At 33.5% G+C, this 72,089-nt stretch overlaps 2 protein-coding genes and 1 long non-coding RNA gene across 4 annotated transcripts; 2 read left to right on the top strand and 1 right to left on the bottom strand.

The window, feature by feature from the left end:
- The first annotated feature begins 34,567 nt into the window (after positions 1–34,567).
- LOC148599452 (uncharacterized) lies at positions 34,568–37,278 on the top strand. Its single transcript, XM_088559282.1, has 2 exons — positions 34,568–35,255; positions 36,322–37,278. The coding sequence occupies exons 1-2, from the start codon at positions 34,583–34,585 to the stop codon at positions 36,699–36,701; spliced, it is 1,053 nt and encodes a 350-aa protein (XP_088415408.1). The 5' UTR covers positions 34,568–34,582; the 3' UTR covers positions 36,702–37,278.
- A 9,714-nt stretch (positions 37,279–46,992) lies between these two features.
- LOC148599451 (uncharacterized) lies at positions 46,993–64,053 on the top strand. The gene is made up of 8 exons (XM_088557766.1): positions 46,993–47,527; positions 49,305–49,879; positions 51,228–51,437; positions 56,492–56,702; positions 58,455–58,643; positions 59,753–59,900; positions 62,825–62,927; positions 63,884–64,053. Exons 2-8 carry the CDS (start codon positions 49,366–49,368, stop codon positions 64,000–64,002), a joined length of 1,494 nt encoding a protein of 497 aa, XP_088413892.1. The 5' UTR covers positions 46,993–47,527; positions 49,305–49,365; the 3' UTR covers positions 64,003–64,053.
- Positions 64,054–64,951: 898 nt separating this feature from the next.
- On the bottom strand, positions 64,952–70,213 carry LOC148599450 (uncharacterized). 2 transcript variants are annotated; one of them, XR_015917817.1, is made up of 5 exons: positions 70,114–70,213; positions 68,279–68,393; positions 67,215–67,280; positions 66,506–66,558; positions 64,952–65,853 (listed from the first exon to the last, which is right to left on the bottom strand). It is a non-coding gene; the product is annotated as an uncharacterized LOC148599450 (long non-coding RNA). The 2 variants fall into 2 exon arrangements; XR_015917816.1 differs by lacking the exon at positions 64,952–65,853 and having other exon boundaries at positions 66,454–66,558.
- Between the last annotated feature and the right edge of the window lie 1,876 nt (positions 70,214–72,089).

The raw sequence follows: 72,089 nt of genomic DNA, 5'->3' as shown, positions 1-72,089 counted from the left end.
CATCCACCTATTTGCTCATAAACCATCACGTCCGAGGGAGATGATAGAGGAGAAGAAGACTGACATGGTGAATAAATCAGCTTTCATGGTGCAGATGGATTCATCATAATGCTCCACGAGTTCATTATAACGACCATACATGAGTTGCACCTTGTACCAAAATGTTAACTCTGTTACTGTACGTATAAATAATAATTAACCTGGTCCTTTTAAAAATAGATTTTTTTTTTTTGTTTTGTTTTGTTTTGTTTTGTTTTTTTTTAATCTATCAATATGAAAATTAAAGTACAGCTGATTTGTATGATCTTTGACACATCGCAATTTTTGTCTTACTTTTTAAACTTCAATTAGCTCAGGCTCGGTAATTTCGTTTGACGGCTTTTGAACGAAGTAGGGTGACGCCTGTTTGTAAATGTATCTAACATTAATATGATAATTAATTGGAACCAAATTATGGTCACGAGTGCCGGAGGACGCCTATATTTAACGAGTGTGCGGAACTTGTTCCGTGCACGAGTAAAATCTTAATGCGTTTTTGACACGAGTGATCATATTTGGTTATTCACGATAACCAATTGATTATCCTATTTATTATATAGATTTCCTGCATTATTTATTGTTATTTTCAACATAAATTAAAAATTTTGTGAACGGCGGATTGATATTCGTGTTGTGACGTTTTGGCGGGAGAAAGCGCGAGAGTGAAATTACCGAATTTATTTCACAGTGTGAGTTATCGAATCAAAAATTACATTGGGAACATTCGTTAAGTCACTGCTATCTATATGATAAATTGTCAAAACACATGAAAAAATTGGTGATTTGTTATAGTTCGCTATAATGTCCACTTTGGTGTTTGTTATGACCTTCTTTAACTGATTTCGTTACTGATATAACTTGCCCGTGGTTCACGATCGTCTCCTATAAACAAATCGTTAAGTAGTTCATATTTAAACGTAAATTTTGATTTTATTGCTTCAATATTAACTGTTGATTGTACCAAAAAGCTAATCTTCATTTTCGTTTGGTAAATAGCAAATGGGTGTCTTTAGGATAATATAAGAACATGGCCAAAGAATATTTCTGAAAACACAAAATATCTGACCGTTGATTCATTCCTAACATTCATAAAGCTACAACATCTTGCATTTGGCAGAAGTAAATAGGAATAATCTAAATGGAAAGTCTTATAACCAATGGTAAAATCACCGTAAAAACGGAACGAAATCACCACAATAACAGGGTATTTGGCGTTGTCTACGAGCAAGATAAAAAAAAAAGTACACCACTAGCGAGGTGATGTATCTGTTACGCATTAGAAAAAACTGAACCTTAACATTGGAAAAATCTATATCGATGCTTGCTTCCCATTTAGATAAAACAAAATGAAGGGGTTTGATAATAAAGTATACTACCAGAAAGGAGATGTAACTGTTACGTTTAACTTACACAAATTTGATGCTGCATAGGAACAGTATTCTGGTCAAACGTATTTTAGTGAAGACACTTTCTGTAAAACGAGAGTGAAAATCAAATGTTGTCAAATCAAATACATACAAGACTTATATTACAGTTAAATGTTTAAAAAAAGTTGCGTTGCGTGATTAGTGTTTTATTCAAAAATATTTGTATATTTATTAAAATAGTTGATTAATTATTATTTTGTTTGTGTGTGTGTGTAACAAGTTATTTGTGAAAGAAATATTTTCATTTATTGACATCCAGGTCGATCAATACTTTCTGATTTCTAATTGCTAGGGTCTCTTTGAGAAAACAAGTTTATAAAACCTTATTTGATTCTGACGTCATTAACTCGATGCGCTTCCGCGATTCAAATAATCTAAAGACATAAATAGTAATAACAATAATGACTTGGTAACAGATAACAAAAAATAAAATAAAAAATGTTGTTCCTCCTACTTTATATTGCAATGAAAAGAAATTAGGTTTTTTTTATCTTTATTTTTTGCGCCGGTGCTATATGAATGATATGCATGATGGTAAAGTTCCACTAGAATATTAATAAATATGTTTCGATGATGCTGGAAAATCGTTTGTAATGTGTTAAGTACCACCTGTTCATTTCATGCTTTTTTGCTTACTTCGTTAATACATATACGAGTTTTTTTTTAAAGTGGTTCTTTTTCCCTCATGCGACATTACCACACACTCCATTTGACCGGACGCCTTACAAGTACAACCCGTAAAGTATAAATCTATCACTTCACTCACGAGAAGAATATATAAGGTTTTACTTTCAGATTCACAATTGTTTATTTTTTATTAATATAGTAAATGTATTCATGCCACGAATCGTTATCCGAAACGTACATTAGTAGTATTAATTGTAACCAGAATCTGCTTTTAAATCTACATTTTACTCTATACATGTAGTACATTTTTTGAATATATGTTTTGATATACGTCCTGCGTTATGCTCAAGTAAAATTACATACATCTTTACGAGATTCGATATCATTGTACAATGTACCAGAACATGAATGTTATATCGAAACACTAATTTAATTATACTTTTAATTATAAATGAACCATTATGCTTAGTGATATATTCATATTTAAACATTCATGTGCCCTTTATGTGAATCTGATCATACATATGAAAGGTATAAATAAGTGTTTTTAAACATATTATAGTTTTATTGATGTTTAACAGCATGCACGGGTTCAATTTCAGACAAAAAAGGACAAAATATGCGATGAACATTTGCCTTGTAAATGTTTATTTTATTCAGATATGGGCTAGATACTGTTTTCCGTTTCCAACTTATTTGAATAAATTCCTCCAGCATTATTTTTGGATCTTAGAAGTAGAGAAAAAAAGGGTAGAACATTGAATTTTTTTCTTGATGACATTATTGTCACCGTATTGGAAGATGTTCAAATATTTCCGTCACTGGTATTCATTATCTTGAAAACTAATTCACCGGAATATACCGGCTCTTCAATCAATGATTTCTACTGTACGACTCGATATTTTGCATATGAATATCTGTAGCAATAAGAAAAATGTCAATTTCAGTTTTGATATTTATTTCGCAAAAAGTTCAGATACTTTCTTTTTCCTATATGACATGTCAATCATCTCCTGCCCGGGAGTTGTATGTTTATTTGACTTTATATGAACATATATGAAATTTCGGGCAGAATTTGAAACAATCTTCGAAACAGAGGTTGGTAGCTCCTTCGTCCCTGTGTTTGTTTGACGTAGGAGATACGAGGACCTCTGTTTCGGAGATTGCATTTGAAATCACAACTTAATAATATCATACATCATTGTTACTTAGATACAAATACGTTGTCTCCGTACTTAGATACAAATACGTTGTACTTGGTAGAGAGTTTCCATACTTTTTAAAATACGGTTCCAAATCATATTTTAAATATACCGAAGAGTGGGTTGTCAAAATGCTGAATTTTTTTATCAACACAATTAGTGTCCAGTGTGATGGACGTGTTCGGCATTCCAATAGGAACAAATTATGCTCTGCGACTCGCTGACATATTCTGTCACTTCATCGCGACTGACTTAATTTGTGATCTGATCCCCCTTTGATCTCAGCTTTTACAAATTGTATATGTATGACGCATTGTCTCAGTTTTGGGGAATGCATAGACCGAATCCACCCCAAAGGACACTACAGACACTATAAAGTCAGCCTCATATCTTGACTTTTACTTAGCGATGAAAAAGGATAACTCATGACCGCACTTTTAGTTATCGTTCAAAGTGTTCTACTTTTTTCTCATCTGTTGCAACATCTCTTAGCACCTGCATATAGAGTTTTTATATCATAACTCATACGTTATGCCAGATCTCGTCAAAAATATTTTTTAACCGTACCTACTGCACATTTCACAATAAAACTAAATGGCTACGAGAAGCCATCTAAGCTTCTTATTGGCCAATGTTCTAAAATCAACTCCACTGAAATCACATGTGACAATGTATGGGTTAGAGGTTGGCTGTGGCCACTCAAATTTTATCATGCATGGAGATCCTATGCAGAAGCACATTTTCGCTTACAGCTATGTATTTACTCGGCCCAAGTGGTTCAAGGGATGGCAAGAATGATGCAAGTATTAGGAACTCTCCAAACCTTTTGTTTAAATGATCAAATCATATAACCACATGTTTTCGAATTTCTCAAGGTGAACAATTGGGGCTTCTTAGGGTATTTAGTTTTATAGTTTCATTGAAATTAACCAACAAACAAGTGCAAATGAACGTTTCAGGAACAGATAACTCTTGTCAAAACCTCCGTTTTTTTCAAATTGGAATCACAATTTCAAACCAAATCGTGTGATGCAAAGATCTAACATTGCTCATTCTTACACGTATGGTTAATAATTTTCCCATTTTACTTTTTACAATGAATTATAGTTAAAAAAAAGAAAATCTTTCGCTGAAATTCGATGTACAATATATTTTTTCAATGATAACAATTGTCACTTATAGTAATATTTAAATAAATATACCAAAACCGGCGTAATGTGTAGTAAAGTTTCTCCCCAAATCCGAGGTTTTGAGAATAAAACAGTCAAGGACCAGATTTTCTGACAACAATATTAAAAGCCATCAGAGATCCCTTCAAACTAGTTTGATTCTTTTCTCAATTCTTTTCTTCAACAAGCAAAATGTATATTCAGAGTTTTCCGTGTTTTCTGTTGAAAACTCGAAAGAACCTATTCAGAAGCTTGACTAGGACATACATGTATTTTAATCATTTGTTTTCTTATATTTAAACGAATGCTTATAGACTTGAAGAAATGCTTTAATGGTTAAGAATTGAAACTTCATGACTTCCGAACATTGAAATACTGAAATGTGTAATAATACAATGAGGAAACGGAACACTCTTTTAAGTAGTAATTTGTATAAAAGTAATTTTACTTATGAGTAAGTCATATGCATGTTAAGTTCTAGAATCAGTAAGAATAAGGAAAATTAAAAATAAGGAATCATGCTCATAGGAAAAATACGAATTTGACAATATAGGTACATATCTTGTGGGCTTTTGAGGACAAAATAAAATTTCGTCCGTCTTAGAAGTGGATGCAGAAAAGCAAGTTAAAGGTAGCAATTGACCAATAGGAGAGGAAATGAGTTGTTTCCCTTTGATGATAAAATTGCAATGCATTTAATATAATTTATGCCCTCTATTACTGGCATGTGAAGAAAGGAAATTTATGTCATTACTGAATGTCAGATAGCATTTTGAATAATATTTCGTGGAAAGACTTGTGCTTTTGTCGTTATCTTTCACCATGCAGATGGACGCACTGTCGGGTTCTTATAGAGAATAACACTTACACAATACCAAACAAATGACACAGGTTGTATCTAAGGGACCAGTTGTATAAGACTATATAAACTATTTTGTGACTAAAATTTGCTGTACATGATGTAAATTCATTTATATTCATAATAAACAGAATATTAAAATGAAGACAGCTCTGAAAATAGGACTTATTTATGTGAGTTTTATATATTGTTGATATCTTTTTACAGAAAATATTGATAGACGACTATACTCGACGTCACATACAACACATTTTCGATTGAAGCTCTACTTTTTAAACCGTCGGGATTTACCGCTAGAGTTGTCTCTCTTTTATTTAATTTAAAGATAGTTCGCATATATGCATGACGTGTTAGTACCAACGAGTCGCTTATTAGCTTAAATCATGCGTAACAAATTCTTACGGGAAAATCCCATACTAATATCCGCCATGTGGGTTTCTACGGGACGATTTGTTTACAAACGAAGTTCGTAAGTTCCCGTCGAACTCCGGTGACAATCGTCTGCTTGATCAACTTCTCTGTATTGTACGTTGTTCGCGTAAAATAAATCCGAGATATCCGAAATAACGCCGAAATGCATTCTGGGTTCTTTGGTTTTTGGACAAACCATTTAAACTTAAACAACATCTCCTAGCAACCGATCACTGTAAACATGGCCGACTTTTTACAATGTAAATATTGGCACCGAGAATTAAAATCTGACCGGAATTTAACGATTCAATGTTTAGGGAGAAGCCGTTTGGCTAAACGAATGAGCAAGTCATTTAAGACAATTGAAACGACGGTAGGTGTCAATAAAGTCGTAGAAAGTATTTTTATTCAAATTTTAACAGTATGTTATTTATGTGACGTCGAGTATAGTATGTCAATTTTTTGTTAAACAATTGAAAGGTCTTTCCCTGGAAACCTTTCTCTTTGTAATATACACATTAAAAGAGTTTGACTTTTTGCACTTGGTGACCTTGTCAAATGCAATTGTCGATGTTCCCATCATGACTTTTGTAATGTTAACTCGGCGACCTTTCGTTAGATATACAACTACCCTACTTTCTGTTAACTTTAGAATTGTGCACTTATTAACCCCAACTGGGTTCTTTTTCTATATAAATAAATTGAAATTTGAGATGTACGCATTATGACCTTTAATTTGATATGCGACAACCTAACTATATAAACAACTTAAGTTTTGCACTCATTGACCTCACCCAAGTCATTTATTTCGAGACAAAATATCGATATTTCGGATGTACGCTTTAAGACCTTTCATTTGATATGCAATAACCTTACCCTCTAAGCAAATCAATTTTTTGCACTTAATGACCCTACTATTTGAACATGTATTACTATCATGGTTAAAACTGATTTTTGAAATGTGCTCATTTAGACCTTCAAAATTAAATATCACATGACACTCTTCGACAAAGTTGAAAAAAATGATGCAATATCAAATCTATAAATAGGTATTGATGAAATATATCAAACCATTGGAAAATATGAAAATTTTAAGTTGTTGTAGTATATTGTTTTTTTTTAAATTGGTTCTTGGTATTTTGTGAAACAGTTGTACTTGTGCAGATCTTTCATTCTCTGGAATGACCATTTGTGTGTCTGCTTAGGATTTGATTTTAAAATATATACCCCGGCTCTCAAAACTTAAAATTTTAATAGATCCAGAATTAGACAAGATATGTCAAATCTGAAAACTGTATGATAATTTGCAGAACAGAATTACGAAATATTTTGGGCAATATTGGAGCTCATTTTGAGCCCAATGATTATTAAAATATGATGCAATAACAAACTCCAGAACAGGAAGTCGTAGAGACATGAAACTACCACCATATATCTTACGATTATCTGACCTTAAAAAAAAAACTTACAAGTTCAAGGTCATACGTTTACGTCAAGGTCACAAACCGGATTCTGCAAAACATTTAAATTGTCATAACTTTTGAACAGACGGTCTGAGAGTTGTTAATTTTTGTCTCAAATTGTAGGGCTTATCGAGAGGGTCATTTCATACGCTGTATGCATGCACTTATCTCTTATTGTTTTCTCAATATCAAGGCCTGCAGTTTTGTAGTGAGAAGGCTTTCTAGCACTCTATGTTCTTTGACCTTGGATGCAAATGAAAGGTCACATGGACCAAAAATCAATGATGAAGGGCCCATGTTTCTACATCTTCTGGTTCTCGAAATATAAATTTGAAAATCTTAAGTATGATATTTCAAGGGATATAACTCTTGTATGGTTTGATAATAAATACATGTTTATGTTTTTCATTAGGTATTCATCTTGTGTACATGAGACAGTTTTTAGATTGATGCTATCTATTACGGTTTTTAAGATATGAGGGATTGAAATAAAGTGTTTTAAGTGGACCTAACTCTTAAAGATGATAATGAAATCCTTAGAAGGATCATTTTCTAATAGAACATGATGACATCTACATGTTCGCCAAGTATGATAATGATATTCTGAAAAATGAGTTCGAGGGACGTATTAACCATATTGATAAGACGCTATAATGGATAATGAAATTCTTCATGGGATTATGCTGTACAAGTTCTAAGAAAGGTCTATCGATTATCCAAATTTTGTAATGATATCTTGAAAGACGACGCAACAGGGCCGTACCAAAGTAGATATTGAATGGGGAAAACACTATCACTCTGTGACCTTTGACCTTGGGTGCAAATGAAAGGTCACATGGACCAAAAATCAATGATGAAGGGCCCATGTTTCTACATCTTCTGGTTGCAAAATGCAATTTATGTTTATTAATTAGGCCGTCTGCTTATGTGCATGAGACCGTTTCCAGAATTATTCTATCTCTTATGGTTTTTAATATATGAGCGATTAAAAGAAACGGTTTTAAAGGGACATAACTCCTAAAGATGGTAATGAAATCCTTAGCAGGGTCATTCCCAATTTAACCTGATGACATCTACATGTTCACCAAATATGGTCATGATATCCTGAAAAATTAGTTCGGGGGACAATGTTGAAAAAAACGCCAATAAAAGGAAGATAACTTCTACAATGGATAATGGAATTCTTCACAAGGTCATGTGGTACAAGTCCTTAATGAGCTCTATCGATGGTTTAAATTTGATAATGATATCTTGAACGATGAATAGGGGAGAGCATGTCAAAGAAAATTTTGCAAATAACGGAAGAATAATAAAAAAAAAATAGAAAAACAATAAGGTCTTTCCCTGGCAGGGAAAGCCCTTAAAAAGTCACTGATACTGTATAAATCCCTAGATTAAAAACAACAATGCATTTGATATACACGTGCTCCAGACTGCTTGATTTTTCAGAAATTTCATTATTTATCAGAAAATGCGGAAAATTGGATTTTCGATTTTTCCGTATACTATGTCAATTTAAGCGATTTTCCGGTGATGTTAGGTACATTTTTAGCTCACATGGCCTTTGGCCATGCGAGCTATTGCCATCACTTGGCGTCCGTCGTCGTCGTTAACAATTATACAAAACTCTTCTCCTTTGAAACTACTTGACTTATTAGAACCAAACTTGGTATAAATGTTCCTTGGGATATCCTGCATAGCACTGATGTGCAGATTTTTGATTCGTTGAAAAACATGGCCGCCGTTACTAAAAACAAAACAGAGGGGCCAGGCAGTAGTTTTTCACATATATCTCCAAAACAGTTAGGTTTTGCCAAATTCTGACAGAGTAAAAGTGTTCAGCATGATGCAATCTATTTCTTGTCATATTTTGGTTTTAATCTGTTAAGCCATGTTAGAGGTTTTGCCCTTTTTCATCAATTTTGGTTATTTTTAATGTTATTTCTTTTTAAAAAGCTTCTCCTCTGATACTAGTCAACCAATTGAAACCAAACTTGGCACGAATGTTCCTTGGGGTATCCTGCATAGAACTAATGTGGGGATTTTTTATCCGTAAAAAACATGGCCGCCATTACTTAGAATAGAACATAGCGGTCAGACAGTTGTTTTTCGTATATATCTCCAAAACCGTTAGGTTTAGGCAAATTCGTTCAATAGCTGAAATGATCCTTATTATTAGGACTTCAACATTCCTCAGCGATTAAAATTATCAGATGACTCCTTGTAAGAGTTATTGCCCTTGAAAGGGGAAAAATGACTTTTTTAACAGTTTTCAGTCAATATCTTGAAAACTATGATAGATTAAAAGAAACTTTCAATTGTTGAAATGACCCTTATGATAAGCCCTAACAACGACATCTTGAGTCAAAATTGTTGGACAACTTCTTGTTAAATTTATTGCCTTTAAAAGGCAAATTTCAACCAGGTGTGCGATTCAAGCTCTTCTGGGATCCTCTTTTCTTATTTTACCCAAATACTCTAAGTGTTACCGCAATTATTTTGGTGCCATTGTAAAGCTGAGACTACATGATGATACATATATATCAGTTTATTTCATTTTGTAAATAGATGAAGTTCAAAGAGTTAAAATAAAACGTTTTTGTTTTGCCACAACGAGATATGGAAAGTAGCCAAAAAATACAATACGAAAATGCTTCAATTTATTTTCTGGCGACACAAATAATTGTTAATGGGAGTTATGAAATCGGCGATAACGGTCGTATGACTTTTCAAACATTCTACTGTCTTTATTCTACTATTGAATTGACTTGCATGTTGTGATGATGCTAAAAAAGCGTCGCACAATACAAATGTAAGAGTCTGTGTAAACGTTCCCAATCCCAATTTTGACTGTGTGTCTAGTTCATCTAAATTGGCCAAGGATGACGTCACTACTCTGTTAGTTTGTATTGAAACGCCTGTAAGTGCATTGTAAAATCTCGACTGTAACTATCATAAACACTTACGCCATTTTTATCAATTTATATATCATTCAAATATGGCAGATTAGTTTTGCCAACTCATCTAATTATATGATGTCATAATGTAAGACCAAATAAATCATTTCGATAATTTTATTTAATGCAGGTGTCAAATAAATCGCAAAATTACGCTCGCTTCGGTAGTTAACTTCAGGAACCGTTATCATCATTTCAAATTTGCATAGTCGCTACTAAAACTTGTCAGTCGTCCGTGATATCTATATATAATGGAAAATAAAATTATATAAATAGATAGGAAAATATTGAAAGTTAATATCTAAATACACAGTTGAAGGAGCTTAAGGCTTCTTCCAGTAATGACGATTCATGAGCAGTCTATGTCAATGTTCTTAGGGAAAATAACTAATTAAAGCAGAATATGACCAACTAAGAATAACAAATTGGAAGACATGAAATTGATATAAGCTGCTAAATAAAAGCACATAAATGAAAAACGATTGCAAATAATAGATACGTTCAAACATAGATGACTAAACAGTAAATACAAAGTAAATATAAGCTTAGTTTTATTATGATCTTTTTTGTTGTTGTTTCTTTGTTTCCCCTTTTTTTTAATTTTGTTTGTTTGTTTTGTTTTTTCGAACATGCCACTTACAATTAACATAACATTAAAAACAACAGAAGGAAAGTAAACTTCAAGTTTCGTCAAAAGCATCAATTGAAAGTAGCCTAGAATTGCTATTTAATGTTAAACTATATAAAAAAAATGGTTTATTGACTTTTTGTAAACGATTGATTGCAGATTGTGAAGGAACGGCTTTATTTTTATGAGGCTTTCCACGAAGAAACGAGACATTTCTGGTAACATTGGTGGCACATGGTAAATCTCATTCCACCGAAAAGTTCCTTCATATTAAGTTCATATATCTTGAAACCCGAGAAACGAAACACATTCTAAACTGAAGCAATTTTAAACATACATTGATAGATTTCCTTGTATTTGTTTACTTTATTCTTCCACCGTCGGTTATACGGTCACTTCTGCTTATTTTAATTTTGGTTAAGTCATACCATACAATTATAATTGATGTTTTCTTTTTCCGATTTGCTTTCATGGTAGATTTTGCAGAGATATAGATAATGGTGCCTCTGTCCATAATTATTATCATTGCAAAATCAATAACGGTATTTAAGATGTAACTGCATATGTTTAATTGTACCGTTTTGTAACCACTGTCACATAAGATCACTATACACTGTTTCCAATGATATCTGTCTTTGATAGCCAACATTGTTGACACTAAACTGCTCCAGTCTATACATAATCGGTAGTCCTCCCGGGTTTTCTTTAAACAAACCGACCGTTCTCTTTCCTTCTAAAAACCAAGCTACAGCTGTTGTGCGTACCAAGGTGGTGTTGTCCATTCTAATTACGTGTCCAATCCTTTTAATATCTTGCCTGCTATTAAATGGCAAACTGTTGATGTTCATTTTCTCCGATATATTTATGTGATATCTACTAGTGATAGTTGTACGCATTTTCTCAAGTAAGGAGCAAACCTTTTAAAATATTTTTTTATAAATGAATCATAAGTAATTTACAAAAAGAATGCGTAACGTAAAGAATGACATTTGTTTGAAAATATGCATAAGACATTTAAGACCGTTGTGTCAGGCATTGCCAAATTTGAGCCGACGACACAACTGCGTTTTCCGAAATAAACAACAACCCAAAAAAAAACAAAAAACAAAAAAAAACAAAAACAAAAAAACATTGCTATCAAGCACTTGAAAGATATCGATGTTGTAGATATAGAATGATGATGTTCAATTTGAATCTAGCCGTATATCATTTAAATAGCTAGGAGTGAAATAGAGCAGTTTGTATCCTTAAGAAAATCACGGTAAACCCGAGACGTAGTTGAGAGTAATAATGTAATTTCAAACTGCTCTTTCACACTCTAGCTATGTTATTTACTTATTTATACCGAATCTATATCAATTCAAAATGTGAATGCAATTGATTGATGGTTTTATTGATTGTCTTTAAAATAACATGCATAATCAGAACGAGATGAAGTTACACAGAAATCAATTAGAAATAAAAAAATAAACTAGCGAGAATTGCTAGTCAAAACAAAAAGCTTAATTTTTACTGCAACAGGAAAATAAGAGAAATAGCCAGTGGAAAACACTTGATAACGTCATGTGTCCCATTTCGGATGATAGAGATCACAGATAAGATTTTATTATACTGTAGACTTTATCATTATTTATTTGTTAAGGCGGCTTGATTAGAACAGTAGCCAAAATGCTTCTATTACATATGGTATGTTATATTTTCTTTATGAATACTGCCAGTGGATTTCTTCTTGAAAATGGAAATTCATTAAGGCAATATATCTTGTTAGTGTAATGCTGGAGGCCATAGATACAGCCATTAATTATATATGTCAGCAACCGTCAGTATGTTTGGGTCGTTGAACAAGATAAAAAGGTGCTGTACCAGAGAGGATATGTGACACTTACCCTTAACTTACACCAGGGGGATACTGTATGGGTACATTTTGATGACCCAATGAATATTTTGGCCTACCCTTCGTGTATCACAATTGTGAAAATAAAATAGCACTTCACTTTTACAAAGTAGCTGTCTAATACTGCCATTGTCAGAAACATTTCAGAACGATTTTGTATGTCTTGTTTGTCCAGTTTAGCTTTTGATAAAACATTTCACCTTCGGGGTTGAAATGTAACCAGTTGATAAATTTAAATTTCATACTGCGTATTTTGAAACATTTGTCATCTTTTTTTAGAAACGATTTAGTACTATTTTCAGGACAATATAGAACAAATTATTACAAATGATAAACCAATTAGGGATGTAGAAAATATCTCACTCAATTTTTTAAGGCGAAATTGGAATGAAGAATGGGACAGTTGTAGTTTTCAAGAGCTGTTTGAAGCTAGGCATTCTTTGTTTGGTTTATTTTCTTATTTGTTTAGTGACCTTTTTATTCAGATTCAAAAACATTAATATGGAAGGTGTTACGAAAATTAAAATGAATCAATTTGGATGCAGGGTTTACGAAACAAATAACAGAAAAAAAATATAACTTACACGGAAAAGTGTTTACCATGGTTTAATATAATAACATTTCGAGCACATATGAAAGAACACTATCAGTTGTCATCCTTATATATCCAATTCATATCTTTAAGGGGGTGATACAATCTCCTTTAATGACACTTTTCGTTTGACTAATTGTACTCTTTTTTTACAATGTAAACACATTGGCTTTCCTTTAGTGCTTTCCAAGTGCTTGAATGCCTTATTAACCATATTATTTTGTTGACTTACCTGACAACTGAAATACGCCAAGGGATACGTTTGCATTACCACAGGAATTAAATCTCTTTGCTTTGAAAGCTTGATAAATGATAAATGAAAGAAACATATGCTAAGGAGTAATCAAGGGAACCAAGGTTATAGCGGTAATCAAAAGAATGTAATCCAGGGACAAAGACCAGACATGGAAAACAGACACACACAACAAAGAACATGAATTAACTAAAATCATATATACAAAGTAACAAAAGTAAATGAGCAACTCGGATTCCACTAAAAACTGGGAGCATGGACCAGGTGCATCGGTAGGGTAAGCGTCCTCTGCTTTTCTAGAAACACCCGCCGAGGTGCTCATAAAAAGTCCAGTCCGGGGTAGACAAACGAGGAAAGGCAAACTATGACCCGTTGAATAAATCAGTTTTCATGGTGCTGATGGATACATCATAACGATCCACGAGTTCATGATGACGACCATAAAACTTCTGTATTGATGACTTCAATTTAGTGTTTGTGTTTGTTTGCTAGCCTTGAAGCCTCAATATCCTTATAATTAGAAATAGACATTTGCTTTAAGAATCCTTAGCCGATTTTTCTTTCTTGACACATGTACATATTATATATATGATTTTTTCCTACATAACGGAAATTGATTGAGTGGAATTTTGAAATGTCAAACTATGCAAATACTTCATTGCATCTGGAATAAGGATGAAGCATATTGATTTTTAAGTCTTTGTGAAATCTGATTTAAAAAAGGGGTATAACAAGTTTACCGAGTTGATAACCTCTATGCAGTTTTCGAAGTAACAAAATTAAATAAGCAACTCGGGTAGACAAACGAGGGAAGGAAAACTACGACCCGTTGAATAAATCACTTTTCATGGTGCAGATGGATACACCATAACGATCCACGAGTTCATGATAACGACCATAAAACTTCTGTAGTGATGACTTCAATCTTGTAGCAACATTATCCTGTCCCAGAAGCTTAACCGTAAGAAATCTAGCGCAATACAAAAAGTCTGCGTAGTTACAAGCTCTGGCATAATGTATAAGTTGTGAAATGAAAACTCCATACGCAGGGGCTGAAGGGATATTACCACAAATGAAAAGCCTTCAAGTGTGTCGTATAATTTGGTTAATAGTTTTCATCGATATCTAATTGTAGGTCAAGATTTGAGGCTGACTTCAGTGTCTGTAGTATCCTTTACATCAAATGTGTGGGGTCGATGCGATAATTCAAAATTTCGGATAACTAGGATTGCTTAACAATAATACGTCATCTATAGCGGGAAATAAGATTAAAGTATCTAGCTAGACGATGTTCTTTCTTTCTGATCAGATCGGCTATAATTTCGGCCTCATAAGACTGAAGGAATAAGTCAGCAAGTAGAGGAGCACAGTTTTTCCCCATTGGAATGCTGACCTTTTTTTTTTTTTTTTTTTTTGCAAAACTCGCTAACCACACTGGATAAATGTCAGCAATTTCAAAACATCTTCTTCGGTATATTTTGAAGATGATTTGGAAAAAGTTTTCTCAATACAATATAATTGTATAGTTTACCATCCTACTAACAGTCCCATTCTAAGTAAAAACTATTGTAGGGAAAGAGAGGAGTACTGGATACGCAGACTAGGTACTGGAATACCTTACGGATGCAATGACAACATCAAACGTATAGGTAACCTTTCAAGACAATATAACAATAGCATAAATGTGTTGAATTTATTTGACAGAAATCCAAGACGGGAAAGGAGTCATGGCCATCGCCACTACACGTCACCTAAGTTACATGATGTCTCTATAGATGGTCTCCTTCCTTTAATACAAAAACCTCTTGGACTTCATCACATTAGAACCAAACTTTATTCTATACCTCTCACTTTACTACACTCCCTTTACAACACAAGTCTTGACACGCCTGTTTCTGACCCCACCTCATCATTATACATATTGACTTGTTGCCATCATTTTGGATATTAGTTGCCACAGACTCTTTAAACTCTTGAAACGACCGTTTCCTTCACTAACGTTTGTCAACAAAGGTATAGATGCAATTAATTTGGCTAACATCCTCCATCACAAAAACGTTACCAACAAAATTCCCCCATATTTCAAAGACAAATCCATACCAATTATTTCATATTCCTATACTTCACCCATCGCATCCAAAATTTTCAATTATAAAAAGGCTATTGCAGAACATCGAGGTTGAGGACTTCAAGGCTAAACCACCTGACTGTTCTTGCAAAAACTCTCCATTCAAATATGGTCCTTCTGGTCACGTCGTGACGGGAGATTTAACCATCATCGAAAACGAATCTCTGTGTAATATCCCTCCTAAAGGTCCCAAGTACCGTAAACCACGCTCCATACATTGGAATTATAACTTTGGAATTAGGTTCTTTTGGATGCCGTCGAGTACTATGCAAGAAAATTGATAAAACGAGAACGAGAATACATTGAGTCTCTGTCACATTGGTTAAACGCCGAGAGGTCTTTAATTTTGAAACGAATGAAAGTTTTAAGTAGGTCAATGAGTGCCAAGGCTTCATCAGTTTTCAAAGACCCCGATGTAGCAAAAACATTGTCTACTCTACATGAGAAATATGTTGTCGTACCAGCAGACAAAGCCCAAAACAACATTGGTTTTGTCTGCAAAACGTTTTACATCCAATGTTTATTATCAGAGGTAGACGTAGAAAATAATAGCAGTGATAAGACCTATACTGCTACCACACTTTCCAAAGAAATTGTGGAAAACCATGAATCTGTGCTATCCTCTTTTGATCTCTCTACCAAGGACGATGATTGTTATTTACCGTCTATGTACTCGATTCCTAAACTCCACAAGAATCCATACAAACAACGTTTCATAGCTGGATCTGCAAAATATACCACCAGACCTCTTTCAAAACTTTTAACTTCTATACTCACAACTGTCGAAGAGGGTCTGCAGTCCTACCACAACACTTGTTACTCCCGTAGTCGTATTAATTCAATGTGGATCCTAAAAAATTCGAAAGATCTTTTGGAGACAATCAGTTCAATACTTTATCTGAATATAATAACATTTAAACTTATGATTTTTCAACACTGTCTACTTCTATTCCCCATACTCAGTTAAAATCCCGACTTAAAAACATTATACATAGTTGTTTTTTTCCAAAAACAATGGTACACCTAGATACAAATATATAGTTCTTGGTAGAGATTCCTCATACTTTGTTAGAAATAATTCTAAATCTTCTTCCCAAATATACAGAAGATGTATTTTGTATGTTTACAAAATGCTGGAATTTGGAATCAACAACATATTTGTCTAGTGTGGTGGACGTGTTTTTCAACAAACGGTCGGCATTCCCATGGGAACAAATTGTGCTCCTTTACTTGCTGACCTACTCCTTTACTCTTATGAGGCTGACTTTATAGCTGAAAGAAAGAATATCGTTTGGCTAGATCCTTTAATCTCAGTTTCTGTTATATAGATGACGTATTATCTTTTAACTATCCTAATTTTGCGGATTTGATACATCGCATAGGCTCTTTGCAAACTACGTGAGTACGAAAAGCCCGTATATAGGCTCTTTGTCATAGTAAGGGCTAAAAAAGGATATTGTTTTACATTGCAAATCTTAAAACGACATTTAGCACTGTATATTTCAGTAGTTCAATACCTGTTCGTTCAGGCTTAAATTTAACATTTCAAATATCATATGAATATTTGACTGATTTACCAACATAACAAGCATTGTTGTTGTTTTTTTCGTACCAGTCCATTATTAATTGGTCCATTCTAACTTATAATTTAAGTTTTCTTTCGGCCAGTCAGTTAAAAATGACATCCATAAAAAACGTCATGTTACATCATCACATTTAAACAACAACCAGGTGCAAGTGTAGGGACTGATAAGGCAAACAAAAGAGATTTTGATTGGCTGGCTTATGATTAATTGATGCATTAAGTAAAGTGTTTTTCCATAATGAACCAGCTATAAGTTCAAGGTCTGTTATAATGGCCAAAAAAGACACTTATGATCCGAGTCATAGCTGAAGATTACAAATTTCGCCCTGCCTGCTGTTCAGGCATTTCGAAGAGTAACTTGCGACGTTAAAGATCAAAACTTAAAGTATATACAAAAAGTATACAAAACCAAAAGAAAATCGAAATAGTAAGCCAAATTCAGCACCGATGGGTTCTACCTAAGTTTATCAAAAAGGGTTCACTATTATAGCTACCTTGGTTAATACATGGGATAAAGCCCAAGTTTTACAAGTGTTTCAACTTGTTGGCTAATGAAGGTTTCAATCAATAAAATATGCCGTATAACTGTAGAGGATGTGATCAATCTGACTACTTAGTTAATATGCGTTCGCGTATATGTATTTTGTCTTATGAAATTTTAGGCTATTGCGAGGAATCTAAATAATCATTTTTGTGTCAACTAAATGATCATCATTGTTAAAACCGCATGTGAAGGATTGGGAAACATTTTCCAGAAGACATCTTTGGTGTTCAAAATGTGACAAAGTGGAGTTCGAGTATTTAGTAAAAAAAAACCTCCTAACTAAACATACCATTGGGTTTATTGTCTTTTAACTCTATCGTAAATTCAGCTTGAAAATCAACTTTGCTTTTGTAATATGATAATTCGGGAAGTTTTGCTATGTATAATACAGGATTCGAACCGCCATCTTTTGAATTTGAATTCCGGTATTTTAACAATGAGGCTTATTTTCTCGTGACCATTTTAGATTCAAGGTCTCATGAAGCTGAGAACATAAACTGCTGTACTGTTAGAAAGATACCTTTGCTATTTCGTATTCTAATGACAGAATTGTAAATGTTTGGTACACAGATTATGTTGTCAATATATGACAGCGTATCATGGTTCAAATCAAGAATCAATCTTGCTATTTCTTTTTATAAATTCGCTTTTGATAACAAAGTGCTATAGTAATCAAAGTAGCCGTACAATTGCATTATTGTCCATATTTGAATTTCATATTACTTCGAAATTTTATTTGTTTAAAATTAACACTTTTTATAATCGTTTAATTTATCACCTTCCAAAGATTTATTTCTGTAAATTGACAAATAATCCGGGACAAATCGATGAAACTTACATTAACAACGTGAATCAAATGTTTATTGTGTATTGTGTTTGTATTCACAATTCGAGGTACTACACAACAGAATCAGTCAAACCTAGTTGAGGAAATTAAAGGAATTATAGATTACAACGTCCTTAGATATGGCTCGATATTGTTAGTATTTTATATAGTTATGTTATTTCTACTAAAACTGTATATTATATTTTTGCTTTCATATAACTGCAAATATGCACATTTCTTAAATACTAAATAAATATTTACAGTCAAAACGTTTAACCTATTTGACACCTAAGGCTCAGGCTGACAACAAAAGTAGTTATTTTGCAAGGAAATTGTGTGCATAATTTATCTTGCAAATTCTTACATATATTTACATGGATACTAAATAACAAACCTTCTTTCCAGTTTTAGCAAATCATAACATTGATTTGAACTTCGCTGTAAATGGGTGGTTAATTGACAAAGAGTAGTCAAGTGAACTAAGATTGCAGTTATATTTACGCAAAAATGAGAATAAAAACTTAACTTCTGTAAATAAGAAATAAGTACAGTCTTTTTTAAATCGAGAAACGCGTTATTATACCACTCATACAAAGGTAATAACCTAATTTTAAATCATTTTTTACTTTTGTTCTCTCTGTATTAGAATAAATAAACTTCCCGTTTTTACTTTACTGACATGTTTGTCCCCTTAAATAGTTATAGTCGATCATTGATCGTGAGTCACGATTGAAAACGTTTTATCTTATGTCTAGCAACTTTAGATAAAGAATACATTTCTAAGTTTCAACCGAGAAGAATTCTACACAAAATAGTTTAATCAGCGTAGGTTTTATAACACTGTATTGATTTAGAACGTATGATTTGTCCAATATAAGCAGGTTAGATGTATGTGTATTTAAAATAGTTTATCTATATCATTTAGTTTTTCACAAGATTTTAAAATGGGGATGACACAATTAAGTTATGTAACATTTTCCATTAAAAATAAAATTTGGTCAAAACAATATCGATTTTAATTCATCTTCCGACTGCGTAAAATGTCGTTTAAATAAACAAAAACTGTTTTAATCTTTAATCGAATACTACTTCATTATATCAATATCAACAAAGAATGATAATCCATGTTTATGCCCTGCATCAGTAAAACAATATATAGTCAAAATCCATTTTGACCAAGGCATTTTTGATAGATAAGTCGTCCTCTGCTATATAGCATGCATTCATCCCACGATTCCTCAAATTAACTTTGTTTATTTAAATCTTGCAGTTTTCATCAATCAAAGGTTAACACTAAAAGCAGGTTTTGATTTCTGATCATTCCGATGGTTTCATGAGAAAAAAATACTGTTTTAAAAATGTATTGACATTGTTTTACAATTATTCTGTTAGTATTTTTTGGTTTGCGTGTATGCTTTTAGTGCAATATTTGTTAATTTGTTCAATTGTATTTCTCCACTTGTTTCGCAAACAAAAGGTTTGAAAATAGCTTGAAGTACGTAGGTGTTTTGTGCATTAAAACGTGGGATCTTCCGACAAGTCAATAATTTAAAAAGTTATAAATTTCACCATCTCTCCAATAAGTCTACATGTATAGTAAAAAGGCTAATTTTCACAATATTGACCTTTCTATCACTAAATTTGTTTCTCGTCAATGTTTATTTATATTTTTTGTCTATTATGTTGCTCTCCGTTAATATTAATGAATATTCATGTTTAAAAAAGTGAAGGACATTCTACCTGAGTAAACTATTAGATGTTCTGTGAGATCGCCCACAAGATATAACTGCGTCACCATAAAAACAAACCAAAAGAAATAGCATCCTACAATATGTTTTAAAATTAAATGAAAGGCCTTATCATGGTAAATTTTCTTATTTTGTTTACGTTTTTAACTCATTGTCCATAAACAAACACTTCTAGAGTTCAAAGTAGTTGTGTAAGTAGCGACACAAGTCTAGCCTAAAGGCCACGGCCACTTGTGAATATTTTCATTCTCCTTGGAAACTCCAATTCTAATTTCGTGGATCCGGCGACATTACAACTAGTTCAATTATGAACGGAGCTTAAACTTTAATTTGAAATTAATGTATATGCAATATCATTTATTTTTGGAACATTGATACAACCATGCAACTTTTTGAGAACGAAACTTTAAATAACAAATTATCGTTTGTCGAACTTCAATAATCTTTTATTGATGAAAACAAAAGACTATGATAGGTTGCTCTATGCATAGTCAGTCCAAATATAAAGAATGGTAAAACTGTCATTTCAAATACTATTATTATTAAATCTAACATTTAAGCATTGGTACAGTAATAATAACTGACAACAATAAACGCTTCAAATGTTTTTGGAACCAATTCATCTGAAGGCAATTTCGAGTTCAGAATTTTAATTGGAGGAAAACAATATTTAATACAGCAAACAATTCGTCCACATCTGGGGTAAGAAAGCATATCTAGTCATCAGATTCAACCTTCGACCAAAAAATAAACGACAACCATTATAATATGTCTGAAGGTGAGCGTCAGGAGAAAAGTTTACCGAAGATTCATTTAATACGGATTGAAGAAAAATTAGGACAAGCGGATTTAATTCAGACCAGTAACAGGATAAGACGATGAAAATGAAAACGTGTTAACTGATGTCGATTTGTTCTTATTTGTGCAATTATATGCATATGCACTGGCTTCTCGTCTTTGCTCGAAATGACTAAAGAGGGATAAAATTGGTTTCGTATGGGGAAATTAAATTTAGCAACTACAATTTCTACAGTTTCCAGCATTAAAACTTTAAATTCACTTCATTTTTATAGTGAATATCAATATGAAAATTCGCAAAGATTTGAAAAAAATATATATCATTTTCATACTAATGCATACACTGAACTTCAAGTGATTCACTTGACAAAGGTCGAACGATGTATGTTTTGTTTGTTTGAAATGAAAAATGAAATGTTCCATAAATGGTAATTTAGCTTTGTAATTTTTTTTTTAATTTCAGATTATAAATTGCCACGGAGTGAGTCTTTCAATTATCTGTACAAATATCTCACTGCTTCATTGGGAACAGACACTATTGTGAAACTTCGACGACGTTGTTTTAGCAGACTGGAAACTGAAAACATGACAGTTATAGGAATCAAAGATGAAGGGTTTAATTTTACCTGTAGTGATACTGATATTCTTTACCAATTTGACGCGGTTGGTGAGATAGGTACAAAAACTCATTCTTCATTATCATACGACTCGATGGATGACGAAATGTGTTTATCCTGGTTATGTCATAATTTGGGATGCTTGTACCAAAAAATATTTAAATAACAGTAAAAATCCGTTACTTGACTCATTAATGACTAAGAAACTATTAATAAAAACAACACAGCATGGACCAGCGATCAAAACATTCATCACTGGAATAGACGTTGATAGTGTATTATCGTATAGAAGTGAAAATTGGCCTCGACAACAAATGAATGGATTGCGAGAAAGCGAAAAAATTTGGATGGCCATCACAAGATATGGTATCTAGTATCTGCAGACAAGGCTGTCATATTTTACCAGTTGGTTTGCCAAGAAAAAAAAAGAAATAAATTAGAATGGAGAATGGTCGTTTTGTATCGCTGAACGTGAACTGGTATGCACGTTTAATCGTACACAATTCTTGGTTTATGGATTATTTAAGATATTTTTGAAAGAAGTAATAACTTGTTTAACAACTGATGATCCTGATCTCATATGTTTCTACTTTATTAAAACTATAATGTTTTGGGAAATCGAAGAAACAGAACGCGGGATGTGGACACAGGAAAACATCAAATACTTTGATGCGTGTTTAGTGCGTCTGATACATTTTGTTGACACGAAAAAATGTCCAAATTACCTTATTCCGTCAAATAATATGTTTTATGAAGTTTGAGGAATCAAGACAGAGACATTCTGTTGTTGGTTGCATCTACGACAAATCAGATCAAATGATTACAATGGACATTTAAAACAAAAAAGCTAAAACTTTACTGTTCTGGTCTAAATAATACTATTTGTCATTGTCAATTTTTAGATGAAATATGTTTTATAAATGACAAAGTCGAAACAAATGTTTTAATTAGGAAACTGATCATAGATTTACAAACATTTCTATGCACTCCCCTCCGGAAGCCGCTTTTGAAAAAGAACTTCCGCAGCTTCTACATCAAAGAGATCATGTTACTTTTTATATGTCATTTAATTGACTATGATACAGGGTTTTCTACAAATAGAATGAAGTACAGTTTGCGAAATCTAATTTACACATTTTGTACAGTCTCCAAAAGTGAAATCTAATATGTCGCTGGCATGTTGGTTATTCCACCAACAACAATTTGACGCATGTCTAATGGCTTTAGACGTCTTGGCGACTAAGAATGGTGCAAATAAACCTTCTGAAAAGATATATAATGGCACAAAAATAGAAAACTTACTTTATCGAGAAAGGTCTCGTCAGTTTTTGTCGCATCGACATTATCTAAAAGATCTTATGATATTTCCGCTCAAGTCCAAATTACTTCCGACTGATCTCTACCATATCTCCATCTTGAAGCCATTGGACTTTGATGATGCCAAACTGTATTATTCGTCGCTGAAAGCTGAATTTTATTTCTAAGATGTCTGTGCTACTATCAAAGGAATGATCACAATCGTTGTGATATGATTATTAATTTGTTTAATCAGACGAAACTAGATCCTGTGACAGAAGAAAATCAGAGAAAAGTTTGTTAATGTCATATTGTCGTTTAATGAGAAGTTGGCAGTCTTTAAGAGAATTTTTGCTTGCTACTGAATGCAAGAACATAAGAATTTATTCGCTTTCGAACGAATTAATGTCAAAGCAAATTGAAGAAGCAATACATCCGTCAGCTTTCCATGGATGTGTACATACCTTACAACAGTTACAACAGTCGGTATTGAAAACTCGAAAACAATTATTTCCTGAGTTCTCACAAATTTATAGTGGCCTTATAAAAACTGTTGTAACTTTTAATGCACATGTAGTGAAATAAAAAGCCGTTTGTGTTAAACTTTATACGAGGAAGCTTAAATTTGGGGATAAACATTATGTATTGTTCTCATTCAAACTAATAGAATACACACATATATATATATACATGTATTGCTGTATCAATTTAAATATGATTGTTTGTATTTAAATAACGACTTTGTTGGCCATGACACATCCATGTTGTTTTTGGTGATGTGTCGGCAATATGCGAAACTTTATTAAATATCCTTTCCGCAACTGTGTTAAAATTTCAAATAATCACTTCGTAAAAACATATTCGATAGAACGATGACTGAGTACAAATATCTCCGACGAAGCCTACAATCATATTAAAAGTACCAAAATATGAAATCTGTTCTTCTAAGTGCATTCTCTATTAACACGGACAATGGCTATTTAACCATACGTTGAAAGAACTATTGTTATGGGTGTATAATGTTTTCATGATTTTCATGTTTCATTCAAAGACGATGTCCCATGATATGGTAAATAAAAACGTGTATGATAAAATGAAATCCATGTGTTAAAAAAAATAAACTATCGAAACCTGTATAAACTTAGAACAATTACATTAACATTTATCATTTTGATATTTCCTCTGTAAAGCGGCTAAAAGATTTTCACGTACAAACTCATGTCGCCAATCATATTATTTTAAAGAAATGCCTTGGCAAAATACGTTTAGAATGAAAACCCTGTTTATGTTTGTTGGTTTGTTGGGGTTTAACGTCCGAGCAGCAATATTTCAGCTATATTCAGACGATGAACATGAAATTGATGATAGAATGAACATGAAATGATGATGAAATGAAAAAGGGATGGGACACAAGGACAATGGGGTCGACATATTTTGGTTGCCACTGGAAATAGGGAGACATGGGTAGGGTCGGGCAATTTAGCCTCCTGTGGCGGAGCCCTATGGTTCCTACTCCGGGAGAATACCACAGTAGGGTTTTTTAACGTGCGAGAAACGTGGCATCTTTCCCAACACGGTGCACCACTATGGTTTGCAGTCAGGTTTTCCGTATTATAGCCTGACAACCCCATCATGTACCATGCCAGGGGTACCCCATTCTACCACCTGGGGCACACATCCCAGTTGCTCTGTGGGCAGAGCGCCCTAGCCCCCGGCTAGGGTTCTGAGCACTATTTAGTCGCCTTTTACTGCTGCAGGCCTATTCTTTTAACAACCGGACCTGCACTGGTGGAAAAGCCTACTTATAGACTCACTGATATAGTAAAGGATTTATCAAGCTCATCTGTCATTAAAATCACTTTCACGAATCTGTTTGAGAAATATATATTCATTAAAACCACAAATCATTCTCTGCTTTTTATCAAAATGGCTCTGGTCACGACACCAACATATAAGGAAATAAACAATTTGTACTTGGGGACAAGTGAAATAATTGCGACCAAAACAAAATAAATCATTAAGAAATACGTTATACTTAAACCAAAGGTGACATTATGTATTCACGTTATTTCCTTTAAATCCAAACAGGGCGGTTATGCTCCTTTCACACACTCGACTGTTTGAATCAGCGTAGTAGTAGATTAAGTCAAAATGATAAAATGTACATTGTAACATGGAAGTGGTACGGCATCCCATTAAAGATAATGAACGTATTCTGTAATAGTAAATAGGAGGCGGAAGTTTAGCCTACTATAAATCCTAGTTTTACCGACCATTTCCATCGGAAATGCCAGTACAAAGTCGGATCCATTGCGGATATGTTTAACGCTTCCGATTTCTACCTTGTAATTGTCATTTACTTTTTTTCTATTACCTTTGATTATAAACAAGAGTTTATCAGTTCCGTCATTTTTTATTGCCTTTTATCTTATTTTCGTTTTTAAGTCAAAAGGATACAAGTGCAGAAGTACATGCATTACAATTATTTTATTCGGGTCATAGCGGTATTGTCATTTTATAAATTATATTTCAGTTGATGCTGTAGTAATTTTAATACACTTCAAAACTTGTTTTGTAGATTAATTGTAACCTTGGACTTTAATTGAGACTTTTTGGTGTTATTGTATTACTTTACTACTTTTTAAACAATGCATGCCGTAGACTGCATAGAGGTATTTATATTTTATATGGTAATATAAACCTGCGAATTTCATGTTACGATTAATTACTAAAAGTAACAGTTTGAACTCATTGGAATGCCTTTTTTCCGAATTTATGAAAATATCAAAACCAGATATAATGACTGCTTGTGTATGCAAAATCTTTATTCAAAGCAAAACAACCTATGAAATTCAAAGAAAATTGTAAGATACCTTTTATTACCAATATCGCTTAACGTTTGTCTGAACAATGTGATATTCTGTTTATGGACAACATCACAGACATCAGAAAAACCAAATTTACACACTATTTGTTATAATGCAATAAAAATGTTTTACCTGTTTTGCCTTTATTATTCGGCAGTAAATAAACTTTATTCTTTTTTAATGCGATCTTTAACGTTAATAGACTAATTCTATCGCTGTTAACCAATGCAAAATATATCCTATTCTCATTTTTCACCGTTATTGGGTGGAATATTTGTGAGATTTTTGTCATGAGGGGTTATGAAGGTCCAATTTGTACTAGCATAACTTTGATTTTATACCAAGAATATGTTCTTAATTTTATTTTCAATGATGGGACAAAAATGAATCAGAACATTTCTTTCAAATGAAAGAAAATAACAAGTAGTTAGTAGAATTCATATGTACTGATACATAAAACACCAACTTATGACGTTATTCTATATGTCCCATGATTTGGGGAGAAGCAGTAACTACCAATTCTGAAGATTTTTCTATGACTAATACATGATCGTACTCGGGCGCTTTACATAATATTTTATATTTAGGAACTTAAATGTCTACAAATGCAAGTACCATTGTTCCTGTCACACTTCTCTTCTTAGCTTTTATTGTTCATTTTTGCGGAAACTGAGATCAAATGATCTGGCTAACCGACGGCATTTCTTTTTTCTTTCAGATCAGCTATAAAGTCAGATTAGAATTGTTTTCGACAATTCTTTACCGGTGTCTTAGACGAGGTAGTTACCAAAAAAAGATATTAGAGTCAAACAAGGTACTGAACCATGGATGTCATCAGAAATTTGAAATCTTTGAGAAAACGATTTTTGTTTATCTTTACACAAGAAATCTAAAAATCCTGATCATTATACAAGTTATTGTAAGCTTAGAATCAGGTTCATACGGATGTAAAATCTGCAAGATCTACACTTTTTCGACCAGAATTGAAGGCAATTAAACAACTATATGGCCAATGAAGTGTACATTTCAAAGTTAATCCGTAACTATCGTGTATATGATTTGTACAATAGCTTCTTGTAATGAGTGGATACTGCAAAGTAAGCTTCAAATAGATGGTATGTTAAGCTGTTGTTGCCATCATCATTTAAGAAGTTATATGGTTGTCATCATATTTGTACTCACCGTTACAAAGTTTATTACTCACAGATGATACAAGACAAATAATTTCAAATAGGGTAAGAGTCTAACGGAATTTGACAACCCACCAAACTTGACTGTTATCCGAATTTACTCATTTGTTTTTTGACCGGTACAATTGACAGAAAATAACATACCTTTTCCCCTATCCTGCCTGTGCACTTGATAGCACTACTGCTTTTTCGGAAATCATAGTTTTTGTTTGTATATGCTTTTCTTATCTTAAGTTATAACAAAATAAAATAATACGGCTCTACAGTTGATGTAGTGTGCAATGATGAAGACTTGTGGAGAAGGCGTACGAGATTTTAATAGGACAAAAATGTCGATAATAAATTTGCAGATAGATTGCCGCTATTCCCGCACTGTGGTAACAATCATTCCTTTTTTTATTTTAGCAGATGTTGTACCGGTGCACCTGGTCCATACTCCAAGTATAAGTGTAGTCCGGGTTGCTCAATTATTTTTCTTTCCTTTTAAGTGTTATTTTGTTCTTTCGTTGTGTTTTCTATATTCCCTCCTATTATTTATTTTTTGAATAAATGTATATTCTTTTGATTACTGCTCGAATCTCGGTTACCTTGACAAGTCTTTGTCCTAAGTACAGAACAAACTGGATTTTTTTAAGCGAATAGGTCACTATGAAGAACAAATTCATTCCTATTATCCTGTTTAAACGTCATTTATCATTTAAGGTGTTTATCTGTCTGTCGAAATTCAATTCGCAATTAGAAATGTGTTTTAAGACTAATACTCAGGATTAAGCAAATGATAATTCGACATCTTCCAGCCCATAGAATAGACACACACATACATTAGAATGTCAAAACATACCAAAATGGTCAACCAAAAGTTCTAAAGTGCATGCAAAGATACAAGGTACATATATATTTTTAGGAGCATCTAAAGTCAACAAATGAGTCAGTTTATCTTTAAAATAAATATAATTCATATCAAATTAAGGATTTACAAATTTGTTTAAGGTTTTGGAAAAATAGATAACTTGCGCATATCCATGCGCAGTTTAAACATATTGTTCAACAAAAAAGCATCAGACTGTAACCAAAATCATTTATGCAAAAAGACAAATTAAGTCTTCTTTCCTTTGAATTCGATGACAATGTTGGGGACGTTTCATTTCATCCTCTTTATACAGGTGACACATTGCTTTCTTCTTCAGAATGGGAATAACCCGGGGAACAACAAAACCGGAAACGGACAATGCCTTACTGTTGAATCATTTTTAGGTTATAAAACACACTTTGAGTATGATGTCGAACAAATGCGTCATGGATCAATCATTTGCCGTGCTTTCTTCGCAGCTTAATCACAAGTTAACGAATTATGATAATCTTTTGAGAAATGTTTCAAATTTTCGGAGTGAATTTCAAATTACTAATCACGTAAATAATGGACTAGTGAAAAATCTTTCGCTTCTTCAAACCGAGTTTCGGGCACTTAAGATTGAGAACCAAAATCTGCAGAATCAATTAAACGTACTTTTAACTGATAATATGAAAATACAGAAAGCATTGACAGACTTCAACAATAGTGCTAGTGTGCAAAAGCAGTTTAACTTGACAAATGTAAATGCACAACTAAATTTAATGAGTGTTAAAATTGCAAATCTCGAACAAAATCAAATGGCGCGAAGTCAAGATTTTCTCGCTTTGAATAGAAAAATTGACGAACTTGCTCTGAACCTGAATGGATCAATAATGCTGATATCGAGTGAAATGGCAAAGAGTCACTAAAAAGGTAAGATCCATATAAAAAAATTATAATTGATCTTTTTTTTTAAATTATAAAAAAATATATGAGACCCCATTTATGTGCAATTATCAAATCGTGTCTAACACACGTTTAACCACATCACAGTTACATACTGGCAGTGATACACCATTACGTCCCATTCAATAACTTAAATAGGATTCATGTCACATTTCTAAAACTGAAGCGATAACAATACCATTAAGGTTGCATATAGATCAGGAATTCCAATTTCAAATTTTAGATATCAGCAATATTGATTGTAAATCATAGACTTATATATAAACATTTCCAGAAGTAAAGTGCTATCCCATTCGTATATCGTTCCAGTTCAACTGATATATAAGATCAAGGACCATAGCGTCTTCAACTTAAGTTTAGCTCTTTTCCAATAGATTAAATACTTATTCATTAATTCTAATCATTTTAAGGACAGTTAAATGTGATATGTTTGATTTCATTGCATGTTGATTCAAAAGTCTTGCAAATGAAGCAGTGTGTTAATCATTCTAAAATCCAATCCAGGAAACAGAAGCGTGAACAAGTTAGTTTTTAAGGGCGTTATCGAGTTTAGCGAGTTTGAAGGGATTAAGCACGTAAATAATGGGTTAAGACAAATCAGTTTTAGATGTAAATAGTGCTTCATACAAGAAAACCTAATGTAACAACCACATTTCCAATTAAACCTTTTTATTTCGATACCATGTAAAGCATTTACTGCAATTCAAGAATGAATTTGTAATTACCGTTGTTTGAAAATGTATACATGTATGTATAAGTAATATTCCTGCATTTTCCGTTCAACATCATTTCATTGCGGATCCTGTACTTTACCTAAACCGTTTTTTACGCTAAACCATTTTAGAGGAATAATTCACTTTTTTATGATTTGGAATAAAATGTTATGTCATTATTTAAAGGTGAAAATGTGTCAAGGGCCATTAACCATACTGCATGGTAATAAAATGTTGAAGTAAAATTCAAAAGTGATTGTTTGTTTTTGTTTAACGCCCGAGCAGCAATATTTCAGCTATATTCAGGCGAAAATGTATGAGCTCTTTCAAAACGTTAATTCATGAATATCTTATTAAATGAGACTCGGACATAATTGTGTAAACGTGCAGAATCAAATGACGAAAATAATTTCTATAATCAGTGTTTTTACTTCAGTTTTTTATCTAAGAACAAATTTCCTAGAAGCTTTCTTGATGATAAATTATAAGAATACACATAGATTTGGTTCAGTCTTTCATTTGTTGTATTAGTTGAGATATATGCATTATAGTTTTGGGACCGTACAACCAAATTTTAAAATGTCAGTGATAGTGCTGTTAGGATGGAATTCGAAATTCCCGCTCATAAACATTACTTTCTATTTTTCAAGACTCTTCATAAGGAACCAAGGTATGAATTGATGAAGGGTAAATTCTGGATGATAAAGGCTTTATTTTGTGCATATATTTATAATTTTCAGTTGCTATAACAGCTTGTGCCAAGTTAGATCAAAACCAAGTAAAGGGCTATGTGGTGAAGTTTGATGATATAAAGACAAACGTTGGCTTTCAGAATACTGCTGATTTCATTTCGAGTGGAAAATTTCTCTGTGAACAAAGTGGTGTATATCTTCTTTATGTAACAATTGATGCATACAATTCTGCAATCGATTATGACATTTACGTAAATCACAGCCGTTATGTTAACGTTTTTGAGAATAACAACCAGGTATATTTTCAAAGAGCAAATATAGCAATAACGCTAGATCTTCATAAAGGGGACATAATGTGGATACAGCTAAATGGTCCCACTTTCGTTAGTTATTATAGTTCTTGTCTGACAATAGTGAAAATTAAATAGGAAAGGACGTCATTTATACGAAAGAGACATTAGTGTTTAACTGCACGTTTAAGACATACAGCCTGACTGGAAGTAGTGTTGAATATATCATTATTAAAATAAGTAGTATTCAATATTTCATTTTTATGCATTTTGGATTGGGTATTTGAAATATGCCTCCTTGCATTTTACATTTATGTTAATTCATTGTCCTTTATGTTACCCTGTTATACTACTCTGTATGTGTAGCGTCCCTGAGCTAATCATTCATTATTATAAACTGTTTAATGCACGTTATATCTGTCCATTTGAGTGTGAAAGTAGTAAGATATATGTATATAGGTATGAACCAAGACTATAACATCAAGTGATATTTGATAAAAGGCTTTCATATTCTTAATATTGACAAAAAATGAATTGTATATAAAAAAAGATCTATTGTTTCTTCAGACCATTACACATAATGCCGATATTTACCAATTAAGTCGTTCGTGAACGTTTTATATTCGTTATGAGAACGATTTGAATATAATGGTCTGCATTTAGACATAAAATTATATTTAAAAAATACTTTTCTTCACTATATTTTATTATTTTCATGGGACTTTTTGATGCTATATTTTCGCTTTAAGTATCAACATTCAACATACACATGTAACACAGACTTTGGCTTTTGCCAGACAACTGCATGTATGAGTTAAATGTATATAATGATACGATATATTTTATGACCAAATTGATGTATAAAACTGCAAGTAAGCAACTACATAATACTCCTCATCTATATGTGAGGTATTTCGATTTAACTTTTAATTTTCTGTAGGAAGACTTTTACTTACTAAAGTTAAAGTTTTTGCCGAAAAACTCTCGTTTTTTATTCCATCAGTCTGGCTCACATTTTACATGTACATGTATGTGGACTGTCGGGTTTTCTTTTAAAGAGTGAAACCCTCTTGTTTGTTAGGCATAGCTGATTACAAATATTTTATGCTCTGGAAAGTAGTCTTCGAGTTAACGTAAGCATTTACAAATGTACATGTTCATAACGAGATACAGTAATAAAAAATAACAATTACTACTTTCTGAGTCACATGCATGTACATGTATATGTGAACCTTACAAGAAAATATAATGTCATAATTCATTTAGGCTTTAAGGATAAAATACTCATCAGAAATCATAGTTGCTTGAAGCGATTCCTGTGAAGTCAGCCTCATATCTTGACCTTCACTTCGAAATCAATGGTAAAGGAAAACTATTGACCAAACTTTACGACAAACGTGATGACATTCGAAATTGTCAACTTTCCTTTCATCTGTGGCAACATCCCTTCAGCACCTGCGTATGGAGTGTTCATATCACAACTCTGCGTTATGCCAGAGCTTGCCAAAATTAAGCAGACTTTTTGTATCGCGCTAGAACTCTAACAAATAGGCTTCTGGAACAGGGTTATGATGCTACAAGATTAAAGTCATCGCTACAGAAGTTTCATGGTCGTCGTCATGAACGCGTGGATCGTTATGTTGTATCCATCTGCACCATGAAAACTGATTTATTCAACGAGTCATATTTTTCCTTTCCTCGTTTGTCTACCCCGGACTTGACTTTTTATGAGCAACTCGGCGGGTGTTTCTAGAAAAGCAGAGGACGCTTACCCTACCGGTGCACCAGGTTCATGCTCCCAGTTTTTAGTGGAGTCCGAGTTGCTCATTTACTTCTGTTACTTTGTATGTATGATTTTAGTTACTTTATGTTCTTTGTTGTGTATGTCTGTTTTCCATGTTTGGTCTTTGTCCCTGGATAACATTCTTTTGATTACCGCTAAAACCTTGGTTCCCTTGATTACTCTTTGAATACCGCTAAAACTTTGGTTCTCTTGATTACTCTTTGATTACCGCTATAACCTTGGTTCTTTTGATTACTCTTTGATTACCGCTATAACCTAGGTTGCCTTGATTACTATTTGATTACCACTAGAAGCTTGGTTCCCTTGATTACTCTTTGATTACCGCTATAACCTTGGTTCCCTTGAGTACTCTTTGATTACCGCTATAACCTTAGTTCCCTTGATTACTCTTTGATTACCATTAGGACCTTGGTTACCTTGATTACTCTTTGATTACCACTAGAAGCTTGGTTCCCTTGAGTACTCTTTGATTACCGCTATAATCTTTGTTCCCTTGATTACTCTTTGATTACCGCTATAACCTTGGTTCCCTTGATTACTCTTTGCATACATTATTGCTTGATTTGCATTAATTGTTTTTAATTTCTTTTAATATTTGTATAAATATTAAAGAGTGTCTCTTTCGTAGCTCTGCTAAATCCCTCATAAAAAAATCCTTGATTCTTATCCAGTATGTTTTTTTTTCAAAGGGGCGGACGGGCGAATTGTATTTTGATTTTTATCAAATTAAGTGAAAAATGCTGCCAATTTAAATGAAATTGTTCTAAAGATGGAAAAAATAAAAAAAAAAAATTTTTTCCCGGGAGGGTGTCAAAAATGGGTCGGAAGGGAATGAGAATCTACATTATTCACGTTCACGGTAGGGTAAGCGTCCTGTTTTTTCTAGAAACCTCCTTCGAGTTGCTCATAAAAAGTGAAGTAAAAAGAAGTATTTCAGGACAATCACAGCGACCGGAAGTATTTACTTACCAAGGTAGGGTACACGAAAGGCAAAACTAAGATAATGAGAAATAGTACCGTTCTACCTTCAGTCTTAAGCCTTTGGTGCGTCGTAAGGGTAATCATGGATACTATAATTCGAGCAAAATCAAAAGAATGTATCCATGATAATGACCAGACAAGGAAAACAGACACACACTACAAAGAACATAAAATAACCAAAATAATACGTACAAAGCAACAAAAAAAAATGAGCAACTCAGATTCCACTAAAAACTCGGACCATGGACCAGGTGTAAGGGTATGGTCAGCGTCCCCTGCCCTTCTAGAAACACTCGCCAGTTGCTCATAAAATATCATGTCCGGGATGAACGAAAAAGAGAAGTTAATTTATGAAATAGTTAACAAATCAGTTCTAATGGTGCTGATAGATACACAATTACTATCCACAAGTTCATGATGATAACCATAAAACTTCTGAAGTGATTGCGTCATCGCGTATGTCGTGTTTATGGATTTCCTTTTTCGTCGATTTAAATGTAGGTCAAGATCAGGCTGACTTCATAGTGTCTGTAGTGTCCTCTATCTCAAGTTCTTTGGGGTAGATGTGATCTATAAAATCGCTGAAACTAGGATTGTGTAAAGACAATACATAATCTATAAAGCGAAATTTGAGATCAAAGTAACCCACAGGTGATCTGCCTTCGACCGTTTGAGCGAAATGGTTATCGCCGTACGGCCTCACTCACGTAAGGATGACAAAGGCGAAAACGTCCTGTCTTGAAACACACACAAAGAATGCAGTGTGATTGAACTAGTTTGATTTCTCCCCGTATCTCCAGCTTAAGCAAGACACAAATTCACAATCACACGCAAACTAAAATACTTTGGTTCTATAAATTTATTTCAATTCTTAAATGCTACATACTGCTTTGTCTCAATATTTGTCATTTGAAATATCAAAATCACTGCGTGTGTATTACAGACAAGGCGACCATTGGAAGATAATCAATTTTCTATAATCAAAATTTTGAACCTCTGATTATTTTTCAAAGTTGAGTTTCCGAACGTGTGTCAAATTATTATGCCAACAAAATAGAAATGTAAACAAAGGTTTACTGTCTTTATCGATGTGTCTTGGTTTAAATATGTCAATGCCTTTATTATAAACAGTAAATTTAAACTCCATAATATCATTTTATGAACTTACATTTCAAAAATAAGACATGGTTTTCATAAACATACTTTTTCATTTGATATGCGTTTTCCATGTAAACCTCGGATTCCTCCTGCAAAACGGGACAAGTTTCGCAGGAAGTGGACATTTCCTCACTGTTCAAACGTTTTTAGGATTTCAATCTCGTCAGGATAACGCCATTATACAGTTACGACAGACAATGGATCAGTCATTTGCCTTACTAACTAAGCAACTAGCTGAAAAATTCAAAGACCTTGAACAACTATCTATAAACAATGGTACATGTACGTGCAATGCACTACAACAAAAGTATGATGAATTAGCGAATAACGTTTTAGCCATCCAAAATGATCTCAAAAATTCGAAGATAGAAAACCAGCATTTGAGAAATCAGATGAACATTCTAGCCAATCACACAGAAATGCAAGAACTGAACTTGGATGAATTAAAGGTTTTAGCAGAAGTGCAGGCACAACTACAACTTGATTACGCAAGTGTCAAACATCAGTTAGCTACGATGCTAAACAAGAATAAGGTTATAAAAGAGAAGCAAACTGACTTGCAAAAACAACTACACGAAATGAAGTTGAACACTAGCGCTAAGATATCTGACAACATTAACCTGGCCAACGGTCTTTTCAACAAACTAAATGACTCCGTTGTATTGTTATCTAAAGAGATATCAGAGATGGGTAAAAAAGGTAATGTACGAAATTCGTTCAGTCTGCCATGTGTACATGAAGAATATTCATACAACAAAGAAACATTTTAAAAAACAAATGTCACTTTCCAGTTGTTTATTGAAATTTTCACGTAATTTGTTTGTCAGATTTTATTTTTTGTTGCTATTTTATATCAAGTTCAAGATCAAATCACGGCGATTTCATATATATTTTATGGTATTGTCCAATGTGTGATGGTAATTTTTCATAACCTTAATTTGATTAATTAGACCTGTTGGGAGAGTATCGGACACAGGACTACATCATCGTAACTAAAGATGATCATCAGACATCTAATCAGATATAAATTTAGGACCAAAAGATAGACGTGTCTTTTCTCAAACGACTTCCTTGGACTAAGATATCCTTAGACGATGTCTTAGTCTTAAGACACCTTCGTCACACAGGACCTAGTTACGATAACGTAACCATATTTCAATCGTCCAATCGTCCAACATGGCGACGATTCCATTCTATTAGTCCGATAATGATGCAACACTGTTTTTCGACTGCAAGAAAAATAAGACATAAATTAACATGAAATATAACTTAAATACGTATTTATAAAAAATGATGAACACTTCCCTCCTTTTATCATTACTTTTTATGCTACAACTCATTCTATCACCTTGTTTTCAAATTCTTATCTTGAACTTCACGAAAATAAATTCAATATTCTTAAACTGAAGATGGACAATTACGGAATTCTGTTGAGCACATCAATTTTCAAGATGATAATATGAAATATGTTTGTTTAACATAACATATGATATAAGTGTCAGTCCTGGGCATGCGTCATTGCAAGTAATGGGTTGGAGTCGCAACCATGTTAGGACAATGACAACTTCTCGGCCAATCTCGTTTATTCCGGGCATTGCCGAGATTGGCCGAGGATGTACCGATTGCATGTTGGGAGAGTATCGGAATCAGGGTTACGTTATCGTGACTAATAGGCCCCGGATGATTGTGTCTCAGATGTCCAATGTCGTTACCTCAGGTCAATATTTTGTATGATTTAAAGACATTTATGTTTTTAACATTTCAGTTTCGATAACAGCATGTGCTAACAGAGGACAGAATGGACATGGTGGATATATTGTCAAGTTTCAAGACATCAGGACCAGTGTTGGTATAACTGACAAGTCTTTATTTATTTCGACTGGGAAATTCCTTTGTGAACAGGACGGCATATATCTTTTATATGCAACTCTAGAAGCTTACAATACATTCATTAACTTCGACATCTATATCAATGATCGTGAATATGTTCGGGTGTACGAGAGTAATGCTGATATTCCTAATCAGAGAGGAGACGTGACCGTCACCTTTGACCTACTTAAAGGTGATGCTGTGTGGATACAATTAGGTGGCCATATGTTAGTGAATTCCGTCTTTTCTTGTCTCACTGTTGTGAAAATAAAGTAGTGTCACTCACCGTCATGAATAATTAAGAGGCTATCATGTCAAAATCAGTCACATTCTATTCTATGTTTTTTTTTTGTTGTTTTTTTTTTTGTTTTTTTTTTTGTCCCAATGTAATATATCATATGTATGACAAATAGTATAAAGTTTGTTTTAAAAAATCGATAATGGATGGCTTGGGAAATGGTTGTAGGTTCCCTAACAAAGCAACAAAATTTGCTAAAATTTCAGAGTTATCTCCGTTTTTTCAATGAATTTCTATGCAATTTTTTTCTCTTTAATCGTTGTAATTAATCAAAAACCAACATTCAACTTTGAGAGAAAGGATGCATTTGCGATATGAAAATTTTGATTTTTTTTTTGGAAAACAAAATTTGTCATGTGCAACCCACTCCCTGTTTTTTGTTTTGTTTTGTTTTTGTTTTTGTTTTTGTTTTTTTTCGTGGACGCCCTCTTAATTAGAATGTGATATACGTGTTCTTCATACTAGTTGATAATGTGTAATATAGTGATACTTGATTACTTGTAAATGTAAGGCACTATACAAATATATGCGAATAAAATAAACGTACATCACACATGATACTGGTATAAGCTTAAGCAATGTTTTATTGAAGCATTGTTTATTTCTTCCAATTTCTTGTTTATTCGTTGTATTTTTTTCTGGATAGGGTAAGGGAGTTATAAAACAATCAGATATGAACCACTTACTTGAAAATATTTTCCAAAAATAAATTGAGAAACATGTCGAAAAAGCATAGGCAGAAACAATGTTTATGTTTACACTTGCGTCTTTAGCAACTCAGCGGGTGTTTCTAGAAAAGCAGAGGACGCTTACCCTACCGGTGCACCTGGTCCATGCTCCCAGTTTTTAGTGGAGTCCGAGTTGCTCATTTGCTTTTGTTACTTTGTATGTATGATTTAAGTTACTTTATGTTCTTTGTTGTGTATGTCTGTTTTCCATGTCTGGTCTTTGTCCCTGGATTGCATTCTTTTGATTACCGCTATGACCTTGGTTCCCTTGATTACTCTTTAAGAACCGATCTTCAACAAGTACTATATTTTGATTTCCGGTGTAATATTGGTTCCCTTGATTACTCTTATAAACATTAAGCCGACGAAGTTCAATTATATACTTTCCTGCACTTCAATAATAACATACGAGAGACGACCGATTTTCAGTCCAATACAGTTTCTCGAACGCCACGTAAGTATCAGTATTTGGCCAATCGGAAAATAGAATTACGATCAGTTGACATACTTTTCCATAGAAAGTGTCTTTGCGGTCAAACAATAACAAACTGCGTCGGAAAAAAAATAATTAGATCGATTCAAATAGACCTACACGTACAATCATGTAAGCGTAAACAAGGTCTTATTTATTGTATGTCATACAATATATATCGGTATAATCAAAACAAAAACAAAAATGTGATTTTTTTTTTAAAGAACCCTTGTTTTCTTTTAAGGCTGATATCTCCATGTTTCCAGTTTTTAGTGTAGTCCGCGATGCTCATTTACTCTTGTATCTATATGTACGTGTAATTTTGGTTAATTCGTTGTTGTATCTGTCTAATTTCCCGATATAGTCCTTATCTTTGTAATAGTAGGGAGAGTTTCAACACTCCATTAATATATTTTCCATTTTACTTTACATTCACAGCTCCTTTATTTTCACCAACTCTAATTAACGTTCAAGGCACCAGTCTGATTTTACGGTCTGATGCGTTTTGGTACATATACTATGATTCAAGTAGTGAATGTTGGGTACGTAATATGGTTAAATGAAAACAAAATTTTCCTTACTATAAATTTCGTTTTGTTAAAAATACATGCCATGTAATTACCTACGACCTAAATCATTTTTCTAGGGACATTCACTCATGCAGCGTATATCTATAAAGAGTTCATGATAATTGATGGTGTTTGTTATACAGGTAATTTCTTCATAAAAGTATCGTAAAGCCATTAATCAAATTTCTTCTTTAACCTGATGTATTGTTGTGTTGTATTCATTAACCTTGCAGTGATATTTGTGTCTGCCAAGAAATACATTACCCAACTTTAATTACAATGTTACAATAGATTCATCTGCAGAATGCCGAAGTTTTACATGAAGACATGTCAATTTGGCGCGTTTCAGCTTAATGCATTTTTGATTAACGATTTGTAGGATTCTGAGTTTAAACTTACAGACAGGTGTGAATTTTCCTTACAAAAGAATTGCTGATGTTAATTAAAAAGCGCTTATACAAATATTAACACGAAATTGCTGATACAGAGGTATTGCATAAAAGGATAACTATATTCAATACAAGTAAGACAAGGGGTATGCCCGTGTCAGCAATTTGTTTTGACCCAAACAATAACCTCGATAGTTAGATGTGTAGTTGATTGATCGAATTTCAAAGAGGAGAATATTTATCAATGTGTCTGCCAAGAAATCAATTTTTTTTTTAATTTATACCCTACACACAAGACTGGAAGGCAAGCAAACTTCCCCCACTCAGATTAGATTGCGTTCGAAAAAAAATGTATAGAAAATTAAAATTGCATGCAATATGTTATTTCTTGAATGAAATGCAGAAAATCATAAGTTACTGTAAAAAGAACGAAATTTACTGCGTCGGCTATCTTTTTTTTAAGATAGTACTTTTTTTTCAAAAGGAGGTGCGATCGCACCGTCGCAACCCCCCCCCCCCCCTTTTGGCTACGGCCTTGTTTTATCTGTATATATTACACGATAAGATGTTCCGCTTAAAAAGAAAACGCTATATATATTAATGACGATCCTCCGTGCATTTGAATGGAAGACGAGGACCCATCCTCGTGAAATCACGGAGTTACGTACATGTAATGAGACTAACTTCTTTTGATAAATTACCAGTATGATGACTTATTATAATGACTGCCTAACCTTTAATAATTCACAGACACTTTTTTAATAATTCCTTTCTATCAGTTTAAATCTATATTATGAACCTGCATTGGAAAACCTAACATCATTCTGTGTAAACCAACTGTAAAGTCTATAACAGGTTTCAATGTATATAAAAGAGAAACTTTTAGGTTGAGGATTAATTAAAGAGAAATAGGATTTCAAGCTCTTGCATTTTTTTCTTCTAACACATTAAAGGCAATCAGGATTCTTGAACTATGATCATTGCCATGTATACCCTAGTGTAGTGGCCTGAAACATATGCTTCAACTACATGTAAAAAAGAATACTAATTAGTTGATTATATAACAGAACAATCGAACTTTAAAGTGAAAAGGTAAACGTTTTAACACTAAGTGGCACTCTTAAAGATACCTTTCAAAACATATAATATTCCTGTAAAGTCTTCTTATTCATTACCGTTTGAAGACAGAAAAGATGAAAGTAATGTTTAGATTTCAGATGTTATGTTCGATTGTATCATTAAAGAATTACAACCTGAGAATTACTTCCTACATCACTATAATTCTGTAATATTTCTATGGACATGACGTCAAGCACAGACCATTCTTAGTGGGGGAGGAGGGGCATGGATTTTTTATATTATTAAGTTAGAACATTTTCTGGCAGCAAGACGGAGTGAAAACAGTGTTCAGTGTTAAGAAAAGGAGGAATTAAAAATACAATCATATTTTTTTTCTGTACATAGGTGAGTAATGTTTGTTTTTGTTTTTGTTTTTGTTTGTTTTGTTTTCTATATTTTGTTTTTATAGCCATCTTTTTTCCGACGCAGTCGGTATAGGTTGGCTTTTCATCCTTTGACCGTAAAGACGCTCTTCCGTGGAAACGCAAGTCACCTGATCGCAATTCTGTTTCCCGATTGGCCAAATACTGATACCTTAGTTGCGTTCGAAAAAACTGTATCGAAAATTAAAATTGCATGCCATGTGTTATTATCCTGAATGAAATGTAGAAGATTATAATAAGTAAAAAGAACAACTTTTACTGCGTCGACAATCTTTATTTTTAAAGCCAGTACTTGTTATTTACTTAGTACTTGTCCCTGGATTACATTCTTTTGATTACCTCTGTAACCTTGGTTCCCGTGATTACTCTTTGATTACCGGTATAACCTTGGTTCCCATGATTACTCTTTGATTACCTCTATAACCTTGGTTCCCTTGATTACTCTTTTTAATTCAATGGTAATATACTGATTAAAAGTTTCATTGATTTGTAATGAGTGACAAACTTTAATCTTAATATTAAGACTCGTAAATTGAAATTGGGTTTTGGTTGATATATTTGATGAAAATTACAATCTAACACAGTTTTAGCGGTTGATGAAATTTACTTGTTAGTTTTATTGCAGCGATAAAAAGAAGACATGGATAAAAGTTATCATTCTGTTTTGATGAGAAATTTACTCTGCTGATTAAAATCATGTTGATCGAATTTATATTAAACGGGTCATAAATAGAAAATGATACAAGATTTGTGCTTCATGATATGTTTTGATAATTTATACGGAAGATTGCCGATGTTATTGGATTCATCCTTTTAAAGTGCTGATAATCTTGTCTCCTAGGATTTCCTATGAGGCTTATGATTCCATTTGTTTTTAACATTTGCGGATTTCACATATAAACTTTTAAGTACACTTTGCTTAAGTTCTATGATCGTACACCGTTATATGCATTTTCAGGTATTCCACGGAAATTGTATGTATTTACTATGCTAAGTGATTATGTATTTAGAAAAGTTAAACATAAAGGTTACAGTTCAAGTGGATTTAAAATGATTATGTTCTATGCTGCACTTGTAATGACCATGCAAAGACATTTCGTCCCATAAAAACTGAAAGTTTGTCCAGCTTGTAAAAATAAATTGGCAATAGGGTTGTCATAGCAAATATGGAGACCTATAAAAATAATATAGGTATATATTCATATTACAAAATTAATTATATTTTAATCAAACTACTAAAGTTTAGTAATATAACCTTGAAGATACGAACTGTAAGTAACCTTTCAGCGTTGTAGCACTTTCAATTTGGATCATACGAAACAGACTTCATTTCGAAGCCATTATTTTCTTATCAAAACTTAACAACAATTTTTATTTTGTTATTTTTCGCAATGTTATTTGAATTATCCCCCCTAAAAAAAAATAAAAATAAGAAATAAATCAGATCTCATAAACTTCTGTTGTATGTTTCAAGCATCATCAGTTGTCCGACCAGATTATCGCACTATCTAAACGCGACGATCGAGTCGAATATTCAGCACCAGATATTAATAATAAAAAAATGACACCTCTACCATATATGCCAACAAAGCGATGGGATAATATCGACTCTACATTGCCGTGTATTTATGGACACTCAAGCAAACATTCAACATTGGACAATAAATAGGAAAACCAGCAACAACAGATTTTATGTTCCTCTTTCAGGGGTCATGACTTCATTCAATACTCAATAACCAGCTTTTACTGAAGGAACCAATAATCATTGTTACTTTAGTGATGTTAATAATACGTTTTAACATTCTTACAGTCAATTTCATTCCTGAAGTATTCATTTTGGCAACAAAATCTTCGTTAATCAACTTTGTATCTAATCAATGAAAATGTCAGTATAAGAGTTTCGGTTTTATACAGTAGAGTGTTTACTAAATATAAAGTGCAACCTGCCCTAACCGCGGAGAATAAACCATTTCAACCAGACATAATCAAAGAGCCCTTTGTGCATTAAGAACATATGCAGACTTCACACCTGCCTAAACAGAACATGTGACTGCACACCTGTCTAAACAGAACATCGATAGATTGCACATCCGCCTAAACAGAACATATGTAGACTGCACACTTGCCTTAACAAAACATGTGTAGTCAGCACACCTGCCCAAACAGGACATCGATAGACTGCACACATGTCTAAACAGAACAAGGGTAAACTGCACACCTGTCTAAACAGAACATATGTAGACTGCACACCTGTCTAAACAGAACATGGGTAAACTGCAAACCGGCCTAAAAAGAACATATGTAGACTGCACATCTGTCTAAACAACATGGGTAAACTGCACACCTGTCTAATCAGAACATATGTAGACTACACACCTGCCTAAACAGAACATATGTAGACTGCACACCTGCCTAAACAGAACATATGTAGCCTGCTCGCCTGTCTAAACAGAACATGGTAAACTGCACACCTGTCTTAACAAAACATATATAGACTGCACGCCTGCCTAAACAGAACATGGGTAAACTGCACACCTGTCTTAACAAAACATATGTAGACTGCACGCCTGCCTAAACAGATCATCGATAGACTGCACACCTGCCTAAACAGAACGAAATCTTTAGTCAGAAGGGGATTGGTTAGACAAGTGTCATTGTGTTATAATATTTGTCTGATTCTGATAAAAATGACGAACAAGTACAGGTAAAAGTGAATAGAATGGTCAGAATTAACTTTTTTTTAATTTCAAAAGTAATGAAGAAATTAACGATGTAGACCTAGGGTAAGGGACACAACTATCAAAAATCATTGGAACACTTGTATTATTCATTTTACATCAATCGCATGAAAGCATCAAAGTAATTTGGATTGATTTCATACAGTTTCAAATGAAAGCTTGATAGGCTTTGGTGAAATTGAATATGATACAAACATATAACTGATCTCAAGAGTGATGTCCATAACCATAAGTCTACTTCTTTAAATTGGTTAGGTGTAATTTGACAAGAAGGTGGGGGAGAATTTGGTACTCTATGTCCATGATTTTACTTCTTACTTAGCAAACCTTTATGGTTTTTCAACAGCTGAGTAGACTCATGACATTCATCGTATCCTGTTTATAAATACAACGAGAATTAGGTACAATTATATATAGGCACAGATTTTGGATTATGACTCTAATGGAGTAGATTGTTATTTATCATTTTTATATACATAATTCCGACTTTGATTTTCCATTATTACTCATTCTTAACATGGCACAATTTTGATATGTTTTTTCTTTCTTTCTTTTTCTCCACAATTCCGTTCTTCTTATATTTCATATTAATCGAATCATATCTCCACCAATAGCCAAACGGTGTCCTCCTTTTTTTCTGAGACACAGATACAAGAGGAGTGCATCGATGTATACTTACTGGACAAAATGTATTTACGTCAAACAAACATGTGTCTACTGTGTTTGCCAAAGTGGAAGAATAAACTTAAGTACAAGTATCAATGAAGTTAATGGATTAAAACATAATTTCATCATTAATCACTTCATTCAAGTAGAAAACCAACAAATATTATAGAAAACAATGGATATTAGGCTGTGTAGAACATTCTTTGTCTAAAATCAATTATGCTGTATGTGTTTCCACGCACATGCAGATGTGTGACGAGTGCAAGGCACAGATTCAAGGCATCTTGTTTTAACGAAAACAATAACCTTTTTCAAGTTCTCTTTTATACAAAGCGAACCATAAGTAAACTATAAAACAAGTGCACGCATGGTAATAGGGACGGACGTCAGTAAATTCCTATAAGGGTACATGTAGATGCACTGAAATAATCATTCTGTCGGAATAATACTAGATTTTTACGTAACTGAAGACTACAGATCGGGTAATCTTTCATGAGTTTGAGAAATTCAAGACATTTTCACAAGCGGAGAGTAACGGAATGAGTGAAAAGACCAAGAATTTCTCTAACGAGTGACGTATAACCCGATTTTTGATTTTCAACGAGTATAAGTACCTGTTTCTACATTATTATATTGTATAAACGACGTAATATCTTGGAAGAACGACATATTATCTTATGGGAACGAGAAACGTATCATGTGCTTGGGAACTACTTATTTTCTTAAGGGAACAACATAAGAAATAATTCATGGCCGCATTCTGCCACCGTATGTTCATATGCGAAAATATATATATTTTGTTCGCTTCGCTTAGAGAGCGCCACCACAGTGACGTCAAATTTTCCTTTGCCTTTGATTTGAATATGTCTATGACGCTACCACTTTAAGACGTTTTATTGGTTAAGAGAATTTGTTAAGACGAGCGCGCGTGACTTCGCCTTACGCGGGTTGTTTCGATTCGCAAAGGGCCATTTCCGAAAAAAAAAACGTATTTCAAACATGACGAGCGTGTATAAAATGATTTATTTAAATGAATCGTATTAAAAATTTACCAAACTGATTAAATCTACGTCAAACTACTATGAACTTTTAACGCAGACGAGTAGCGTATATGTGTATGTCATTGGAGACATCACCTATAATAAAAAACCTAAAATCATATTACACAGTAAAAAAATTCTTGTCAGTTATTTCATCTCGAATAGTTCCTCATTGGTGGTATCCTGAAGAAAAAAACACTTTTACAAAATTAAATGATATAATTTTGCACTTTGTACCACACTGGATGAAAATTTTTGTGATGTACACGTATTTGTTAACGCTTTTTGTTTACCAGCATTGCAAAATACTGTTTTAAAAACGGAATGTACATGTAATAATATGGCTATTGTAAAGGGAAACTGTGGAATGTTATTTACACGTGTATTTGTGGTACCGTATACGGAAAAATACAACTTAATAGAGTATTAACAAATACGATTATACAAATTACCGAGTACATGAAGGAAGATGACACTGCATGCTCGAAACAGATCATATATCAGTGAAACTAATACAGGAATGTCGCCGGGTACACGTGACAGCACTTCGGGTTCGACAAAATGGTGCACCATATGTGTGGTGTACTAAAATAATTATTTTTATTGGATCTGCTAAATTATATATGAGTGACCATTTAGTTGTCCTGAACTAATCTTTCACTCTCAGGATAGACACCACACTACAATATTAAGACGAAAATGAAAAATATATATGTAAATGCATGCCCATGTACACTGTAAAAAAAGGTCCAATTACATTTTTATGAATAGTCATTTTTAATATTAAATATTATCGAAGAATACATGTACATGTATACCATGCGAATGTAACATTTTGTATCCGAATCCTGGTATTTCATTTCATTACAACATGAGCACTCGAGCAAAACTCTCGGTCAAATTCTGCTACACTGGCCGATATGGAATCATACAGATTCGCTCATCCAGCAGTACACAAAGTACAAATGAATTACACCTGCTAATATTCTACTCTGGCAAAACAGCTGCTATATTTTGCTGCAATTTAAGTGTTTATCAGACATTTAATGTCAAAGTTATATTATGGGATAGTTATATAACAGTTTAGATATGGGCAAAAATTGATTAATGAGAACTGTTAAGATTTATGTAAGAAAATAGTCATTAAATCTGAAGATGGTTTTTGCCAATTACATTATTCAAAAAAATTTTCAAAGAATCTCAACTTTTTTTACCTAACTTGTGAATCATAAATTTTCTGAGGAAATACTTTGAATAGAACCCATTGTAAATTTCTTAGATGGTCAGGAAGTTAAGTGACTGTCCATGTAAAAATCAGGCAGATCCTATATGTGGCACAGAGTAAATTTTAACCCACCGATTTTTTTTTTTTGATTTTTTTTTTTGGTTTTTTTTTGTTTTTGTTTTTTTTTTGTTTTTTGTTTTGGTTCCAATGTAATGTATATATTATGTAAATGTCAAAAAGAGTTAAGTTCGTTTTGAATCGACAAAAATGGATGGCTCAGAAAATGATTTTCAACTTCCCTAACAAAGCAACCAAATTTTGATAAAATTAAAGGGTTGTTTTCCTTTTATCAATGTATTTCAATGTTTTCTGTGTAACTTCTCTTATCGTTGCAGTTAATCCAAACCAACATTCAGCTTTGAAAAAGGATGCATTTGTGATAAGAAATGGGAATCTTTTTTCAACAAATGTTGTCATGTGCCATCCACTGCCTGATTTTTGCCTAGACAGCCTCTAAAATGTGGGGTTGGTAGAATATTGCTCGGGAAATGAGTCGATGATCTATGTTAAAAAATGTGTTAACAATCAATGCAAAATGTTCTCTACTGATGTAAAATAAATTCTTAGCACAAAAGAACGATATTAACCGATATTTTCAAATTAATAGAAGTACACATGGAAGGGACATACATGTATTAATTGTCTACAGGTAAAATTAATATGACTTGACCGGGGATCGAACCAAGGACCCCCCGCAATCAAAGTGAGTGTGTTGCCACTGAGTTAGGGTAAGGTTTGAGGGTTAAGAACTCGAGTTTTTGAAGTGTTACACAATATATTTAGTACAAAAACACATGGAGACACAAGAATGTTGATGTGAGAACAAAAACACCTACTGGCATTATCATATATCTCTGAACATGCGATTTGGCAGCATGCTGCTAATGAAATAAACGTCGTTCGTAACTTCGTTATTTTAAAAGCCTAATACATTTTTTGCAGTAACTCTTTGAAACTGGGACCCCCGTCGACCATTCAATAACAAAAAGTAGTTGCTGGAACGAGATTACCAGATTCAGTAGAATTTCACTTATAATTCAGGTGGCATGCGTCCAATTATCGCACCTTGATTATTTTTTGATATCAAATTAATTACGTTTGCATCAAATAGAAGCATCATTGTACTCAGGACGTAAACGAATCGGAAATAAAAGTCATCATCGCCTTTGCGCACAATTACTTCTGCAGATAACATACCGAATCGTATCGGAAATGTCCCTGTTGGAATCAATTTGATGGAATTAATTAAACAATTCATTTGGAATTCGGACTTGGTGCATTTGTCATGCACTATTTTGTTATATTGAAGTTGGTGATTAAGTGTATGATATCTTGAATTGTTTTTGTGGATAAGTCGTGATATTTGGTCCTGCAGTACGGATTTCAAATAATGATTGAATTAATACAGTAACAAGGTAAGGTTCCGTGTAATTCATTAATTAAAATATTTGTTATTCCACTGAAATCATAGATATTAATTTTGTAAGTTGATAGTGTCATATTCTTCACAAGACAATTCACGATACAGTGCACTCACCGAGGAGAATTACACTGTCATTACATGAAATAGTTTTATTATCGCATGGAAATTAATTTATTGTGTGTGTGATGCACAAGTTTTGCTTACTTGATTTTCGCCAAAATTAAGCAATACAATTTGTGAGAGTTCACGTAAAATTCATGTAATTTTCAAAATAAAGTTCATGTTCAGTGCACTTCATGTTAAATTCACGTGAATTTTATGTGAAGCTTACGTGAATTCGGTGTGAAACTCGATTCACATAGATACCATATAAACAATATTTACCTGCGTAAAATTTCAACGATTGAAGTTTTATGCTACTTTGGCATTTTGGAAACGCAACAGAAATACCAGTAAACGGAGACAGCCAGGAATATTTCCTTATACGTTTTATTAATTTGCAATGCACACATTTATCAAAAATATCTGCATTTTTCCTTCTACATATATTTTAAAATTAAATTCCAAAATTTGTTATTCATTTTAATCTTGCATGTAATCATGATTGAAACAGGCCACAACAACGACAAAAAAAACACACACACACAGAAAAGTAGACAGTATTTTATTTCGAATTCTGAACTTCAAAATAAATGTATTTGTGAAGGTTAGAAAAAGACACAATTCTCGCAGACTGAAAAATTCAATATTTTATCAAATTTAACTGACGAGCAAGATTTCCCCTTCAGTAAGAAATTCATAAAGTATGTCAGTTGATACTAACATTAGGGGAATTTACCAAGATCCTAAAATATATCTGTGCAATGATTAATTTTGACACAATGCTGTTCTGTACAGCATTAAATGTACGACGTTACTACAGATGTATTTCTCTATGTGTCAATATACTTGTCTATACATTGTAAAAACGAAGGAAATGCGAAAAGGCAGAGCTCTACACTGTATGCTGGTATTGGTAGCGTTGGTGTATTTGCTGTATCGATGGTTTATAGGCTGAAGATTTGATTTTGATTCCCATGTTCTTTCCCTAGGCGTGTAGTAATAGAGGTGTGGAAAGGGTGGATACAAGATTTCAGATTAGGGGCATAAATAAAAAATAAATAAAGACAGAGCAAAGCGAGGCGAAAACTGCTTTGGGGGTAGATTTCAGGGAAAATGTTTCCTAATTTCTGGGAAGAGGCGTACGCCGGATTGTTCCCTATGAATCAGCGCCTGTGTATGACGAATGTAGATGTAATATTTCATTCGACAATTTGCTTACTACATGTATCCACATCAACTTTAAAATGAAATTAAAAGACTTGCTCCTACTTTAGGGGAGAGGTATTCTACGTAATAATGGCAGAACATGTTCGAAACTTTAAAAAAAAGTTACATGTGTTTCTTGAACTGACTGTAATACATGTACATGTACTGGTATGCAACTTTTGTTACATGTCACCATGAAGTCGAACTAACATAGCGTCTATGTATAGTTCTAATTTTATTTCCTCCGCTAAGCTAGGTTATACGGTATGAGTAGAAGTGAAGGAATGTGATCATATATCAGTGAAATATTTACCGAAATGAATTGAAACGATGACTTTTCGTTTAATCAACATTTATTTAAACGTCATGACCTTATAATTTTTGGATACCAGGTACAGTAGTAGGCTGGGCTCAGTTATCGTGGGTTTTTACAATCAATTACTCTATTATTTTACTTGCAGTATGACCCCAGGGACTGCTTGAATGTGGTGAAGAGTTTTGACCTCTGTGAAATGAGTAAAGATGAGAAGTCAATGGAGAGATGAACCAATATACATTTTTATTTTATTCGCTGCGTTCCTGTGTTACACTTCCGGAAAATCCATTCCAGAGAGCTGTGAACTGATTACGGTGAAATTCTGCAGAAATATGCCATATAACTACACAAAACTACCAAATTCTTTAAATCATGATAACCAGGGAAATATAGACAAAATTCTCTCCCATTTTGATCCATTGGTTCAAATGGGATGCAGTAAATACTTAGAAAAGTTCCTGTGTTCGTTGTACGTTCCTTTCTGTACAGAACTAGATACGTTCATTTTACCATGTAAAGATTTGTGTTTGGACAGCAAGACAAACTGTGAGAAGCACATGAAACAGTATGGGTACACATGGCCAAAAATTTTAGACTGTAACCAATATCCGGTAAAAGACATTTGTATACCGTTAGAAACGGACTATAATGACACCGGATTTGATTCTACAGATTTGCTCTACACGTATACCGCCGTTGATTCCAAGGAAGTGAGCATAGGTAAGGAGCTACATGTATATCGGAACTTATTTTTCAAGCTTGGTCGCGATAGACCATTAACAATAATGTGTACAAAGCCATGCTCTTATAAGTATTCATGACGTCATTATCTTGAAGGTTATGAGTATTCTCATACTCGAATTTATGAAGCATTTGGTTGATTATTTCATATCTTTAATTTTTTTTTTTTCTAATAAGGTATCTTGTTTTGTGACATTAGTGATTCATGGAGCAGCTCCAGTATCTAGTATTATGTGATGTACTCACATTAAATAGATTTATTTGGAGTGGACTCGTCCTCTGATCTGATATGTACAGTTAGAGCATGGGTAATTGAAGCTAACTAAAAGTATATACTAATCCCGACATATCTGCCACACAGTTGATTCATATATAGTGCAACATGTAGGATCACATAATTACATGATTATAATACGTGGCACATTTGGGTGTGTTTTGAGTATTGCGTCCAATAAGTGTGCATATATATACCTGTGCAGAATCGAAATTGTAAGCAAATTGTAAAACGTAAACTTTGAATATGATAACATGAAATCTGCAAGCTCCACCTAGCGGCAGTTGTTCTTTTCCTTTCTTCTAACCGCTGCACACAGGCATTTCGAAGTTCTCTGACATTATTGAAGTAAAACGTCGTTTGACAATCGGATAACGTTGCATTCACATTTACCCTACTTTTCAAGTTTTTTGCATTTTCTGAGAGGTCTGGCTCCAACTTCTATTGTTAATTTCAAATCGGAAATCAAGGACTAATGTGATCAAACACACACAAAGTATAACATATATCCAAAAAAGTAATTGCAATGTACATGCACATGTACCTTAGAGGTCACCATGAAGTCCTCATCAAATGTAAACACACCTACAAGCAAGCTCTGAAAGGCCCGACAGAAAAAGTAAACAATCTGCGGTAACTGAATGATAATAATTCCTCATTCCATTAAAATCTAATATAGCGACTGTTCACAAGCACATGAAACGAACTGTGTGCAGATGTACCAATTAGGTAATCATTCTCTGTTTAAAAAATGGGGTGCGTCCGGTATTAAACGAAAGGGTATGAGACTACATGACTACGGTGTATCTTAAAAATGTACAACCGTTCGGAACACACACGTGGATCGAAATGATTTAAAAATTGTTGACTCAATTTTAATGTAACAGAACCAAGTACCTACTGCAACAACAACAAAATCAAATATACAAACACGCAAAAAAACTCAAAAACAAACTCAAAAACAAACAATTTACAAAACACGTAAACAAAATTTGAAGAAAAGAAAACAATTTTAAAATGGTTATACGTAATATGTTCCGTGTTACCTTTCAGATACTAGTTCCAGCGAACGTATAATTCTATTATTATCCACATACAACGAGATTATGTTGTATTATGTATCACCCCATGACCTGATCCCAATCTACAAAGGTTTGGACGAAGGCTCCGGGGCTTCCGTAGATTTCCACTACGACTATAACTTATTGTTCTGGGCAGAAAAGGGCGATGGGCAGATGTTTAGAGCAAATTTGACCCGTGATGGTGAGACTTTAACTTATGACATTTCTTTACAGTACTATACAACTCCGTGTAAGAAACAGCCAGAGAGTAGCACATCAAAATTTTAAATTCTGAGCCTGTTTGTTTCAAACTATTCATTCTTTTGTTTCAACATTTTGAAATTTGATCTGTTTCTATTGGTTTTGACTTTTCCTGTTGATTTATAAATAATGAAAAAAGGGTATGTAAGTCTCGTCATGTGACTCCGTGATTTTGGGTCCATTCAAATGCATAGAGATTCGTCAGTAACACATCAATGGATTCAATATAAAAAGCAAACAAATTTTAGTGTGAAAATACTGATAAAAAATGACAAATATCTAGTTCTACAAAATAAAAATGTTAAAAAAAAAAGCATAAAATAGAAGATTTTCTATTGTGATTGCAGCGATTCGATTTCCTGGAAGTAAACAATAAAATGCAGATCGATCTTCGGATTTCATTCTACATTCGTTCTACATTGGAAACTCCGGAAAGGAAACTGAAACTAGAATGAGACTTACAAACCCTATAAGTATTTAGTGCGTTTTTCATCGTACACTGTAGTTGATTCACTTGTAATGGTGATTTTTATTTCTCAAGAGGTGAAGATGTTCTTGTTTTATATGTATTTTATGGTTACTTGAATTGATTGTATCACCACATATTGCCAAGCTATCATTTTAACTTTGAAAAGTTATTATAGTACAGTTATTGATGATGTTAATTCCGAGTAACTTGGGTACTAAATTTTGTGGTTTTCGTGGATTTCTCAAATAACGAATGTCGATACCTAATGAAGTGTAGTAAAAAATTCGAGTTAAAATCGTTGGCGCATCCTTCCAATCAACGAATTCAATATTCCATCTTCCACATAACGGAAATGTGTGTGTGCGTGTGTACATGTATGTGTGTGTTTGTGGATGTGTTAATTTACCCTACTGAATAAAGAATGGTTTTTGTCTAAATGTATGTCGATGTGAACCGATTTGTGCATTGTTTTTATCTGTAAAACTCTATTTTATGATTGTTTTACCACGGGTTGACCATTTATGCCGAATTATTTTTAAAAATCGACATAAATGGTCAACCCGTGATAAAACAAGGATAAATGGAGTTTACTTGATTTATTTCGATTCTAATAGGACAATTACGGTACTTTATTTTACATTTTACATTTTTTACATTTTCGTGACCTGTTACCGGAACCTTAGAGCCACCGTATTTGATTGTACACTTTACGCTATGTTAGTTGAAATGGTCGGTAGTGGAACTTAATGCTTTGTATTATTATTTACAATGAAAGAAAGGGCGTATTAAGTAGAATGGTGTTAGATACAGCATAGTTGTTTGCATTATAAGGCCACACATGGACAAGTACAAGGCCTGGACTGAAGAGTTTCATTCATTGACTGTTTTCATATATGATGGCGCACGTGGCGAGTGATACTTTATACATATATAATTGATTTTTACGGAATATGAAATAACTTTTCTAAAACATAACGTCTAACATTTTTATCAAATATGAAATTAATATTCATTCACACTACTGAAATGAACTTATTATATAGATATCGGTGATTTACCGAATGATCCCAGTGTAAAAAAAATCGATAATTCACATTTTGAAATACATTCGGTAATTTCACTCGCGCATTTTCTCCCGCCAAAACTTCACAACACGAGTATCAATCCGCCGTATACAAAATATAAAATTCATATTGAAAATAGCAATGAATAATGGAGGAAATCTATATGATAAAATAGATAATCAACTGGTTATTCACTCTTTCCAGTTAATTATCCTATTAGGAAACAGCTTACACACATCGGGATGTTACGTTTGTTTATTTACATGATTTAAGATGGGCAGTAATTTACGTACACGAAAGGCACGCCCAATAAGACCCTTTTCGATTCATTCTCTCACAATTTAAGTTCCAAAAGTTCGTGCGAAATAAGGTATTTTGAAAATCAGCCATCTGATGCTGAGGAGAGAACTTAAAATTACACCTGTTTATAAATGCTTAACTACATTTAAACAATATATCCACCAAATTTCAACTTTTAATTTTAAATATTACAAAATTTGACCGGGGTAACTTGGTGTGCGAAACAGTGCGCCTTAATGTAACTGTATAGTGCACCGTTACGTTGGCCCAACGTAGGGTACTCAATGTTGGGCCAACGTTGGCCCAACGTAATGCCAACATTGACCCAACGAATCCCCAATGTTGGCCCAACGTTAACAAAACCATATGGTTAGACGACTGTTTTCCTTAATTTATTAGAACATTATTTTATTATGTATTTCCTGCTCACATGTATGTTGCGGGGTGCTGATGCTGTACACTCCTTCATAGTAAGTGCTCACATTTTCGATCAGTTTGTCATATAAATTCTTTACATTATGAATATACCAATGACAAGTTGATTGTACTTCACAAGGTATAAACAAGAAAATCTATTATAACATTAGCAGATACTACGAGCATTGGTATACTAAATATTTGAAAATTTGAAATTTTCTTTGCATTGAATAGGTATATGATAATACCTGTCATTGTTTTGTGTTTAGGATGAATTTACATAAAAAATGTGTATACATTTGTTCAAAATGAAAGCAACTTTTTTTGTCAATGGTGTTTTATGCTCTCATTTACTAAGCTGCGTAAGAGGGAGATAACCATGTATCCTACCGTAATCATAAATTAGATTTGGTTTAAACTCATAATAACTTTTTTGTGTTACCAAGTTCTAAATATCAAACGCAAATACTTGTGGATGAACATTTAACATGCAGTTAACTCGAAAACAGAGCCCACAATACTTTTTGAAAGAAGTAAAATTATATTAAATATATATATATTGGTGTTCCACCGTTCGCCCAACTTAGTAACGCAATTTAGGTGCAACACAATATTTATTTTCATACATCCTGATTTGCTTTCTAGTTTTATTTTCTTGAAACCGACATACATATTTGCATCAAGAATAATATTAAGTCTTTTTTTAACATATTTGTTACCAAAGTCGTTCAACGTTGGTACAATGTTGGTTCAGTGTTGGCTCACTGTTGGCTCACTGTTGGCTCTTGGTTGGACAAATGTAGAATAATGAAAATCATGTAATCATAGTTTTGATTTGAAAAGCAAAATTTGACAATACTCTCGCGCAGAATTCGCTTCTAAAACAAGTTTTTAAAGAGACCCATAAAATGAAATGGTTGTTCAAATATAGTAGGGCCAACGTTGGACCAACGTTGTGTCAGCGTAGAACCTTTTTATGATATGAAAGTATTTAGAATTGCAAAATGTCGTGTTTAATCATTTGGTTGTCAAGTGAAAACCATTTTGGTTAAAAATAAATCAAGAAGAAATATCTCCATAACTACGGACTACTACCCTGGGCCAACTTTGGGCCAACGTTGTCTTCCCAACGCCAACTAAAAGCCAACAATCCAACCATCAGCCAAAGTTGGCCCAACGGAGGCATGCTGTCTGGGTATGGATTTTAAAACTAAAAGAAAAACATGTATATTAAATGTCTGTACTATTGAAATCGTGAACGTTTCGTTGAATCGATATCATTATATGTAGGAGCTTTTAATTTGCTTAGCGATCTTTGTTCCATTCTGTGGCAAAGAAAACATCGCACCTGACTTTTATGTATTGTATATATGTATTAATTTCATTGTATACTTGGATGGTATTTCGAATGAAGTAATAATCATAGATCGAAGAAAATGTTAAATATGTTTGTGCTTGCAAAATCACTTCAAAATTACATAATAATGCGCACATGGATTGGCAAACTTGCAAATATTCTGATTAACTCCTATCCCGATTTTGACGTGACATCGGAGAAGCATTCCTTAGAATATTTTTCTTACAAGCATTAAATTTCAATGTAAAACAGTTTGCAATGTATTTCGATCTTGCACGTGCAACTCGCTTCGCGCTGTCTTAGCAATAAAACCTCTCATTAACTGAGCAAAAAGTAATACGTTATCATGATCTCACGTACAGTGTCGTCGCGTGCTTAATATATGATCACGTGATAACAGGCACGTTGTTATTATTTTCATGTGGAGAAATAATTAGCTTAATGTCTGATCAAACATATTGTCGAAACTATCGTAAAGCTTTAATAGTTCTGTTATGAATAATTGCTTTTTTTCAAAAATGCGCCATAAACATTTGAAACACCACTTTCATAATTTTAATAGATTTCTTAAGTACAATATTGCGGAAGATTAAGTCGAGTAAAGAGACGAAATATGGCCATTTTTCGTAATTTATATCTCACGTTTTCTGTAACCAAACCGACTTCTATTGATAGAATTGAGCTTTGATTTTGCCCTTTACTCATTAATAGTGAAGACTATCAAAGTAGTGTCTGCAAATATAAATGAGTAAATGTGCAAAAAACTGATAATTTATATCCGAGACCAATATGTTTGTGGTTTTAAGATTCTCAATTGCAGAATGTTTATCGCGTAACCAAAAACCGACCGACCTAAGACTGCATTTGCTTTAAAGGTGCAATTAATGTATATTGTGCCTTCTCACTTTGGAAAGGTAATATCATCAATAATGATCGTTTCGATCTAAAATAATTATTATTATTATTCATATTGAATTATTACTTTCTATCTGCATACATGTACATGTAATTTTGTATATTTGCTTGTTCTGAAATCTTTGCGTGATTTCATGTTTAGATAAGTTTATAAATCTGCTATAGTAAATATTACTATGTATGAAACATGACAGGCCAAAATGAGCCGGATCCATACGTTTGCCAGTTTTCAGGCTCTTGGGTCCTCTTGTTTAGTGGCGGCCGAGTTGCTCATTTACTTTTTTTACTTTGTATGTATTATTTAGGTTATTTTGTGTTCTTCGTTGTTTGTGTCTGTTTTCCGTGTCTTATCCCTGGATTGCATTCTTTTGATTTCCGCTATAACCTTGGTTTCCTTGATTACCCTTTGCACAAAACCAATCAAATTTCCAACGAACAACTTGTCGGTCATCATGCATGTATCTCTGTTTCAGAGGTTCGTGATGTTAGAAGAATCATTGATTTCGGTCCATCTACCATTGAAGGAATAGCAGTTGATTGGATTACCAACCACGTGTTCTGGCTTGAAGCTTATCCGTCAAGATTGAAGGTTGCAAGACTTGATGGCACGGACCCAACCGTCATTTACAAATTCCCGGATGAAAATAAAAACCCTAAATGCTTAGTTATTGATCCTTTAGCAGGGTTGGTATATTTTAAACATTAAATTGATAAACTTTTTTTTCAATTAGATATTGCGATATGATTTTTCAATACAATAATCTAAGTATATGTGTTATTTCATATTCCCGATAGCCTCTATTTTGCCTTTAAAAGAAGTGTAGAAAAAAACTATGTACCCGCTTTGTGCATGCGTTAAAAGCAAGCAGTCACTTCAGAGCAATATACGTTGACATCACAAACGACTTCTGTCACACTTTCTGGAATTCAGGCTGGGAATATGTAAAATGCCAGTTTATGCTTTTTCCACGTTTTCATTTTAGCTTCTAAGATTTGAAACGCACTTTTTGTGAAAAGATATTACAGTGTATACAAAAATAAAACTTATTTTAAATCAGATCGTTATCATAACCATTTAGACAAAAAAGTTATAGATATACTCCACCTAAGAATAATGCAAAATGTTTTATATATATATAAAGGTCTGAAAAATTCCCAACGATGTTAGGACTGTCAAATTTGCGATGCAAATTTTTGGTTGTTCCCTCCGCGGGACTCGAACTCGTACTGCTGTGACATCTATGGCAACACCGCCTGCACAAAGTCCAGCGCCCTAGACCACTCGTCCAGCTAGGCTATATAAAAATATAGCTTTCGCTGGCCGGGTCATTCCTCCTCGTAGTGGTCTAGGGCGCTGGACTTTGTGCAGACGGTGTTGCCATAGATGTCACAGCAGTACGAGTTCGAGTCCCGCGGAGGGAACGACCAAAAATTTGCATCGCAAATTTGACAGTTCTAACATCGTTGGGAATTTTTCAGACCTTTCTATACGTTTATATATCTTCCCTGTATCAATTTGATCCGATGGAGCAGTGTAGCAAATAGAGTCATCACAATCTGAGACGTTGTATAATATTGATTTGTTGTGACATGCATCATTAATTTGATCCTCTATCCTACATATTAACATATAAATGAACTGTCCCGTACCACCATACATCGTGTACTAAGTTACAGCCCTAGATTAATCCTACGAGGAGGAATGACCCGGCCAGCGAAAACTATATTTTTATATAGCCTAGATGGCCGAGTGGTCTAGGGCGCTAGACTTTGTGCAGGCGGTGTTGCCATAGATGTCACAGCAGTACGAGTTCGAGTCCCGCGGAGGGAACGACCAAAAATTTGCATCGCAAATTTGACAGTTCTAACATCGTTGGGAATTTTTCAGACCTTTCTATACGTTTATATATCTTCCCTGTATCAATTTGATCCGATGGAGCAGTGTAGCAAATAGAGTCTATATATATATATTGTTTAAAATGCTTAAGTAAATAGAAAGTAATATGACTTTTGTGATTTTCCATATAAGCCATGTTCATAAGAGATATAAATGTTATATAGAATGTGCTGTAGAATTCAAAATTATGGGAGATAACTCTGTAAATGACATTAAAACACAATAGAAACTATTAGATTTTTAAATGTGGATTATCTCCAAAAGCAGATTGGAATAGATAATTAAACGTTTCATCAAAAAGACGTACAAAACAAATTAATAATAAAAATGAAAAATGCATATTCTCTTTTTTAAGGGGTTAGGGGGTGGGTTATCACTTATTATAGAATTTGCATGATTCTTACATATATTGTAATATAGTAGAAAAATGCAGGAGGTATGGTCAAAGTATGGTATACGTTGAAGAATATGTACAGTCATCATGATTTTTTTGTGTTTCTCTTTAATGCTGTTGTATTTAACTTTGTTTTTTTTTTCAGGTATTTGTTTTGGATAGATTCTGTAGGAGATCTTTATGCCCCTGGAGCTTGTATTGAGCGATATGATATACGCAGTAATCAAATTTTTACAGTGTTCAACATAACTGATGATCAACTACACAATATGGGAAGACCCCGTGGTTTAGTTCTTGACATGAAAGGCCAGGTTGTTTACTGGGCTGATGCAAGGTACATGTATGTTTAGTTCCGTAGAGCCAATTCACCGTAAATGTGACTTAACAAATAATAGAAATTCCAAGTTAAAATCTGACTTCATGTTTAACTCAAAGTCTAACTCTACCTCGAACTTAAACTCGAAAATTACATGTAACTCAATGTTTCGTCACACTCTGTCTTGTCTGTACATGTACTGGAGGCCTAGGTGAAATACTCATTGCATTTGTGACAAATTAGAGTTCTGATAGTAAGTACATTTTTTTTATTTAAGAAATCGAATATGAATTATTTTATTTTATTTATTGTGCAGATATTTGGAATTTGGTTCTAAATTAACTAAAGAGGTAATAAAAGAAAACAAATAATGTTGTCAGAATCTATAGTTCCATGAATATGCACAACTTGCAAGTCCATAAATATGCGATTTAATTACCAAATGTGGCACTTATCAAGTAGTAGTCTTTGTGAGAATAATCAAGGGAACCAAGAATCTAGAATGTAATCCAGGAACAAAAAAATGCAGACATGGAAAACAGACACGCATGCCAATAAAGAACATAAAATAACCAACATAATATATACAAAGTAACAAAAGTAAATGAGCAATGCGGACTCCACTAAAAGCTGAGAGTATGGACCAGGTGTACTGATAAGGTAAGCGTCCTCTGTTTTTGATTCTGTAAGAATCATGCAAATTCTGTTATATTTGATTCACACCCCCCCCAAAAAAAAGGGCTATACATTTATTAAGTTTCTTTATATGTCTATATAATGAAATGTATTATTATTCATTCCAATCTGTCTGCTCATAGGGGATTATCCACATTGAAAATCTAACAGTTTCTGTTGTGTTTAAGTGTCATTTACAGAGTTATCGCCCTTAATTTTGAATTTTACCGTGAAATCTGTATAATTTATACCTCCTAAGAACAAGAGTTTTATGAAAAGTCTCATGTTAATTTCTGTGTACGACATGTATAACATTTAAAACAAAATAACAAAAAAAAAAGGCTTTCCAACCATGAATCACATTTTGCATGATTCTTATCTGGAGTGTTACTTAATGCACGAATTAAATACGTGTTTATGACGTCATTTAATTATATTCGTATTTATTTCAGATCTGAGTCTATTCAAAGTGTAGGTTATGATGGCAATAATTTCAAAATTATCCTAAAGGACGATGATTTTCTAGGGGAACCTTTATCTTTGACAAAATACAAGAAAAATCTGTACTGGTCTGATCTCTATACAAAATCTATTGGCAAGGTGAGTAAATACAGAGTCCATTGGAAAGATGAGAAAATACAGTGTCTGATTTCATACAAGATATGTTGGCAAGTTGGGTAGATTCAGTGTCTGATCTTAAACGAAATCTGTTAGCAAGTTGGGTAAATTCAATGTCTGATCTCAAACGAAATCTGTTAGCAAGATGGGTAGATATGGTATCTGATCTCAAACAAATTATGTTGGCATGATGAGTAGATATAGTGTCTGATCTCAAAACAAGTCTATTGGCAAGGTGGGTAGATACAGTGTCTGAACTGAACACAAAACCTATTGGCAAGGTGACTCAGTACAGTGTCTGATCTGAACACAAAACCTATTAGCAAGGTGACTCAATTCCGTGTCTGATCTGAACACAAAACCTATTGGCAAGGTGAGTCAAAACAGTGTCTGATCTGAACACAAAACCTATTGGCAAGGTGAGTCAATACAGTGTCTGATCTGAACACAAAACCTATTTCAAGGTGAGTCAATACAGTGTCTGATCTGAACACAAAACCTATTGGCAAGGTGAGTAAATACAGTGTCTGATCTGAACACAAAACATATTAGCAAGGTGAGTAAATACAGTGTCTGATCTGAACACAAAACCTATAAGAAAGGTGACTCCATACAGTGTCTGATCTGAACAAAAAACCTATTAGCAAGGTGAGTAAATACAGTGTCTGATCTGAACACAAAACCTATTAGTAAGGCGTCTCCATACAGTGTCTGATCTGAACAAAAAACCTATCAGCAAGGTGAGTCAATACAGTGTCTTATCTGAACACAAAACCTATTGGCAAGGTGACTCAATACAGTGTCTGATCTGAACACAAAACCTATTAGCAAGGAAAGTAAATACAGTGTCTGATCTGAACACAAAACATATTAGCAAGGTGAGTAAATACAGTGTCTGATCTGAACACAAAACCTATAAGAAAGGTGACTCCATACAGTGTCTGATCTGAACAAAAAAGCTATTAGCAAGGTGAGTAAATACAATGTCTGATCTGAACACAAAACCTATTAGTAAGGTGACTCCATACAGTGTCTGATCTGAACAAAAAACCTATTAGCAAGGTGAGTCAATACAGTGTCTGATCTGAACACAAAACCTATTGGCAAGGTGACTCAGTACAGTGTCTGATCTGAACACAAAACCTATTAGCAAGGTGACTCAATTCTGTGTCTGATCTGAACACAAAACCTATTGGCAAGGTGAGTCAAAACAGTGTCTGATCTGAACACAAAACCTATTAGCAAGGTGAGTCAATACAGTGTCTGATCTGAACACAAAACCTATTGGCAAGGTGAGTCAATACAGTGTCTGATCTGAACACAAAACCTATTGGCAAGGTGAGTAAATACAGTGTCTGATCTGAACACAAAACATATTAGCAAGGTGAGTAAATACAGTGTCTGATCTGAACACAAAACCTATTAGTAAGGTGACTCCATACAGTGTCTGATCTGAACAAAAAACCTATTAGCAAGGTGAGTCAATACAGTGTCTGATCTGAACACAAAACCTATTGGCAAGGTGACTCAGTACAGTGTCTGATCTGAACACAAAACCTATTAGCAAGGTGACTCAATTCTGTGTCTGATCTGAACACAAAACCTATTGGCAAGGTGAGTCAAAACAGTGTCTGATCTGAACACAAAACCTATTAGCAAGGTGAGTCAATACAGTGTCTGATCTGAACACAAAACCTATTGGCAAGGTGAGTCAATACAGTGTCTGATCTGAACACAAAACCTATTGGCAAGGTGAGTAAATACAGTGTCTGATCTGAACACAAAACATATTAGCAAGGTGAGTAAATACAGTGTCTGATCTGAACACAAAACCTATTAGTAAGGTGACTCCATACAGTGTCTGATCTGAACAAAAAACCTATTAGCAAGGTGAGTCAATACAGTGTCTGATCTGAACACAAAACCTATTGGCAAGGTGACTCAATACAGTGTCTGATCTGAACACAAAACCTATTAGCAAGGTAAGTAAATACAGTGTCTGATCTGAACACAAAACCTATTGGGAAGGTGAGTAAATACAGTGTCTGATCTGAACACAAAACCTATTAGCAAGGTGAGTAAATACAGTGTCTTAACACTAATCTCGATCAAAATTTATTTGCAAATTGAGTTTATATTGGTAAGGTGCGTAATTACAATGTCTGATCTTTACACAAAATACATTAGCAAAAGGGTTGATAGATTTATATTTGACTCTCATAAAGTGTTTTAAAGTAGTGCGGAAAGCGGTAGGTACAAAATGTATCTTTATACTTCAGAATTTTAATTTCACACTTCAGAGTTCTTACTTCATATTTTAATAGAAATCTAACTTCAAACCTCACAAGTCTTACTTCAAACTTCAGAGATTTAACTTCAAATTTCAGACTTTTTCTCCATACTCGACAAATTATGTGGTTGTTTCGACATAGCAATGCCGTTATTTCCACATATTATATCGTAATTTCGACATTAGAATGTAGTTTTTTCGACTTAGCTATGTCGTTATTTCGACAGAACTATTTTGTTATTTTGGCATGGTAAACAGAAATAACGACATAATTTCTTTTTAGAATTACCCTTCGTACGACTTCCGTATAATGGCAGTTTTAGTTTCCATGATGATCTTAAAGCCCTCAAAAAAATAATATATAAAAAAAAACGGTTACGCAGGCTATTAAGTGTGTAACACTTGATTGAGGGTTTATTTTTCTGATAGACCGAAAAAAATATAACAGTCATTCCTCAAGTAACGGGGACAAAGAGAATATAGGCGATGTTTGTCATTTTCTGTAATACATTTATTTAATAAGTTAATGTTACGTTACATGTAACTAAATTGTACCGATTTTACCGCGAAAATTTGAAATGGATATCTGTAATTTGAATATTATTTATCGTAATAGGTAGAAGAGGCTAGAACGAGACGCCCGCCGTCTTTTATAGAAACATTAATAGCTTCACCAGCCACTGATTTAAAGGTGCTTCATAAAGACTTACAACCCAAAGGTATGAAACTCATTCAAAATGAGTACACATAGTATGGTGTTGTTTAGCTACAATGCATGTGTTTGAACTGTGAGGTTGCCATGGGTTCCCTAGGCAACCATGGCTTGTAACATTTTATTTATTTGATTGAAAGTATTTCAGTAGATTTATAGATAAATATTACATGTGGTCAAATTGCTTAACGTCGAAATAAAAATTTTCTGTCAACCGAATTACATTCGTTTGTTTGTCTTTTTTTAAATTATCGTATTGTAAAACAAACGTATGTTAACAAATAAGTCTTACATGTAACTGTTGATGTGTATTTGTCGAGAAAAATGCAAATAATTGACTAAAGTGTCCTGAGATGTAGTGCAGGTCTCAGTTTTTTTTTCTCACTCGAAAGCTATTGCACATCGGATTTAAAGATACGTGTAACTCATGGGATCAATGACTTGAACGGTAATAAAGAAGAACGCACTCTAGGGATAAGCACTAGAGAATGAAATTAGGCACACACAACAAAGAATATCCAATAACCACATAACATAAAAACATAAGTATAGACTAGGTGTACTGGCAGGGTAAGCGCATTCTTTTGTACTTGAAATACCCGACGAGTTTCTCATAAAATGTCACGTCGTCAATTTATGAATATGGGGACATGGACACCCTTCTCTTATCCGTCACTCCTCCTACAGAGCTAAATTGAATTTCATGAAACTCACAGATTCTGAATCAAATATTTTCATTATGAACATTATATTTTGATTTGGATCCAAATCAGTTTTGGGGAAATAAGGTCAGTGTTATCGAATACAGGAGAGAATGTCATGTTAGCTGGAGATTTTTGCTCAGTTTTCTAGTTTTTCTTTAACATTTTTTTTCACAAAGTTAAGGTCAAAACAGAACCAGAAGCACTTTTCTTCTAATGATTAAAATTTACATGTAATTTTTTTTCTGCTTCTCTTTTGCAGGTGAATCACTGTATACAATTAAACTTAAGAAGTATGTCAAAATGAACAGTTCCAATGCTTTACTAGGACATGTTTATCTTACAGTTGTGTTTGTGTCAATTGTTTTATACATCCACTGATTGTCCTTGCTATCTTAATAAAGTAGAAATTGGTGTTATTTGTAATTACAACACATTTTTGTCTCTTAAATTGACTTGTTTATCCTTTTGGTTCACAACACGATTAATACAGATTCTCATTCAGTAATGAGTGGTGTAATTGATTTGTCCCATCGAGATGATAAAATCAAATTTTCATCATACGAGCTTTAGCGAGATTGATAAATCTTAATTTCATCATCGAGAACAGAAAACTTCGATATTAAAAATGGCGGGAAAACTCTAACAGAAATTTATTCACCATCCTATTACTTTTTTTGTTGTAAATTAGATATTTATTTTCGTCATCAATTAAATATAAAAGTGTACACATTTGTCTTGTCAGTATTCATGAAACTTTTTTTTCTTTTTTTTTTGTGGTAATGCTATTCTCAAGAAAAATATCGAAATGGAAAATCCAAATTGTATTCTTTAATTCCATAAATTTGGATTAACATACGAATTAAAATTAAAAAGTTCTTCATAGTGAATATTGCTGGTACGCGATTGCAAATTGTGGGAAGAAAGATAACTCTGATGAAAAAGTAACACCGAGAAGCATTAGGTATTTCGAAAAACTGCATAGAAATACTTTCAGCGTGTCAACAATGTTGTTCCTGTTAATATGATACTTGTACAATGTAGTTACGTGAAATCTAAAAAAACGTAAACTTTCAATATGTGAATGCATGTGAACCTTTGGTCTAAGTCCTATAGTAAAGATCTGTCACTTCGTGCTGTCATGTTAACTTGAGACAGAATCGCCTTCCAGAGAAATGGAGACAGGCACATTATTTTCTTTAAAGTACATTTACCTCACGCGGAGGAGGTGGGACATAGACAAAAATACAGCTGAATTTGCGTGTTTTCATAACGAAAATGTTTACTTGTATACCGCAACCTGATAACAGTCTGGAAAAACAAAGACCAATTCGAAAAAAAAACATGTTATCATCTGTTTATCGACATGCAATCATTATTTCACTACAGGTTTAGGTTTATAATGTAACATGTATATGTATTCGGAATACAAAAAATTCTCTATATTGTAACAACTATGAGAGACTTCTATATGCTTTGATTGGGATATTTGAACTCATAGAAAATTTACCTGATACTGACCAATCGTTTCCTACATGTACGTTTAGAAAAAAAAACTCTTCAAAGTTCTTTGCGATACGCGGTACACATTTTCACGAGAAACGCGTTTGCTACAACGCGTTCACTTTGAGAGTAATAGCCAAGGTATATTAACCATTCTTTAGACAGTTACTTAAAAGTACACGTTCTTGGTTTGTTATCGATAACCTGATCATGGTGTACGTCCACTTAGACCTTTTTTGTTACACTTTTCCCTGCAACTACTTGCATCTATCACAACCCCTTGATTTTAAGGCCGAAGCTTTATACAAGTATGCTATGTCGTGGGATTTGATTTCATCGAGCGAAATAAATTTCCTATGTGACGACTTGTTTATAATTATTTTGATTTCTGTGTGAGGAGCGAGGAAGGCATCCTAGAGCGAGCTTATTAACATATTTTTAAGTTTCTGTATGTACTAATTGCAGTTACAACTTAATATGATTACACTACATGTAATATCTGCAATGAATGTTATGCACGAAAATATGTTTTTTACGAAATATAAATTTCATGCATGTTAATATGCAAAAGAACAACTCATATTCAACACCAGTACAGAACATGACATAAAACATGAAAAAAGTATGCTTCACTTTTGTCTATCAATATCGAAAATCCGAAACTACATCTTAGTCCACTGTGCCGATTATCTTTTAAAGCATATTAACATCATTCGCAGGATCAGAGACCTATAATTTTAATCAATTATCTTTAAAAACAAAAAAAGTTGTAATACATTAAATAAATGTGAAAATAATTAACTTATTTTTGAAATAATTTCATTTTCGTAAAAAATGTTGGTAGGTAACTTTTTTTCAATACTTCTTTTTTGTTTGTTTTGGTAGAAAGAAAAATGTGGTACGAACATGAAGCTAAGATGTCGTAGAATAGTAAACTGAAGGTTTTATTTCGATATTAGCAATGCTTTTACAGTTGTGATCATTTACAGACGAATTGTCATGGTCGATTGATTAAGTACGAGGTCTCGTTCCCCGCCGCGTGATACATGTAATCATGTTAGTTGCAAATCTCTTTAATTACAGTCTAAATAAGTTATATTTATTCATTCATAAATCGCAGTGTTATTTCCATATAAGGGCATCATGACCCGGATGTAAAGAAAATGAATGCTAGGGATAATCAACAACAATGATCGTACCACGTTTACATATGTAACTACTCTCTTACTAGCATTTGCATGCAGCTGTCCGTTCTTGAATTGTTGTTTTCGGATAGAAGTACAATTTATCTCACTCGAAATAAATTGACACAGTACATGAGTACTTCAATTTCCTGTGAATTTATATGTACATTTTATTTTACTGATACATGTATATATACTTTTTTGATATCTTTTTTTTCTTAATATGGTTTACTTATCCCCGTCTTCTCAGCTAAAAAAAAAAACAAATTGCAACGTTAACTGCATTTAAATTGAAAGATTAATTAAAACGTCAAAACACATGTACACATGTACATGAACATATAGACTAATTAGAGACAGTTAATTTCTTCCGAATGGTAAACTTTTAACACAACTAAAACATGTACATGTATTGCCATACAGATTGTGTTATCTGGAGTATAGTTTGTTTATTACGAATAATGTCTTGGTTTAGGATTTTGATGCAATGATTGTTCCTCGATAAAACTTATTGAGAGACTGAAAATGTCCTGGTTAGAAAATAAAAAAAATACAATCGTATAATTCTCTTTACAGTTTTCGTTTGTTTTCTTCATATGCGTTCGCTTTTTGTTTGTTTTTTGTTTTGTTTTGTATTGCTTTGTATTGCTTTTTTGTTTTGTATTTGTTTGCTCTTATCATTTTGTTTTGTTTTTCTAGGTTTCTGTTTGTCATTCTGTTTGTTTGTTTGTTTAGTGTTTTTGGTTTTACCTTTTTTTTTTGTTTATTTACTGTTTAATTCTGTCTTTTTGTTATGTTTGTCTTCAGAACGTTTCCATGACAATCCATATAGGGGTGTATTCTGTTGGCGTGCCACATTTCATCCTCATATCTCTGTGCACTATACATACATGGTCTCTGACTTACCACTGAACTATATGGCCCGATGCCCCGTCATAAAAGTCGTAGTTACATCCTCCACAATAATTCGATCTGTAAACATCAGATTTAAGTATGACTTGTATGAAATACGAAGAAAGAACGCGACGGAAAGTGTAAGTCAGCATTAGCAGCTGCTGTGATACATGTTTGTCTAGTAGTAACAATAAGCAATCATGATACATGTATTAATGGGGAGACAGACCTTATACTGTTAGTTTCATTCTACATGTAGTAAACTTTCTCAAGCTCTGTCCAGATTTTTCTTCCTTTTTCTATCTTATTTTTATAAATGAAGGATGGTGAAACAGTTTAATATTATCAAGCATATACATGTCATTCAATTATCTAGCTGCATGTAGTAAACTAATTAAACTCTACAAAGAGGTACATTTTTTGCATTAACTCGTACACTGCAATTTGTATATACATGTATCTTATCACCTATGCCGCTTCCAGATATTTCGTTCTTTGGTGCCATATGCCAATATTCATGGTCAAGCTTTACATGTAAGCATTTCACACGTTGTCATACCTTGATTGATTATGTAGAATTACATGTATATGTATATAGTTTCTTAAACATTCAAAATATCATGAAATGCTGTAGACAATACTACATGTAGAAAGGACATTAAGCTTAACTATGTGTACATATCATAAAATTATTTCGAATATAGCACTGCAATTTTACTTGTTTCGCGGTGTATTTATTTTAAAGGAAATTCATGAAAACGAGAACCCGCGAATATGCGCAATAATCATTAATCAAAATAATAAAAAACATAAACTTAAATATCAGTGAATGTGTTTTGAAACAATAAATCGCGAAAATAAGTACACTTCGGATTAAAAGTATACTGAACTACGTGACACTACCCATACCTTTACATTTTAATAAATTAGTCCATTTATTGTATATACTAAGGTTTGCTGTCGATTAAATTCTATGGAATGACAAATAAAACAAGATCTGCACACCTGTGGTAAAGCTAAGGCGTCTCATTATATAAGACATAACACATGGAAATGTATTTATAGTATACACGTACCTGCATGTAGCTCCTGGGTGGCTAGGGCATGTCTTTCCCATACAAGGATCCACAAAACAATTAACCATGATGCCTGTACATAACTTGTCCAAAAACAGACCTTCAGTGACGAGTACTGCAAATAAACACGATTAATTAAAATCAAACAATGTACGCAACACCAATTTGATATGTAGCTTAAAGAGGTCAACTTATGTAAAAATAATTTAAACCAGGCTATAGCGATCAATAAACCCGATCAAGCCAGCAAACAATAAGCCTCATCAAGCGAGCGAACGATAATCCCGATCAAGCCAGCATGTTGCGAACAATAACCCTGAAGCCGATCAACCATGTAGCAAACAATCAGTCCGATCAAGCCAGCATGTTGCGAACAATAACCCTGAAGCCGATCAACCATGTAGCAAACAATCAGTCCCATCAAGCCAGCATGTTGCAAACAATAACCCTGAAGCCGATTAACCATGTAGCAAACAATCAGTCCGATCAAGCCAGCAAACGAAAAGCCCGATCCCGATCAAGTCATTGAATGATTATCTTTATCAAGCCAGCAAGCAATAACATAGCTATAAACGAAAGCAATGTATGATGAAAAATGGATCTACATCAAACGGACATAAGATACATGCTTCTATTTTTCGTTATACTTTTATTTCTCCTTCGTCTTGAACAGACTTCCGGCAGCTCGTGTGAAGTATGTGGATTCAGCCAAATCAATAACAGTAGATAATAATGCATTTTGTAATGAAATCTCTAGCGTCTATTAAAAATATATAGCTAATAATCCAATGGAACAATACGAAGCAAAGAAAAAGAGGCGACAGAGATAGCAAATAAAAAGCTAAAATTTGGGGGGCAAAAAGCACTGTTACTGAAAGTAGATGGGCATCCCAGATTCCACCTAACTAATATGAGTATAAACTCACCATCTCTCGATATTGCATGTTCAAAATTTATAGACGAAATTCAGTCTTTCTATTCGAATAAAATCATTACATTGTACACTGTTATCCCATATAAGGGACGCTGAATCAAGAAAACTTTGAATAACAAGAGTACCAAGAAAAACAAATACTTTCGAATGTATCGAAACTTAGAATGAGTGTTCATCCCTTTTTTATCGAAACATGAAAGTATAACCGACCCTTTATATATTCTGCTAATACTATAAAAAATGGTTGAAAGCGAAATATATTTCGTTTGGCATTGTACTAGACTATCTGCTAATCAGGATAAGTTTACATATTTTTTGGATGATAACAATAAAATACCTGGGGAGGAATTTATCAAAATCTTGAATATAATATGAATCTGGTATATGGTATATAAAACGGAAAACTACATGAAGTATGAAATGCTGCATTGTTATACTCGTTAGGCGTATAGTCATCCTGGTATCTTAATTTCTTTAAAACATGCTCCACATGGACCTCTCTAGACTTATATCCATGTGTAGAAAAAAACCTTGAAAAAAATTCAGAATAAAAGAGTTCAAGGCTATTAAAATATTTTCTACGATACATGTATTTAAAAAGGGATATAGCCTTGAATCTATCTCTAGGGTCAGATTATACTCATATATTCTTTGTGCACGTGTAGAGGTGGAGACAAAATTATTTGCCCTACGAAATGAATGGAGGGATGTACATGTACTAGTATTTTGATAACCGTGTATTACTAAAATCGATTTATGGATTGCTTTTCTAGGTTTTTCACTCCATGCTCTCCCAAATTTTAGAAAGGTGTACGCCAATATTGCCCCTCCAAAATCCGCCTCTTGTCTATGCAACATAAGCTTTTAGGTACATGTTGTATGTAAAATTAAAAGAACTTACCAGCAGAAAGACAAACGAGGCACAACAAACCGAACTTCATGTCTCTTTAAAACGAAAGCAAATGAAAAAATGTAGACCGTACTTACTTTATCTTTACATTTTACTAGGTGACATTTCGAAACGTGATTCTAACGTCTCTAAATATAGCATAGTACGAGTTATTTGTAAGATTACTTCATTCGGTAAACACTTCCCAAGGGCTAATAGTTTCAGGGGCAGATGCAGGGGGTTTGGATTCCGGGTGTTTTGAAAATGAACAAATGATAAACTGTTAGGCAACCCGGCCCGTGCAATTTAATAAATTTCTGGATCGGCACTGTCCTTTTCTTAGTCTTCTTGATCCGCCCCTGATAGAAAGGTGTTACGTACATTTGTACATATAATTATCTCTTAAAAAAAATATAAGCAAAAGTTTGATAGAGTAATCAAGGGGACCAATATTCTAGTGGAAATCAAAAGAATGTAATCCAGGGACAAAGACCAGACATGGAAAACATACACACACAACAAAGAACATCAAGTAACTAAAATCATACATACAAAGTAACAAAAGTAAATAAGCAACTCGGACTCCACTAAAAACTGGGAACATGGACAAGGTACACCTGTAGGGTAAGCGTCCTCTGCTTTTCTAGAAACACCCACTGAGTTGCTCATAAAGGCCAAGTCCAGAGTTGACGAAAGAGGAAAGGAAAGCTATGACACGTTGAACAAATCAGTTTTCATGGTGCAGATGGATACACCGTAATTACGATCCATGAGTTCAAGATGACGACCATAAAACTTCTGTAGTGATAACTTCTATCTTGTAGCGCAATAACTCTATTCTAGAAGCCTAATTTTAGAAGTCTAGCACGATACACAAAGTCTGCGTAGACACGGCAAGGTTTGGCATACTGTATGAGTGAAAACGCCTTACGTAGGTGCTGAAGGGATAATATATTAATGCCACAGATGAAAGAAAAGTTGAAAGTACGGAATGGAAAGTCATTTATATAACGGAAACTGATGATCTAGATGAAAGATGTTCCTTCTTTTGGATCAGATCAGCTATAAAGTCAGCCTTATAAGAGTAAATGAATACATGTAACACAATTTGTTCCCACTAGAATGCCAATCGTTTGTTGAAACGCGTCCATCACACTGAACAAATATGTTGTCAATCAAAAATTCCAGGAATATGATAACATCTTCTTCCGTATATTTGGAAGATGATTTGGTATTATTTTTTACAACGTATGAGGAATCTCAAACAAGAACTACATATATGTATCTAGATGTTTTTTTTTTTTTAGTAACAACAATGTGTAATCTTTTTGAGTCGATATTTTAACGGAGTATGGGGAATAGAAGTATAAAGAGTTGAAAAATCATAGGTTTTAATGCTAATGTATTCTGATAATAATCTTGAATTGAGGGTTGCCAAAAGATCGTTCGAATTTTTCAGGATCCACATTGAATCAATATCACTAAGCGGGAGTAACAAGTGTTGTGGTCAGGCGCGTAGCTACCGTTAGGCAAAAAAAGCTTTTGCCTGCACTTCATTTTGCCAATTTTTTGTTTGTTTGGTTTTTTTTTGTTTGTTTTTTTGTTTTTTTTTTAGATAAAATACATCCAGGAGAGGCATAAATGATGCTCTAAAACGCTATCTCCGCGGAGCTTCGGGGTGGTGGTGGGGGGGGGGATGGCTTCGCACCCTGGACCTGCTGGGGGCATTAAGCGGCGCCAGACCTCCTGCCATAATTTTGCCTACACTTCAATTTGGCCTCAGCTACGCCCCTGGTGGTAACACTAGAGACCATCTTTGATTGCTATGAGTATAGAAGTTAAAAGTTTTGAAAGAGGTTTTGGTGGTACATTTTGCTGGTCCAGCTATATAACGTTGCTTGTATGGATTCTTGTGGAGTTAGGAATCCAGAACATAGACGGTAGTTCACAAGTATCGTCTTTGGTAGAGAAATTAAAGAGGATAGCAC

Source organism: Perna viridis, chromosome 13, assembly GCF_037379345.1.
Source record: "Perna viridis isolate PV_CMFRI_1.1 ecotype Kerala chromosome 13, ASM3737934v1, whole genome shotgun sequence".
Classification (NCBI taxonomy): Eukaryota; Metazoa; Mollusca; class Bivalvia; order Mytilida; family Mytilidae; genus Perna; species Perna viridis.
This window is presented reverse-complemented; position numbering and strand designations above follow the sequence as displayed.

Bases quoted from the DNA above. Each gene is read 5' to 3' on its own strand.
- LOC148599452 (XM_088559282.1), top strand. From the start codon at position 34,583: ATGGTTTTCATAAACATACTTTTTCATTTGATATGCGTTTTCCATGTA. The intron at 35,256-36,321 runs GTAATGTACGAA...TTAACATTTCAG, and splicing joins ATCAGAGATGGGTAAAAAAG to TTTCGATAACAGCATGTGCT.
- LOC148599451 (XM_088557766.1), top strand. From the start codon at position 49,366: ATGAGAAGTCAATGGAGAGATGAACCAATATACATTTTTATTTTATTC. The intron at 51,438-56,491 runs GTGAGACTTTAA...TCTCTGTTTCAG, and splicing joins AGCAAATTTGACCCGTGATG to AGGTTCGTGATGTTAGAAGA. The intron at 59,901-62,824 runs GTGAGTAAATAC...TTATCGTAATAG, and splicing joins ATACAAAATCTATTGGCAAG to GTAGAAGAGGCTAGAACGAG.